The sequence below is a fragment of the Aythya marila genome (assembly GCF_965140915.1).
Source record: "Aythya marila genome assembly, chromosome: 2".
NCBI lineage: Eukaryota > Metazoa > Chordata > Aves > Anseriformes > Anatidae > Aythya > Aythya marila.
The window spans coordinates 118,414,140-118,486,228 of NC_139043.1; the positions used below are offsets into that span (position 1 = coordinate 118,414,140).

The 72,089-nt window shown below is 36.4% G+C and overlaps 1 long non-coding RNA gene across 1 annotated transcript; it reads left to right on the forward strand.

The window, feature by feature from the left end:
- Positions 1-16,001: 16,001 nt before the first annotated feature.
- Positions 16,002-39,559, forward strand: LOC309874300. Its single transcript, XR_014316815.1, has 3 exons — positions 16,002-16,074; positions 28,251-28,322; positions 39,536-39,559. It is a non-coding gene; the product is annotated as an uncharacterized lncRNA (long non-coding RNA).
- The last annotated feature ends 32,530 nt before the right edge of the window (positions 39,560-72,089 follow it).

Below are 72,089 nucleotides of genomic sequence, written 5' to 3' on the forward strand. Positions count from 1 at the left end.
TTAAAATTCAAGTAATTACTAATATATGTGAATAATTACTTCTTTTTTAAAGTAGAGATTAGGAGTTGGATGGAGGTGTAAGTTAAACATTCAGTTTTGCAAATATGGTTCAGAGTGAAATAATTTCAACAGTACACGATTTTGAATGTTGCTAACTATGCAGATACTGCTGAATCCAATGATTTCTTATGTTAAGAACTAAGTGTCTTCTATTGCATATTCTTCTCTTCTGAAACGTTACAGGTGCAAGTACTGACTCAGTATAATTTCTGCAGACATCACAGTCATTGAAGTGTAATATAGAGGTATATCAGTTCCAGCTTTAGAAGTAATTAACAAGTTTATTCCAATCCAGCTGAAATAAACAGAGTTCAGCACAGGCAGTTCTTCAAAATTTTTTTTGAAAAATTTTGCACATAATGAAATGTTCCATAGGATTGTGGCTAACCCTGCCTTCTCATGCTAAGTTAGAGGTAAGTTGTGAGTTAAGTGTAAGTCAACATATCCAGTTAATCCAAATCAGATAGAATTTTCAGTCCTCATCTATCTCATATACACAGAAGAGCAGCTATAGGTATTTAGAGTTGTTTTCAGCATGCTTTTATTCTCATATGGCTGAACTACTTTTTTATCCAAAATATGATCTTCACAGTATAAAAATACGTGTGTTGGTACTTGCCCAAAGTTTTTTCTGTGTGCCTCAAAATAGGAGAGCAGTTTTCTGTCAATAAGTATATTGATTAAAAATTCTTGTGTGTCTCATTGTTTGGAGTTGAGAACCATGTCCCTAGGTACATATGAGTAAATGGAAAAATGAATGCACAATAATGCAAATTGAACTCCTTTGGGGACAATATTCCTTAGAAAAGGTGCTGACTACTTGGGCTAGCCAGGTGTTCTGGACCTAGCTTTTAATGTGAGATTTAAAAATGAAAGGCAGCACTAGCCCTTGATGAAAACATTTTAAACATCTTTATATCACCCTACTATTTAACACATCTGCATGTGGTAGAAAAGAGTCCTTGTAATGAAGAAGCAGAAATGTGACATCAAAGCTAAAAAGCAGTAGCATATAAATTGTTTGGGAATGATCAACCTTGCATTGTTTGCCAGTCTGCCATCATATTACTTGCACTGTTTCCTTTATTCTTTGAAGATAAAATATTTTTGTTCTAAAAAAAAATAAAAAATTAACCAGCATTCCTCAAGAAATAGCTTTTGTTCAGAGTGCTCACAGTTTTTTATTGACAACAGTTCTGTCAAAAGCATACAGATGGGGAAAAATAGCACTGACTTTATTTTGTAAAACTAACAATTATTTTTCTTTTTGCGCTTGGGTTCAGATTTTTAACATGATCAGTCTTCCCATTAGTCTAGCACAGAGGTAGCTATTCTTTTCTGTTGCTGCTCTGTCACCTAGAATAGGGCAGGACAGAAGCTGTGACCTTATCACTGAACCTACTTTTGCTGTCTATCCAAACTTGGTAAAGCTTTCATTCTTTGGTAATTTTTATCTTTATTTTATTTGGTGCAGCAAGGACAGCTATGAGTGGTAAAAAGTAATTACTCTACAGAGGACTCCACTACATTAACTTATAGAATTGTAAATCTACTTATTAGAACCATACACATGTGAAGGAACATATTCCACTGGGGGGGAGGAGAGGGGGATAAGCTGGATGGAATTAAAAAAAAATATATTAGCACTACTATGAATGAATTAAAAGCATCAAAAGGACAAAACAGCTACATGGTTTACAGTAGCTGTCCTGTGTACATGAACATTACATAGTACTTGTGTGTAAGCATCAGGTAACTTGTATGCATGAACATGTGGACTTATAAAATGGATTTTCATGGACTAATAACAAGAAGAAAACACAGTCAGAACAAATTAAGATCATGAAGTAGAAACAGAACAGGAAATCTTTGGTGGTTAGTAGTGGTTAGTGCCAACACCATCAAAACTAAACAGATACAGTCACTTGTAATTGTTTAAGTACCCTTACCTGTTCTCAGAGGTTTCACTGACAACTCTCATTCACCCAGAAAGAATACTGGAAACCACGCAGATGCTATACAAACCCTTAGACCTTTGTAAACTGACTTACACAATCTTTTTGCCTATTTATCTGGATACAGGTAATTTGCCTAATGCTATTTTAAAAAGTTTAAGCTTATGAGAATAGCAACTGCAGAAGAAGTAAAGGAAGTGTCTTGTGTCCATTGCAGGGCTTATAAAGGCAGAAGCTGGGATAAATATAACAGCACCTCTGTTACAATTTGACTTGCTGAGAATTCCTTAGCAACTTTTTCAATATATGTTTGTTGTTGTTTTGTTTGTTTGTTTTTTATCATCAGCATATCATATTCCACATTAAATTTGTTGATTACAAATGAGCACTAGCACATCATTATATTTCTTTTTTTCTCTTGTATGTATCACATATTTCATGCTTATGTTTATGTTTCACTACCTCAGCTGACGTCAAAATCTACATGAATGAGCTATGCCTATGTAAACATACAATAGAGTTAGAAAATTTCAAGTGACCTATGTTGGGTTCAATAGCAAAGCATTAGATTTCTCTATTAAAATGTTTGGAAAAGAATTGCTTTAACTTGGGCAGAAGATTTTCTTGAGGTGAATAGATAATCACTGAGTTATTGACAGGAAAATAGATGGCTTTAGATGGATCATATGTAGTAATTTTATCACAGAACAACATCAAGTAGAGTTGGTATAATGGTATGCAATTTCCCATAATACTCTGATAACAAGTGATGTTGACAAAGTACTTCATCAGTATACCAAATGTAGACCTCAGCCAGAACCTAACCTTTAAAATTGGCACTAAGGGTTCAGTTGTTCTTCCCAGTGGAATCTGGTAACTAGTAAATATTTTATTTTGAATGAATTTCTTTTTACAGAAAGTTTAAAAATAACATGATACAACAACGGTAAGTATTAACTGTGATTTTGGTAATACAATAAACTAAGACTGCTTCGTGTTGAAGTCACTAAGGAAGGATATGTTAAACTGACATCATGAAGAAAGGAAGCATTCATTATAAATTCTCTTTTTAAAATCAGAATCATATGACAGAGATGAGAAATGAAAAAATACTTGCAGTGACTACTGAAAACAATTTGGTGTTTCTATAATATGTCATTGCATATAATAAAGTTATATATTATAAATGGTGTGGGAGAAGTTATCATAAAATTGCTATTTTCCACTTGACACAACAATGTGGTTAAAAATAGAGTGTGTAATACAAGTGTGGTTTTCCAGAACAAACACACTTTCCTTGGGCAACCAAAACTTTTGTTTATCTGCAGGGATTACCAGGTGGTTGGAATGATTAAGAAAATAATAATAATAAAAAGATGCTCATAATAGTCATTTGTGGATTTATGGAACCATTTAATATCTTTATGTCTTAACTTTTTATGCATGTGTGATGTAGTAATATAGTCACATCTGCCCTTTTCCAAGCATATTTAAACCATTTCTTACAGGTGTTTTTTTTTAGCACTGTTGCCTAACCTTTCAGACTAAAGTTATCTGGGACTTTTCTTTCAAAAAGCAAATTCAAAATAATATCTGTTTCCTGAAGGACTAGGTAGTATGGTAATTTTGCATTTTGCAGACATTAGTACTACACTAAGAGAACAACTGAGTTTCTGAAAAAAGTGCCATTAAGCTCTATGCCATTAAGCTCTATGTCTATGCAAGTCTACGCTGTTGGTATAAAAAAAAAAAAAAAAAAAAAGCTAACACGGAACGACTCAACACAGTTAGAAACCATGTCACATCCATGATGTGAACATAGCATAGACTATGTCAAACTGTCTACATGACAACTTTTAACAATAAATTGTAACCTGTCTGAACTCTTAATGCATTTCGAGAACATATGTTAATAGCACTGGTTTAGAAGATAATATTTTTCAGTCTTCTACCAAATCTGAACTAACACTCTTATCTATGTCCAATGAGAAATTTTTGCATGTAAAATGACATTATATTGAAAACCAAAAAATGGACAACATTAAGCTTTTTTACTTTTCTTTCTTCTCCTCTCCCTCCTCCACCTCCTCCTCCTCCTTCTTTCTGTTCTTTTTCTTCCTTAATTTTTATTTTTTAAATTAGTTTTTTTTTTCCAGGTTTTTGGTCACTAAAAGCTTTTGAAAAAGAATTCTCTATACACTGCAATATAAATTTTAATTAACAACAAGATTGACAGATAGCATGGTCCTGTGAGAAGGAAGAACCTTGAACATCTGAAGGAAATTTTCTCTATTTTTTTTACTGCACTTTCCTTTAAATTTGTTGGATTATAGGTGGGGCTTCCTGACTTTTCTTACTTCTATTACAGCATCTGTCATTCAGTCCTTCTGTAGGACTGCAAGAAAGATCTGCCTGGAATTTTCTAGATGGCTCAATTACAGTCACATGTAAATGAGAGGGGAGATATGAAATTGCTCTCTCAGGTTATGAGAAGTCTCATTTGAACAAGATTATATCCAACCAAAATTCTAACACTTAGAGAAACACTAGTACTCTTCTGAGCTGAATACAACAATGTCACCAGATATATAGTACATGTAATTGTATGTAACATATAGGCACACTTGTAAACTGCCACAAGAACAGAGATGTTAGCATAGTTTTAGCAGTCAAAGTCAAAATAAACACAGGACTATGGTGTCAAGCTTTTTGTCTACTTATATAGCTGTTTCAAGTGTATTGACAACATTTAAAATGAAAATGCACTGACAAATAATTTGCAGGGCTGTCAGCTTTAAAAAATAATAGTTTAGGAATGAGGAAATATTCACATTTTCACCTAATTTAGTACTAATGCAACTGCCAATATACTGCCTGGAAGCTGCCATGTATGTCAAGTGCTGCGTTCAACTCTGTGAGTTGGTCTACACCTCCAATAAGACACTGTCAGTCAAAAATGAGGAAAGACAGCAATAACCCTCAAAAAGTAGAGTCTTCCCTGAAGAGATGGGGGGATGAGATACAAGTCGCAGCTTCCTTGTAAGAAAACAATTCTACTTTATTTTACTTTTGGCAAAATAGATCTTTCTCATGGTAAAATTTTATGTTGTGCAAAGTATAGAATATTTTGATGGAGAGTTCCCAACCAGTTTCAGTGGCATGAAAGTTTTTATCTGGGATGAAATTTTTCATCTTCACATTTTACCCAACATGGGTAAGGATGAAGGCATGTATAAGCAGGAACCACGGTAATAACCTGGCTTAGGGACAGCAAAGCTATAAATGGTGTTTCAGAAGAGCAATGCTTGTGTGTCAGCCAGTTACTTACCGCAGAGTGCTGTGCTTCTGTACAGTCACAGTACTTTCCATTTTAAAAGCCAAACATGAGACAACCTTAATTTCCAAGGTAAGATAAGACGATGGGAAAGGAAGAGCCAGCTGTCCCGAGGAGATGTGTAGGACTGGAAAAACAACAAATACAGTAGTAGCAGCAGAAGATGACAGTAGGATCTCCACCATAGATACCACAAGGTCATTATAGCTTTTCAGACAGATGGTGCTAAGGGAGTGGCAGCCCTCTTCCCTCCCACACATTAGTGAGGCTGAAGAAGCAGCTTTTTTTCCTCCCTTCTGCTCCTTGACAAGCTGATGTTACAGCTGATGAAAAATGAAACAGGTCCTGGGAATGTGATGAGAATTGACTGTGCTGCAGACTTGTTAGTGTTTGTGCTTTGCTGCTTGGATACTCTTATTGATGAAGTGAAGTACTGCATACTATTAAATTATCATTTCATGCTACTTATGATAATAGGCAGAAGAGCATGGCGGATTGTTATTACTTTCATTTATAACTGATTAATGTGCATTGTTGATAACTTGTGTTCCTTTCTTAAAAAAGGTGGAAAGGTATTAGATTTCAATTTGAAAGATTTTGTTATGTTCCTTTACAGATTTAGAGCCCGTACAGAGAAGAGAAGGGAGGATAACAGAGAAAGGAAGGCTGAGTGAAAGGATAGGGATAGTTGGATTAGACAAGCTGAGATAATGTCGTAATAACAACTGTTTCATGTCTCTATGCATCTGGTGCTGAGCAGAATGAATTGAATACTCTCAACAGTTATGCCTTTATGTGTGCTGTCCCCCTACAGTTAATAATCTATTGTACCTGCACTTCAAGATACCTGGCTATTGAGTGCATTGCTAAATAGCACAATGTGTAGCCATTTAATGAGGCTGAGTAATTGTATTATCTCTTCATAGTATTTATTCACCACCTGCATATTTTCCACTTCCACTACAGATAAGGTTAACAAAATTAATTCTGCCATCAGAGGTTGATAATCCTGTCATCTGTGCATGTCTGACAAACATGTGATGGAGGTTCACAGGTTCCCATCCTGTTGTTTAAGTACGTCCTACTATACTTGAAATAGTCAGGAGACAGTAAAGATATGACAATAGAAATGCTATACAGAATACAGAGTACTATACAGAATATGGAAAAAAATACAAAATTATTTCTTACCTGCCATAATACTGAATTGCACTAAAATGTAAGGTTTGCACATCAACTTTTTGCCATGTACAAAACTAAAACTTATGGTTTGTTTTGTAGAAGGTGAAGACTGTTGTGCTCTGGTAGAAAAGACAGTGAAAAGCATTGAAGAAAGACCAAATGATTTACATAGGCACTGCAGCAGTACCACAGATCCACACTGAATTAACTTAGTATGCTTTGAGACTAGTAAATTAGATCAAATAAAGCATATAAACATTTTTTAACTCCCTTTCACACTTTTTGAACCCTCCCACTGCCATTCTCACCCAGGAGCCCACGAAACTCAAAGGTCACAACTGAGCTAGTTTTTGTGCATTGCGTTGAAATGCACAAAACTATGGCAGACACAGATGTCATATGAAGAGCATAATGATACACACATCACTTGCAAAAACTGACACAAAGAGAGCACAGAATGCAGAGGTAAAAATCTGAATGGCAACCTGAATGAGCTTTGGTATGGATATCTCTGCTATCTACTGAAGTGCTGCTTGAGGTGACTGACTGGTAGACCAGGACAAGACAAAAAACAAACAAACAAACAAACAAACAAAAAACAAACAAACAAACAAAAAAAAACACATAAAAAAAACCAAGACTTTACATTTTTGTTGCTGCTATTTTTATAGTGTTTCACTGAACAGGCTTTTTTGCTATTAGATTTCCAAAACATTAATGATTCCTTTAACTGTATATTGTGAATGAATAGAAAAATAGTAAATGGCAGGTAATTTACTAAAGTGGCAAAGAAAAAAATTGTGTAAAAATCTCTTGCTGGGACTCTTGAAATTCAGAAGTCTACTGATGGTTTATCTCACTAGCCATAGTTTAAATACAGTTTAAGTAAGTCATTCATCACACAGATATGGTACTTTTTCTCCTTCCCCACATGGACCAATTTTGGGTGCCAACAATATGTTGTCTTAATTTACTTGGGCTTTTGCTGAGTAGGTGGCAACACTGGTATCTTCTGAGTTCTGCTGTATATTTATGAACACAGAATATCTACTGGAAGTCTGTTATAAGGTGGAGGACCCAGCTGCCTCATGCCTATGGCTCAGAGCCCAAACAAAAACAATCACATGAGCCTAAAAATATCACTCATAACTTATTGTCAATCCCATTTCTCAAGGAGAGCTAAAAGTCAGGAACACAGACGCTTTAAAAGTGTCACCAAAAAGTATCCTTCATTATTAGCTAACTGAAGAATTACATTGAACCAGAAAAAAGAAACCTGCAAAACTAACCAACATTAATCTTTCTTTCTCCTCTGAATCTCTGTGTGACTTTCTTGATTCTACAGTTTCCTTTTTGCTTGGTTGGTCTTGAAATTTCAGATTCACCGGTCTCAAAAAGCTTTTTTTTTTTTTTTTGTGTGTTTTTCTCTCCTCTCATTGCCTGTCTCTGAGCACAGTATTCTCTTTCTTAATATGAGAGAAGCTGAGTATTGGATCCCCTCATTACTGACTAGCGGGGGAGTCAGTGCTACCAATGGAGGAGGCTGCCATACTTCACTGAAGCAGCAGGGAAGGACTGGGTGGCAGGAATCCTTTGAAATGTGATTTTCTACCAGGGATCACAATCCCAAAGCAAAATAACGACACCAACACACTAAGTCCAGCTGTTTGGCAAACCCTATGACAAACATGTGGTGTTATAGAGCAAGAGGGTGTATGAATGATTACACTACAGGGGAAAATGTGAGGACTCACTCTTTACATAAAAGACACATATAGGTATTTACAAATTGTGTCTTATAAATCTAGTTAGTAGACACCAGTGCACTCCTCCTCATAGGTGCTCACTTTCCACAGGTCAGTTCTCTGAAAAAAGACTTAGAGAATTTGGTCTCACCTACCACACAACCATCCCACATTCACATTCAAACAGAAATCTTCAAGACTTAATGACCTTCTGTTGTCACTGAACTAGCAGAACAGAGGCACAAGAGTGGAAATAGGTGAACTCCATGTAACCATTATAGAAAATTTAACAGGATTTATGTATATAGCAGGATTTATGCAAGTCAAGAAGTATATGTTGTTATTTCCCTTTCTGCATCCAGATTAATTGTTTCATCAAGAAGTCTACTTCATTATGACCAACTTCTGGCTGTCCATAAACCATTGCTGTTAAATACTAATTCAGTCTATTCATGTTTCTGTTACACCACTTCCATTAACCTTTTAAAGAAGTAATGTTGTGAAGACTAGAAATGAAACATAACAAGCCAAATTTTGCCTGACACTTTTTGTTTATACAACTTGTTAACCCCAGTTCCTGTTAGAGGTTATAGTATTCTGGTTCTATTACTCACCCCCACATCACTAGAGAAAAATTTCAGACCATATGAAAAAATAGAGCAAATATTTTGGTACCACAATGCATGGAAAAGTCCACCAAGAAAAAAAAAAAATCAAATTATGGACATATGGAAATTTCCAAGAAAATGCACCCCAGTATAGTGAGTTACCTAAACACTGCACATAGTTTTAGGCATATGATTAATCTTTGTGACCTTGCTGAGTTATGAATTAATTTAAATTTAGGAGCAAATTTATGTTCATTTCTGAATCTTAGTGTTTTTCTTGTCTCAGATGCTATTCACCAACAATACCTCTCCTTAGGAAAAAAGTAGCCATTGTGAAGTACTGAAGAAGAGTCTTGTCTAGTCCTTGACGAGAAAGAGGATGGTTCAAAGAAGGCAAAAATGAGGAACTTCTAGTCTGAGTCAGAGATCAGGAGGACACTGTGAAAAAGCAGTTCTCACCATGGTAACTTTCAGAAAATTGCTCTAAAAGAAATGCATGCAGGTTTCCTTCAAACTAAAGAGACACTTACCATGTCTCTCTTGTTTAAATTAAGTGAGAATCTGAGATATACACAGCATAAATGAGGGAAGCATATGGCCCTTGCTTGGTAATTTAAAGGGTAATTTGGTTAAGAAATTGAGAGTAGTTCAGAGCAGAATACTATTATGTAATATCAATGCAAAGCAGAATCTTCCCCAGATAATCAGCTCTTTTTTTTTTTTTTTTTTTTTTTCCTGGTGCATTTTTATACTTCATTCATTTTCTTTATTCCTCACACTTCTTAATCACAGTTTTAGAGTGTTTTTTTTTTTTTGTTTGTTTGTTTTTTTTTTTCTTCAACATTTCAACAGAGGAAATAATTTCTATTAAAAAAGAAAGATGTGGTGTTTTTTTGTTTGTTTGTTTGTTTTTCTGTTCAGTTTCAATCCAGAGATAATTCAAGCAAGGAAGAAATTGTCTTATTCTAAGAAAAAATAAATAAAAAATCTTCATTTACTAATTTGTATACACCCAAAAAGGAATAGATTCAAAAATTTTCACAATATAGGATTTTTGCCCAACTAAGAGTACACTGGAAGATCTTTAAAAAAGTTCTCCAAAACAGGTATAGCAAGGCCTTTTCTGCAGTGAAGGAAAAATTGTGCATAATACTTCTATTTTGGGCTTGTTTTCTCTAACGTTTTAACCAAACATGTATATTCTTGACCTCACAATGAAAATTTAGTCAAAACTGGTATGTATGCATGTATTCTGTGATGACCAATGATTTGACTTAATAACACTTGACTTATTCCAGAGGTAATCGCAGGGCTTCCAGAAAGATAATTGACTTCTTATATGTGTCACTGTAATTTTTATTTTATTTTTATTTTATATTTACTATCAGAGTAAACAAAGGGAAATTTATCACTACTGGAGTTATATACTAGTGATATAGATCTAGTTTATCAAAATCTCTAAGTATTTGCATAACGTATTTGCATAACTACAGAAACATAATTTATTCCAAGTGAATCATCTATTTAAATATAGAATTCATCCAGAAACCTTTTATAATCTAACTGGTTTTTGTTCTTTGTTGGATAATCCATGGTTTAGTAAATTTTACATACTTGAATACCTCTCTTTCAGTCAGATAATACAAATTTTAAGCATGCTTAAATTTAGTATCACTGAATTTGAATCAAAAATATACAGATTGTATAAAGATTTTTGACTTAAGACAGGTCTATTTTGCTCTCTGCAGAGAAAGCTGAATTCTTTGCTGAAGAAAGTTTTTTTCTCTGGAAGTTTTACTGATGTGACTGAATACTTTTAGGAAATCAGTGAGTTTAATTCAGTGTTATTTTGCCATCAAGTCAGAATTAATCCTAAAAGATTTTTGTGATACATGTATACATATACATGTATACATGCATATGAACATGCAGTGAAGCAAAGGTATAAAATAGAACCCCTACATGATGCTCATAAGGGATTTTCCTCTAAGGAAATAGGAAGGATATTGGTGAGAGCACAGTAATTTGCTATATACAGATAAAAGGCAAGCTTTCTTTCACTTTTTAAAGTCAAAAAAAATCAGAAAATTATATCATTTGAGAATTGAAACTATCTATGGTTTTCTTCATTGGAAAAATGTAAACTAGTTAAGAGTTAAAAGGTATGGATTGTAACCTTTGAAACTTTCTCCAGAGCTGCACAACTACTGATGGGTTGACATGAAAAGCCATTTCTCTTATAATGAGATACCAAGCAGATCTGTCTTCTTTTAAAACCTGGCATTTAAAAATACATTTACTTCTATTATGTACTGGCCTAACCTGCACAGGCTATTGCTTGTGACATATTACCAGAGCAGATGTTTTAGACAACCTGCTGGCATAACTGCAAAGAATGAACAATGGTGTTTTTTTTTTTGTTGTTGTTTGTTTGTTTGTTTGTTTTTTTTAATTTTGACAAAGTATTGTAGAAGTTCCTTTTCCAGTGTTTTAAAACAGATTTATCCAGGAATTTACTCTATGTAAATTGGTTATTATTTTTCCCCTACCGTGCAACTGAGTATGATAATACGAAATATAGGGAAAAATGGACACCCTGATGCCTTTTTTTCACAGGACATCTGCTCACCTTACCCAGATCTTTTTCAGCCAATTTGTCTAAGACCATATGGATGAGATCAAATTGAAGAGAACTGGGGGAGGGAGGGAGGGTAGAATGTGGAGGAAAAAGCAGGGTCTAGAAAGAGAGAATGAAGGTTAAGAAAGAGACAAGTTTTGAGAATATACATATTATTTTTAGTTACCAAATGACAAGTTACTTTGTTCAGAGTAGCTATTGCAGTCTTTCTACTGTCATGACCTTTTCTATAGCTTAATAACAGGATCTCAAACTGAATATGTTTAATATTTAACTAATATGTTTAAAATATAAATACAGAGCATTATGTTACAGAATATATTTGTACATTTTTTACCAAGAGATGGTATAGTTTTGTATTCATGAAGAAATGACCTTCAAGACTTGGAAGAAAGTCTTCTCTTTTTTACACCATCTTATTCCATTTTATTAGTTTTTTCAGGGTGTATGGAAATACAAAATTCATCTCATCATCTCTAACAAATGTATGATCAATCAAGGAGATGCAAAATCATCTAATGTTTATATTAGGTAGCTGGCACAAGCAATCACCCCTAATGACTTAGTAATGCCACTGTAAGCTGTGCATATGCTCAAGTATTTTCATTTGTGTTTCAGATATTTATATTTTTCATGGCTGTGGACCCAATTCTTTGGGTGGTTATGTGTATCTTTGAACTGAAATGCTTTTGACTTCCAAGGCATAGTTACAAACTTAAAATTAAGCATGTCCATTGCTGTTTGTAAAACCAGAACATACCTTTGCTTAAGCTACATAATAAATGTAACTGTATAAAGAGTGAAAAAAATCAAGCAATACTTTCACAGAAAAGTAAGGAATTACCAGGTAGGAGTAATGAGTAGATCAATACAGAGGTCTTAGACTCACACTGAAGTCAGGATTAATTGCTGTTAAGGCATTAAATATGTTGGAGGATTTGACGCTATTTTTCAGGTAATTACATAGTACAAAGATATGTTACATCATGTTGCATTTGCTTTTTGTTAAAACTGAACCAACAGTTACCAGCACTCAGCTGCTGCATAGCCCTGTGTTAAGTTACTTTCATGTCTTTGTCTATGTGATGCTCAAAATAAAGATCTTCATTATGATTTTGGAATAAAGAAAATCTAAAGTTTTCCAAGCAGAAATTACCTACCTTTGTTCCAATAACACATTCTTGCTGCTATCGATGTCAACTATTATATGGACTGGAAAACTGGACAGAATAATATGGAAAGACTGGCCAATATAACTGCCAAATGCTCTATAATTAAATGACTTCTACTGAAAGATTTCCCATTAGCAAGTATGATGGTGCTCTGGTCTACCAAACAAGATGAGTAGAGTGGACTGTTAGTAATTACATCATTTGCTAAGCTGATTTTCTGTTTTGTGCTACTTTATGAACAAAAGCATCAAAATGCACAAAGCAATGTTTCAGACTTCTCACCTTTGTACATAATTTTAACTCTCTTTCAGCCATTTTTCACCAATTTGGCATTGCACTTATTAAAATCAACTAAAATTGATAGCAGAAATTCCTCTGATGCATGTCTGCTCCCTTAAAAGAACGATCAAAGGCTGGAGTCTTTTGCCAAAGAAGAAACTCTGTATCATTTTTTGTATTCAGGATCCAAGTCTCCTTTGGCCAATATTGTACTTTTATTGTGAAGTCAGGGTTATGACAACATCTTTATTCAGGCTGACTCAGGCAAAGCTTCTAGAGGCTTCAGCAGCAGCACTAACTCAGTCTCTTGCTGCCTGCTCTTGTCCTGCTGCTTCTCATCTTCCATCCCTGCACTGCCTCCTCTGTTAGGGGACTACAGGCCATGTGGTCAGCCGATCAAGATACTGAAACAGGTGAAAAATATGCTGTTATTTTTAACACATATAATTTCTCTGATCTATTTCTTTGCATAGCCCCACAAATAGTGTTGTGATACAACTGAAAAGGCATGTGTGTTTGGGGGGGGGGGGGGGGGGGGCAGAAATGAGCAGCTGAAAGTGGGGACGGGGCTGGGATCCACCAATCTGGTGCTCATGTTGGCTGAAATGACCCTGGAAATAGGTTTTCTCCTCTGTCTCTCTTTGTCTCTGCAGCCTTGTTGTCATACTCAAACCAGTGATCAGAAAAAGTCCCCCTTGACAGAGCACATGAATTCCCAAATAACATTGAATTTGCCTTTGTTCTTCAATTAAGAAAGAAAGAAAGAAAAAAAAAAAACAACAACAAACAAAACAAACAAAAAATAAACAAACAAAACATAATTGTTTAATTATCCTGCAGATCTATCTGAAAATGACTGTAAAGAGATATTCTAAATTCAACTTATATGAAAGTTGTTTAAGAGAATCAAACATTTAAAATTATCTCAGGTCTGTCTTTCATATATTGTTAGGCTTAATATCATTTTGTAAAGATGCAATAGTGGAAAAAAGGCAGTTTTCTTATCTATGCTCCATAAGTGTTAATGATCAACTATTGCAAACATAGTTTTAGATGACTATATACTGAATACATCCATCAGAGTGTGATATAAAAGCTGTGCTTTTTCTTTTACCTAGAAGCTTACTTAAAGAAACACAGGATGTTATACACAGTGTACATGATCAAACAAACAGATATGGCATACAGTTCCCACACTGGGATGCATGCTAGTAAAACAAACAGGCAGGAAGGTATCACAACGGTCTAGCAGTAGAGGCAACTTTATGCTAAACAGTGTTTGGGGCAGCTATACAAATAGAGTCGTTTATAACAGCTGTGCTCAGACTGGAAAAGTTTTGTTTATCATGTGATAAATTCACAGTGTATATAAGTGAAATGTACTACACTTTATGGCAGCTTTGACTCCCCTTTCATTTCTTCACATTAACTATTAAAGAAGAACTGAGGCAATAATATAGCATGTTAGCTAATTACTTGGGGTTGTTTCTCCTTTCTTCCACAAAGAGTAATTTCTGAGATTTGCAAATATACTAATGAAGTGTTGTAGTAACGTTCTTAGGAAGAGTATGGTAGGAGATGCAATACACTTCTACAGTACAAATAGATTAAGTGAGAGAAAAACAAAACACCTCCAGGCATTCTATGCAAAGTAAATACAGGATTGGTGTGTGTTCAACAGGTCTTTTGAACAGAGAAATTATTTCACTGCATAACTAGCTCCAATGGTAAGAAACAGAAACTCCCTTTTTCACACCAAACACCCATTTTATAGCCCAAAAATACCCTAATGAAACCTGTTGAGTTACATTTTAATTTCCTTAAATCTTCAGCCCTAAATAATTGTAGATTTTAAAAATACAAGGAAGATAGGGAGAAAAACTTACTGAGGGCTCATTGGGAGCTCTCTGATTTGACATTAAAATTTTAAAAGTGTGAACTTCAGCTCCCACACACCTCTAATCCTTCATGGACAACACATTTTTAGAGAATATAACCTTCCACTTTCTTCTTTTATCCTAGATATGTCCATTTTGCCTCTTAAAAACATCTCCCTACTGTAGTCCTCTTTTATTTAGTTATTTTTCATTTAAAATTCCAGTTGTTTAATGTATTATATATATATAATATATATATATTTATAATGGGTTTAAACTTGATAAACCAAAATGTCCCATCCCAGTTGCAACCAATGGCTCATTAGTTATGTTTTTTCCGCTGTTAAGGTGAACTTTCTGACATGATTCCTGGAATAGGTAAGAATGGTTCTAACATAGTAATTGAGAAGGTAGTTCTGTTAAGCATTCACCTCATCAACCAATACGTGGACAGAATTTAACTGATCTGAATAAAGTTGTTTTGGAAAGTATCTGCCCATTTTGTGCAGGAAGGAACTGCAGCTCAATGAGGTGTTAGGAAATAACCTTTGACTCTGCCAAAAAAAAAGCTGCTGTTGGATACCAAGAAAGTACAAGCAAGACGACAAGAACTGATGGTGAAATAGAATGGACTGAAATATTCTGAAATTCATTATAAATTGTACCTGAATACAAAAAGGTAATCCGGGGGATGGGGAAGAGAGGTGGTGAAACATTCATTTCTTAATATTATGTGGAGTTTTAGAATAGCTTTTTGCCATAAACGTAACATTTTTCGTCTTCATACTATTTTATCAAATGGTTCAAATCATAAATGGACTTCTGAAAACAGTAACCAAATTTTCTGGCTCTGAGACTGGCAGCTAGCATTCAACAAATCCATCTCAGATTCTTTCACTTTTGGTTACTAGTGTTGGAATATTTTTTCATTAACTGTTTTTCATAACAGCAGAAACTATAGCTGTGGTTAGAAGAAGCTAGAAGTTAGCTACCTAGCTAGCTAGCTAGCTAGATACTTAGATAAGTACATAGAAAGACAGACAGACAGACAGATAGAGTCATTTATTAAGCATGTAAGCACTCTGTCTTCTCTTGGTTCCTTCCTACCTACAGCCAGAGACTGGTTATTAATAGAGCATGGAGAAAAGCTGCTGGATGTTTGAAACACCTCCATCAAATATGAAGAAGTAAACTGACTTTAAAGCTGGACTTCTGCTGTCCCAGGTGAGTAGCCAGAGGTGGTGTCTGTCTTGAATAGTATGGAGGACTTAAATGACCCTGTGGGGGGCGAAATTCAGGCTACTGGAGAAGCCTTCTCTTTAAGACTTCAACTCTCTTCTCTACACTTGTACACTTCTCTACACTCCCCAAGTACAGTGACTACTAGGATTCCTGAGCTGCTTTGGGTCTTCCATTGTTTTATTTATTTATTTATTCTTTGCTTTGTTTTGTTTTTGTTTTGTTTCATAAAAAATATTATTTATTTTGGGTAGACTATGTCAAAACTGAAATAACAAAACAAAGTTTTCTCTTGTTTTCTGCAGTTAGGTTGCTGCCAAAAATGAGATGACACCGCACTGTCTCCTCCCTACCTAGGTTTTCCATCATGAAACACAGAAGCATTTAAGCTTCAGAATGGTGCTTGAAGATCATACTTCACAGGGCCACAAGTCCACAGGGCACATGCATGCATATCTTTCCTCCCTTGTGAGTTTTTCATTAAAAGGAAAGATTAGGTTCTTATTATTTATACATTTTATTATACATTATATTTATTTTATTGGTCTATTTTCCCACGTGACTGGCAACAGCATGAGGGGGAATGGGCTAAAGTTGCACCAGGGGAGGTTTAGGTTGGATATTAGGAAAAACTTCTTTACCGAAAGTGTTGTTAGGCATTGGAATGGGCTGCCCAAGGAAGTGGTTGAGTCACCATCCCTGAAGGCCTTTAAAAGACATTTAGATGTAGAGCTCAGTGATATGGTTTAGTGGAGGACTAGTTAGTGTTAGGTCAAAGGCTGGACTAGGTGATCTTGGAGGTCTCTTCCAACCTAGATGATTCTGTGATACATTGTTTTCCATTGCTTAGAGAGATTCTGCTGTAGTCTGCCTCACATCCTAAAGGATTTTAAAATAACTTTCTATCCATTAAATAACTGGCTTACTGCAAGAAATCAAGAATGAAAGAAATCAGGAGACCTTCTGCTGATTTTTCTGCTTTATACATGTGGACAACAATCTTTCATGGCTTTGTCATTTAAAAGCTTTTGAAGATTTTTGGCTAGAAAACAAAACAAAAGCAAGAACAGAAACAAAACAACAACAAAAAATAAGTGTTATACAATATGTTTTAAGGTAATGGAGCATTCTGAGGAAGATTTTCTAAATAGACTCCCCACAGAGGCAACAGAAAGGATGGAGAGAATCTCTGTCCATCTTCCCAAGTACAGTTGGTTTTACATGATAGATGGTTTGATGATAAGTTCAAGAAGGATGTTTAGACCAATTACTTGGTACTAGTTCTACATATGACTAAAAAGACTCAGTTTTATTGCAAAGGAAAATAACAGAGCCCAGAGCAAAGCATGAATTTATTTATTTAATTTCAAAAACCACATCAGACACAAGGTTACCACTCTGTTCACATCCAGTACTACTTTACTCCTGCAAACCAATGGGATTATGTGTATAGTGAGATAACATCCAAAAGATTGCAAAATAGAAAACTACCTCTTTCTAAAAGAGGTATTTCTGCCACCATCCTATATTACTCTACCTCCCTCATAGTACAAAGTAGAACTGAATGTTGAGAATGTCCTGTATAGGGGAGATGTTGTACCAGAGATAGCTTATGCCTTTGTGTAACTGTCTAGATTCCACATTAACACAGCTTCTGCCTGGACACGTTAAGAGTTTGGGTCCTCAACAATCGCTTGCATGAACACACATTCAATTTTCTCAACCAACTCACTACACGTTAACTATATTAAGACCATCACTGAATTAAAACTACTTGCAGAATATGACTACAGAGTCTTCTATCTACATAATATAGTTACATATATAAGGTTATTCTATATAGTAAAATTTGCATAAATAATTAAATATTAATTAAATATAATTAAATATAATAAATATAATAAATATATTTAAATAATCAAAATCTGCGTGCTACAAATAGAAGGAGAAAGACATGAGTACATGGACTCTTGAATGTTGATGTAGAGTTTATAAAACATAGATCACAATTTTTTGTTATTTTAGTTGTTATAAAAGAAAAGAAGAAAATGAGATGTATTGAGTATAAAACCATTTGGGAATTTTCCAACAGAATATTTCTATCTGAAAATGCAGATTTAATGGGGTTACAGTACATGTAATTTCAATGAGAATTCCATCAAATACTCACATACTCTCATTTAAATTCAGAATAAATATAATGTTGAAAACCAACAAAACCCATAGACATTCAGTTTTAGGAATCCATTCTCCATAAAACATCACTTGTAAGAGTTGCACTTTTACAAAGGGTAAATCAGAGCAACATCTTAGCACGTGTGCTTTGAAGACCTCAGCACCTCTTTCACAAGGACAATAATCAACAAACTAGAGAAAAGGCAAAGCTGGAGTCATAATCCGAAGTCTTCACTTATCCTATGCAATAGGCATGTATTCTAATCCTAGTTATAGAGAGTTCTATTCTGTAGTCAGTTTCTTGTTAGTTATTTTATTTGTTTTTCTGGATAAAATTGTTAGACAAACATTTCCAGAACATTTAATAGTTTGGCATTAAGTCAGTTGCTTGGGATATGAACGACTAAAGGTCAAGCCTTTGGCTTGAACAAAGAAAAGCAATGTGACATCAGTAATTTTGTCTGGTTGTTCAAATCTTTTATCTTCCAAAATGACTTTTGAAAACCTTTTTCTTCTGCTCAGCAGGGAAAACTATTAAAATTTTGAAATAAACTTTTTTTTTCCCATGCTCATCTCTCTTGCTTACTTTTAATTTTTCCTGGGGAAAAAAATGCAAAAAGCTTTATGTAGGGAAACAGCAGACTTCTGCAGGTTTATTTTTTGGCTTGATAACTGTAAGTACAATGCATGATACTGTGTGTGAGTATCTGTAGAACTGAAGGATGTTGGAACTGAAAAGATTATTTTAATGAACAGTTTCTCACATTTTCAGTTCTTTACAAAACAACCAGACAAAGAAACACTGCAGATAAGAGAAACTGGACTGAATAAAGCTTCCATTGTGTTCAGTAACAGAAAATAGAGAGTAGGAATAGTCACAGAAGAAAGTCATGTCAAAAAATATAACAGTCACAATAGGTAAAATAGTGAATTGTATTGATAAGAAGAAGTGAAATATTATATTACTTGTAGTAAGCAGCAAGTAAGACAAAATCTTGTGCATATTAAAACTTTATAGGAACAGAGTTTTACAACATTTGGAGACTAGTTCTACCATTTGTTTGGTGGGCAATGAAGCTGCATGAAGTTTAACAAGAGCAAGGGCCAGATTCTGCACCTGCGATAGGGCATTCCTGGTTATATATACAGAGTGAGGGATGAGAGGCTGGAGGACAGCCACCCAGAAAGGGATCTGGGGTTTCTGGTGAATGGCAAGTTGAATATGAGTCAACAATGTACCCTGAGAGCCAAAAAGGCCAACCATTTCCTGAAGTGCATCAAGCACTGCATTGCTAGCTGGTTGAGAGAAGGGATTGTCCTGCTCTGCTCTGCACTGGTGTGGCTTCATTTCAAGTACCATGTGCAGTTTGGGGCACCACAGCATTAAAAGGACATTAAAAAAAAAAAAAAAGTGTCCAAAAGAGGGCTGCGAAGATGGTGAAAAGTCTAGAAGGCAAGACATGTGAAGAGCAGCTGAAGTCCCTTGGTTTGTTCAGCCCAGAGAAGAACAGACTGAGGGGGGGCCTCATGTTGGCCTACATCTTCCTCACAAGGGGAGCGGAGGGGCAGGTGCTGAGATCTGCTCTCTGGGGACAGTGACAGGACCCAGGGTAACAGCATGGAGTTTCATCATGGGAGGTTCAGGCTGGATGTTAGGAAAAGTTTCTTCACTGAAAGTGTGGTTGGGAACTGGAACAGGCTCCCCAGGGAAATGGTCACAGCACTGTAGTTCAATAAGTGTTTGGACAATGCTCTCAGACATATAGTTTAATTTTTAGGCAGTCCTGTGTGGAATCAGGATTTGTACTTGATGATCCCTGTGAGCCTCTTCCAAATCAGGATATTCTACCATTCTGATTCATTTAAAAAATTAATTAATTTCTGAAATCCAGAAAATCACAGAATCACAGAATGGTTGAGGTTGGAAGGAACTCCAGAGGGTATCCAGTCCAACCCCCTGGCTCAATCAGGGTCACCTAAAACAAGTTACATAGGATTACATCTAGATGGGTTTTGAATATCTACATAGAAGGATACTCCACAACCTCTTTGGGCAGCTTGTTCCAGTTCTGTCACTCAAACTATAAAAAAAGATCTTCCTCGTATGACCTTGGTGAAGCCTCCTGGGGTTCAATTTATATTCATTACCTTTTGTCCTATCACTGGCTGCCAATGAGAAGAGTTTGTCCCCATCCTCTTTACATTGTCCCCTCAGGTATTTGTAAAGGTTGATAAGATCAATCTCCTCTAGGCTAAACAGTCCCAGCTTGCTTAGTCTTTCCTCATAAGACAAATGCTCCAATCTCTTAATCATTTCTGTGGCTCTACACTGGACCCACTCTAGAATTTCCCTACCTTCTTATACTGGGGAGCCCAGAACTGCACAGGTGTGGCCTTCACCAGAGCTGAGTAGAGGGGAAATACAAGAAATACAAGAAACTGCCAATAGGCCATCTAGTCGTTATGTCACACTGCAGAGTTGTGGGCAATTTCTGACTGTGAGCACTGCAAAATTGCCTGTGACATCCACAGAGAAGAATTTTTAAAAGATTTTTCCAGACAGAAATTATTTCAACCTTTTAAATGGAAATTGGTTAATATATCAAAGTATGAAACTTTGTGTCCTGTCCAAAACATTATTTTTTTTTCCATAAATTAAGGGTAGATATTCCCATTACTCAGGCAAAATGTCAATTCTTTTTCTAAATCTCTGAAACTCTTGAGTGCACTGATATTTCATGACAGCCAGTTCCACAGGTTAATTACAAACTGTGTAAAAGTATATTGCTTTTCTATTTCATCAAACATCTTCATTCGTGTATTGTTAGAGGATAAACAGGAGTCCCTTTTTGACTTTCTCTGCAACTTTTGTTGTTTTACCTGAATCAAATGTATTCCTACTGAAGTCTCTCTCTCTCTCTTTTAATTTAAGCAGCTCCAATCTTCTCAGTTTCTTCAGCCATGTAGGCTGTACTTTGTACTATGTAATCTTCAGCTTGTCATCTGTTATCATTTTCATCACCTGTCTTTAAATGTTTCTTATTTTTTTCTGGTAAGAAAATACAATGAAGAAAATACAGTTAGCATTAAACTTGACAAAGATTTTGACACTGTCTTTAAGACCAAAGTTTACAAACTGGAGTAGGTAAGCAGACACAATTTGCTGTTGGCATTATGACATCTTCTAGGACTTTCTTCCAGCCCTATGTTCCATAGGCCTCTATTCCTTTTCATGTTGAAGAAAGTTTCATTAAGCTTCACTGTCCATTTTGAGGATATGGCATTATTTTAGAACCTCAGGTTGGTTTGCCTTAGAAAAGGAAACAATCCCTTCCACTAAGCATAATTGTGCATTTCTCAGCATTAATGTTGAGCTAATGTCTGCTGCCCAAGACTAGCAACGTTTTCCAAAGTTTTCTGTGTTGATTTGCTGACACCCTTTCTTTCTTTTTTTTTTTTTTTTTTTCTTTATATCTTTCTTTTTCCCTGTTCCCTTAGAAATGCATTTTAAATGCCTCAGATGGAATACTTAGAGCATTTCTGGAACTCCTAAATTTTTGTTTAAGCTGAAGCAGAAGTTTTGCCTAATTACCTAAGGAAGGCTTCCTTTATAAACCTGATTAAAGTCCATATGTCTATGCTTTACTATATAAATAAAATTAATTAATTAGGACTATAATTTGATAATAAAATAATTGTTATGGGCAATTCTAACTGAAAGTGCATGATGTTTATTTGCAAATAACACATGCATTTGCACTCAGGATATAATACATGTAGTTGTTTTACAATTCTGTTTAGATAAGCATTTCAGAATATCCCATGGCCACCAAATTTTTAGTTGCTACTTACAGGTAAAAATGTGGGCACCCCACCTATCACTGGTGGATAATTGGGATTACTTTTTATTTAGAAGGGCTTGATCACCTTGAAAGAACTAGAAATCTGCAGAATGACCAAATAAATTATCTATTGTTTTTATTTTATAGATGGAAATGAGGCAGAGATTTTATACCAAAGATTTCCTAGAGTGACAAAAAACATTAATTGTCACTGTATCTGGGTGCTAAATCTCCCTGATGTGGACTTTTTTTTTTTTTAGAGAATGGGGCTTACAACCTGCCCTCAAAGCCTTAGACACCCAATATTCACTACTTACTGGAAATTTTGAGTGATTGTTCTGCAAATCTGTCACAGTATTTCTGATTTTGTTGTTGTGAGCTGCAAGATATTACACACTGTCATAGTGATATTCAGCTATTCTTTCAAAGGACTTTATGGTTCTCAGTGGCCATTCAGGGAGGGAGGTTCCTACTCAATAGGAAAACAGTTGGGGTTACATGACCAGACTGATGTTTTCTTCCTCTTCCCAGCCCTTCCATCTCTTCTTTTTTCCCTCCTCTTTTCTTATCTACTAAAATAGTATAAGTAGATCGTTGAAGCACACATAGCAACAGCCATGTGTTATCTATGTATCTATGTACTTAAAAAGCAGGGTAGTCACATGGGTGCCTTAAATGTCTGCTTTCACTTCATATATATTGAATATATGTGTGCAATAATGCAAGATTATTTTAAATATATGTGTAAGATAAATTTTACTATGAAAGACAATAACCAAAACTTTACTGAGTGGACAGTTCTCAATTTTGTCACAACTGTTTTGTACAGTACTGCTAAGTTGCCAATTGTACCTTAAAGTGGAAACTGTAGAAAACTGTCAGATATTACTCAAAATATCCTCTGGAATCAAAAAATGGTGCCTGAAAATACAAGGCAAGATGTTGCTCTCAAGGTATATTTTCACATGATAACAATGGTCCTATTACGAGGTAACTCCTATATCAATGAGATAAATTCCACATACTCATATCTCCAGAAAATAAGTTGCACACATAACTGAGCTATTGAGTCCCCTCTCTATTCTGTAAACAATATATGTGGTCATTTAAACATTTAAACTAGAATCCACATTTCAACAGACATTGTAGTTAGGAAATTGTTTGGTAAAACTCCATCTGAATTCATTTTATATGCCAGAATGTATTCTGAGAAAAAGAGGTTTCCAGAATCATTGATGATACAAAAAATAGATATACAGGATCATGTGAACACGTAGTCAGATAATGATAGGACAAGGAGGAATGGTTTTAAAGGAGGATAGGTTTATTTAAATTACATTTTAGAAATAAATTATTTACTATGAAGTACCAAAACAGGTTGCCCAGAGCAGTTGTGGATACCCCATCCCTGGAGGTGTTCAAGACAAGGTTGGATGGGGACCTAGGCAACCTGGCCTAGTGGCCTTCCCTACCCATGGAAGGGAGGGTGGAACTAGATGATTTTTAAGGTCCCTTCCAACCCATTTTATGCTTCCAAGCCATTTTATGTTTCTATGATTCTATGATTCTAAGACAATTGCTGGTAGCTGAATTATAATTTCAGAATTTGAAAGTGACTATAACACTACAGTTATACTGGTCTGATCATATGAATTATTTGCACAGTTAACTTCATAACCTAGATTCTGAAATGGTTACAAAAATCTCATATTTTTATATTTTAAAGATTTACTTGGAATTAACAAAAAATGAAAAGTTAGAAACAAATATTGAATGTCTGTACTTAATTTAAAGCAAAATCACAGGTAAACTATGCATTTTAAACTTATATTTGGCTAAATTATGAATAATAGTACCATAAAACTTATGCATCTGCAATGCAAGAAATAGTGTTAGCAAGTTTAGTGTTCAATGCTCTGTAATTCAAGTACTGTTAGATAAACATGCATATCAGAACAACAACAACAAAATAATTTTTCTCAGGAAGCATCTCCTCATTGTCTGAAGTGTCTAAAACTACATAACATCACAGTTTATATATATCGCATGGTTAGAACAAAAGATGGAGGGTAGAATGATGCAGACTTTGTTCTACCATTGACTTACTGAAGGTACCTGTTCGATTTATCCATGTGTAAGCCACGATAATTCTCAATAATGAATTTGTTGTATATATATATTATAATTTTTCTCAATTGTTTTGAGTTTTTTTAGATTAAAGTTGACAGATGATAAATACTAGTGTGCACTTTACTGGGCTATTTGAAAACAGACAAAATATTTTAAGGGCTCTGTTAAAGGCATTGTCCTTTGAAGCTAAGATGAGGGAAAGGAGAAGAAGCTGAACAGAACATAGAAGAATAAATTATAAAATTCATGGTGTTCAGAACTTATCACTGTCTGCAACATCAATCATAAGTAGTGAAACTGGGTTCCAACTCTGAGCTTTTGAAAAGAAACAAAAATTCTTCTTTGGATCTGGGTGGGTTGCTGGTATGCCATTATTATTCTTTCTCAAAATTTTCTAAATGAAAGTAAAGCCAACAGTGAGCCACAGCTTGGGGAAACCCTGATCAGTAGTTTGAGATGTCACCTTTCTCTCCAGCAAAGGACCAATATATTGTCTCTGGTTAACAGCTGTGGACAGAATGATGGTTTGGTGTTCATTCATCAGAAAAATGGGTAGTAGATGTAAATTTCAACCCACCATCCTTCTAAGAAAGATAAAACTCTGAAGTTGGAAGATATCTGACATCAAAGAGCAATTAATAATTCCTGAATATGACTCCTGAATATGATTAAGAGATTGGCTAATGCTTATGTAATGGCCATGTGATAATATATTATAAAATAAATTAATTAGTTAATGTTTAAGAAAGCATTCTCTCAAGACAAAATGATGAACTCAGACTAAAGTATTCACTTATATATATATATATATACATCCTCCAAATCGACAAAGATGGCTACAACCTGTAAGTGACTGATTTTTCAGTGACAAATCTACTAGACAGATATCCAAGTAAAAAATGAAATGAAATGAAATGAAATGAAATGAAATAATAAAATAAAAAATAAAATAAAATAAAATAAAATAAAATAAAATAAAATAAAATAAAATAAAATAAAATAAAATAAAATAAAATAAAATAAAATAAATAAAATAAAATAATATATATATATATCAGAGAATTTTGTATTTTTGTAGGACGTTTTCTTATTAGCCACTTTTTGTAGCTGTTAATGTGTGTACAGATGTACCACACATCTAGATTGATGTACCACACATCAAACAGATACCACACCTAATCCAGAGACTTTCTACATGTGGAGTTCAATAACCTCCTTGTTTCTCTCAACCTTTGAGTGAAGGAACTCATGATGGGGAGAAGTAATCTCACTTCTGTGCTCCATCTTGGTCTGATGTGACCAAGGAAGTCCTACGCTGAGTCCTTCAGAGGTATCCAAGAAGGCCTTAGAAGATCAGGATCCTCTACCCAACCTTTTCTGCACTGTTCTCCTGTTAGTGGCTGTAACCAGTAATATTCTGAAGTGTTTTTTTTTTTTGTTGTTGTTGTTTTGTTGTTGTTTTGTTTTGTTTTGTTTTGTTTTTCTGACAATTTCACCTGTTGGACAGTAATGGTAACTAACTGTGTCATTAAGAAAATTATCATTATTGGAAAAAGAATGTCAAGAAACACCGTTATGGTACTGGTAAAATCTAGAAACTGCAGTATGAAGCCACTTCACAGGACGTTATTTTAAAGCCAAGTTAATGAGGTTATTTACCTGAAGAACCGAGATAACAGATGACATTTTGAGCCACGCATTTCTCAGTCCCCTTTACAGTACTCTTCTGATCTCCCCAGCTTGAAGCACCTGTTCTCTTTCTCTGTCCTTCTGCTGCGGTAGAGCCCAGATGCTGCACACTAAATTTTATTTTATTTTTTCTTTACAAAATATGTGTCAAAAAGAAAATCATCTTTCTTGAGGAATATGACCAACTTATGACTATGGCAATTTTATTTGTGAACTTCTCATTAGTCCTTAGGATGATGAAAGCATCTGAAGGAAAGCATCTTCAGAAATAAAACACACCTGATCCTTGAGAGTCATTGCAACAGAGGTATACCATGTGCAATAGTGGAGGACAATGCAAAAGCAGATATGCAAATGTTCACAGTTTCCTTGAAGGCGGTTAAGATGCATATCTATAAAGCCAAGAAGTGACTGTGAGGCTGAGTCATCAGTGCCAGCTCCTGAACAGGAAGTGTGCCAAGACAGAATTCAGAAGAAATATGTTGTACCATATTCATATGAAAGCAAATCAGGCATAAAGCTTGTTGCTTTTAAGGGTAATGATGACTCTTTTGTACCTAGAAAAGATATGCTGCTCAGGAGCATTTTCTTAGCTATTAAAGTTGGAGTGAAAAGAGTTAAAACAGACTTCATGATTTTGGACTGATCCCTGTCTTAAAGCTGTAAAACAGAAAAACATAATTAATGAATGTGACTAATATAGTTAATATGGTTTGTAAGTTTGAAGAAAACTACAGTGTGTTACAACAAGAAGGTAAACAGTGCCTACTATTCCTGAAAAAATGTCATTCACTGAATCTTTGCGGAGCACATTCAGCAGAAAGCAGTACTAAAGCTGATGCTTGTGCTGGTGTAGCGAAGACTGTTTACAATTTGCTTTGTAGCATTCCAAAAAGCCAAGACACCCAGCAACATCAAGATGGAAATTCCCTTCAAGGGCTCTCTGGTACAGGATGGACAGATTGTGGCAATAGTGGCCAATCCTTCACAGATTGTTATCTAGGCATCAACACAAATTTATAAAAAAAAAAATAGAAAAATCTAAATTTAAAAATGACAAAGATCTCGTTGTTGATATTTGGGGTTTCTTTCTCCAAACCCCAAAGGAACACAATCTTCTTGCTTTTTATATTTTTAAATACATGGTCCATACATTCCTCCATATGAAGGTGACATTGCCATGATAAATATCATCACTTAAGATCTGGGACTTGTGTCCAAAGAGAACAGAGCAACTTGCTTATTTGAACTCTGACCAAAGTCTACTATTGCTAACGTTACTCAGCTGAGGGAGTTGGAATAAGTGCTAAAAACAGGTAAAAAGCTCATACTTGGCTATGAACAGGCAAATTCTGATTCCAGTAGCCATGGTCATCTGATAGTAAATATTCAAAACAGATATGGTTACAGTTTTGTATTAAAAGCTCTTTTAATATACATGAGTTTACTAGGGAGACAGCAGGAAGGGCAGCAATAGGGTATACCTCTTCATGAGCACTGTCAGGCATGGCACACACTTACCAGTTTGTTCAGGGCAAATACTGGTGTAGCTCTCCCCATCCTTTCCTGTCCCAAATGTATTACAACTGGGTCCAATATGGGCCTTTTGTCATTTGTGACACTTTGTCAGGAGCTCATTACTAACATTCAATTACAAATTGAGGCAGAGCTAGGTAACACACAGCTAAGATACTGGACTCCTCCAACGATATTTTAGGAATTCATAAAAACAGCTCTGCAAAAAATAGCGTTCAGTTCACACTCAGTTATTTTCAAAGCTTTTCTTAAAGAGAAGCACCTTTTTCCCACCTCCATGCTGCTCACCTTTGTCAGCCTTTATACAGACTAAAATCTATACCATACATTTGAAACATTTGATTTAACTTCTCTGAAGAACATGTAAACTTCATTTAAAATAATAATAACATTTTAAAACTTTCATATTTTGCTTCCATATGCAGTTTTCTTTCTTGCTTTATGAAGTAAAAATGGAGAAACAAATATATCTCCATTCCACTCTTCTCTGGACCTTCTGCATTTCAAGGATATAAGATTAATTTAATGGAAAAGAGTGTTGCTGGTACTGTTTCTTATTGGTCTTTTACTAGCATTTGGCTCATTGTTTTGTACCTCTGACACATATCTGATGTTGTCTAGATTGCAGAAAGATGACACAGAATAAAATACATTTAAACTTTAATTTTGTAGGTATAAATACCTTTGTTTCTGTCTTTCTAACATGTAGATGTACCTTTTATGTAACAGGTCTTTTTCTATTTATAACTTCATAGTATTTATGACATAGATACTGTTTTTACTTTGTAGAAATGCTTTATCTGAAGAAAAACTATGTTTACTCTCCCGGAAATGGCATTTCTGATTAACCAAGTGACAACGGTAAGGTCCTTCATTTACTGAGAATTTTTCGTTGCAGACATTTCATTGAACATGAATAGCAATACCCTGGCAAAAAGAGAAGATTCCTCTGGTAGGTGGTTTTCCTCTATTAGTGCAAAGGCAACTGCAGTTTCAGTTTGGCTTTCAAAGTTTTCTGCTTAAAGCTCTAGATCCCATTTAAGCATTGTCCTGTACATGCTCTGTGACAAAAGACTCATAGGAAGGTTCAGTCTTTTTCTCCACTAGAAATGAAGCTTGTATTAGACTAAGGAAAGGACAACAGTCCTTTACCAGGGCCTACTACCTTCCCTCAAGAACTTCTCTTAATTATCTCAGCCGTGACCTAGCTTCCTGCTCTAAAGTTAGAAAACCACATCCTCACTGTAGAACCTTCTTGTTCTGAGCCAAAAAATGTATACAGACAATAGTCTGCAGTCAGGACTCATGGTCCTGTTTGTTGTTAAAGTATTGGATCCAGTCATAAGACCTTGTTGCTTATTTCTTTGCCAATTTTTATGCATTCTGGTTAATATTCTCCATGACAGGTATCAGCCCCTTATGTGTTTTTCTTAAACTAGAGCCAAAACAACTGTTCTATTTCTGAAGCTGTGACTGGGGAAAAGACACTGCTTTTCACTGATGTCAAGATTTTATCTGGCAATCAAGAGTCTGGGAGATTGCTGGGGATGGAAAGAGAGCCACACACCAAAATAATATTGACATTGATATTAATATTAATATAAAAATAATAACAATAACAATAATAATTTTTAAAAGGAAAACAGAGCTGAATAGCTCCTTATTCAGACAGGATCAATTATTCTGTGCAAAATCTCATGGGTGATCTTATAATTGATTATTATGTCATATATACTAGGGAGTTAAAGAGAGCTTAGTATTCAGCTAACTTATATCTCTAACTGCTTTACACTGAAAAAGCGTTTTTAACATAACTGTGTGCAGTAATGTGTAGTACATTTTAATGAGAATGACACAACTCATTTATTAAATTCTTATTAATTCTTTAAAATGCATATACTGAGGCTAGTAAATTCATATTTATTTTAGACATAAGAGAAACTTAATGACCTAGTTTTAGAAGACACTAAAGAATTTCAGTTCTCGGGTAATAGGAAGGAAACTATGAACACTCAATGACCATCAGTTTCTCTTGTTCTCTATAAAACAGAGCATGTTTACATACATAAGAAATGCAATAGTTATTGGATAGTTCTACCTGAATGTAGATGTACCCTAGAGCACTAGAGGAAATTACTCTGCTTGGGGATGAGTTAAAGTTTGCTTTGAAGCCAAATCTAAATTTTGCCACAGAAGCCTCTATCAAACTGGTTAAATAAAATCTCAATACAAATACCCATTTATTTAGCTAAGTTTATCTCCATACAGAAAGAAATACAGCTTATGGTCTTTTCTGTTTCTACCTGTTCTGCTGCAGAAGTACCAAAACACACACAAGTCTTAGCAAGTAGTTAATAAATATATGTATATATACACACTCCATAAAATACATCTAAGTTTCCAATATGTTTTTATATTTTACTGTATAAGAATTTCTGTTTATGGTTAAAGATTTCTAAAATACAAGCAATCCATTCAAATCTCAGATAACTGAGACTTGTGCAGGTCACCCAAATAAGTAACTTCAGATTTTTGTAACTTTGGTTGGAGACCAGGTAGGCTTATTATTCACAGCATATGCCTTATCTCTATGAGTCCTCAATAATCAGAAAAGCAATGACGGCAGAAGCCTGGAATCCAACCTATTAATGATGATTGATACTCTTCCGGAGATGAAGGTGCTATTAATCTCAGAGGAGCAAGCATAGGTTACAACCTGCCTATGAGCTATATTTCAGCTACTTTTGTTCTTATGCATAGTGATTTCCAGATTAAGTTATAAAGGTTACAATATCTAACTGTGATCTATTGGATCATGAAATCTTGATTTTTATTTTGTTTTGCTTTCCAGTGGATCGAGATTATTCTGTTTTAGAGAATAGAGCTCAAAAGACTAACATCTTTTTCCTTAAAAACAAACCTAAAATCCTCTCTCGGGGTTTGTTTAGCTATGATGACAGAAGCCAGCACTTAGGCATGCGATTTTCTGCTTGAGGCAGTGCAAGCCCTTGTCAGTGAAATGTTCTAAAGAGACCTTCTTACAGCCCAACTCCACTTGTTCACAGGCATTCACAGACTCAAGGCCAACCACACACCATTTGATTGTGAGTGTACATTGCATGCAATTGGGAAAAAATCAAAGACCTCCCTCCATTAACATTGGGGTTAGAACTTATAATATTTAAATAGGCATCTGCAGCACAGATGGGGGATCTTCTGGGGGATCACTGATCTGGCCGCATACCTGGCAGCTTCTAACATGTGTCTTCCTGTAAGGCACAGTCACTTTTTTAAACATTACACACTCCTTTCTTCCTTATAAGCAAGTCGAGTTCACTAAGCCTTTTTTTTTTCCTGCTGCTGGAATGTCTAATGCAAACTATAAAGGTAAAGATCCCACAAACCCTTTTGGGAAAATGATGGAAGCATTTCAGGTAATATTTAAAACACAGAAATACAATAAAAAATGTTGGGCACTTCTACTCACACTTGACTCATTTCTTGTGCTATGAATGTCATCGTAAAACCAATTGGTGCATTGCTACTTGTGCCTTTGTTATGGTAGTGGCCATCAAGGCCTATTTTAATGCTTCATAATTCATGTGCAATTGACTAGACAGGTCATAATATGATTGTTCTGTGATTGCTACTTAGAAATACTTCAATCTGTGCGTTATTAACTCAATCAACTATTTTGGCTCTTCATTGTCACTAAAGTCAGTTGAGTAAACATGGCTGGTGGGAAAATACGTGACCTTTAGCATCAAAAAGATGCCTTCAGAATGTCTTGGAGTATTTTACCATGAACATAAAATAAGTGTTTTAATAAAATAATTAATTTGGTCCTGAACCATTGACAAATCATCAAAGATAGAAAACTCACAGGCCAAAAGGCCCCTGAATGAATTAGTGTTTCCTGTTTCTCTTAAGTGCTGGGCTCCCTAAAATTCAATGTGAGTGTAAAATCTACCTGAGTCAGTCTGTTCATGCTCAGTCACTCACAGAATGTCAGTCTAAGGGACAGTTTTTGTCTCAGCTACCCCTCTCTGTTCTGTCCTTAGCATGTCTGGGTAAGGGTATAAGCACCCATTCATTTCAGAATCAGCTTTGCAAGAATTTCTTGTAGACGTGACAGCATACCGTACTTTGCAAAGCCAAACTTCTTTTCCATTCCTTGCTTGAGGGCAGGAAGGCTTTGCAGAGAGGACAGGCTATATTAATGGGCTGAGTCCAATCACATAACATTCACCAGCCAAGTCATAGAAGGTAAAGGCAGGGACTAGGAGAATGAAGAACTACCCACTGTAGAGGAAGATCAGGTTTGAGAGCATCTAAGGAACCTGAATGTGCACAAGTCCATAAGGCCTGATGAGATGCATTTGGGGATCCTGAGAGAACTGGCAGATTAAGTTACTAAACCACTATCCATCACATTTGAAAAGTTGTGGCAGTCTGGTGAAGTTCCAAGTAACTGGAAAAGGGGAAACATAACCCCCATTTCTTCAAAAAAGAAAAAAAGAAAGACCCAGGGAACTACAGACCAGCCAGTTTCACCTCCATGCCCAACAAGATCATGGAGCAGATCCTCCTGTAAATTATGCTAAGGCACATGGAGAGCCAGGAGGTGATTGGTAACAGCCAACATGGCTTCACAGTGCATATCTTGACATATTTACATATTTGGTGGCCTTCTACAGTGGGGTTAGAACATTAGTTGTTAAAGGAAGAGCAACTTCCTTTTTTTTTTTTTTTTTTTTTTTTTTCTCCTCCTTTGGGTATCCTCCATTCTGTGAAAGGGAAAGGGAGAAACATGCTTCCAAATACATTCTGTTTCATAGCAAACATCTAAAAATTCTTGAGTTCGATGCTGCCTGATATGGATGCTGTTTGAGATGGGTGCTGCCTGTGCAGGAGCATCTTCACTCCAGATCAATGCCTGGGTCATAGTTTCTAGTTTTCTGAAGGTGATTTCTCCAGCCAAGGCTAGGGACTGAGCCTTGTGGATCATAACTACCAGTGCTTCTTCCACATTACCTGGAGTCTCCTATACATAAACTCCCAAAGCCTCTATTTGATATATTCCCACTTACCCAGTACATATTCCCCATTCAACTACTCTCTATACAGCAGACAGCTTGAGACTAAAGGTGCAGTTCTTTTGAATAAAGGATAAGTCTCTTAGGAAGAAGCTAATAATCAAGAACCTATAAATTAGAAAACAGCTAACCTATCAATTAGAAAACAGCTAACTGTTCACTGCAGATGTCCCTAGAATCTACCATACAACTAAAATTCTCACAAGGAAACCTTTATTGCCATCAGCTAGCACAGTTTCATTATGTTTAAGGAAGAATACAGTTCTCAGTTCAAATACAGCAATAGGAAAGAGAAATGTGGAAGCAACATTACCTATATTTTCTCTGTAAAAACAGTGAATTCAGAAGTAATCACTGTATCATGTAGGCTCAGCTAACCTTTTGCTACTCCAGAACAATCACCAGTATGACCAGAAAAACATCACATGATGAAATACATTAGTGAGATTTATAACTGGCTTCTTCAGCAAAGTGCAGCTTGACCTTCTGCTAACCTTGAAATTTTGTGAACAGGAGAAAACAGTCATTAAATGGGGAACAGCTTGCATAATGTTTAAGTAGCAAATATTACCATGAAATATAATTGAAGTATAAGGATTATGAACACAATCACATATTTTTAGTTCTGTCAAAGATAAATGAGAGCATGTTTTTCTAGCTATTCACATAGGAAACAGCAAAGGAAAAGAATAGCAATCTCCCTAACAGACTTACCATTAACTAAAGATTTTGAAAAGAAAAAGCATCTTTGAACATCAGTTTTCCAGAAATGTATATGTGTATGCAATTACCAAATTTTGTGTGTGGATTTATTTTTGCACATTAATACCTATTTAAATATATGTTGATCTAGACACATTGTGCATGCAGTCTTCACAACTGCATGCAAAGATACAGAAATTTGGACTAGCCAGCAGTCCAAGCTAAAATTCATACAGCCCATGGGCACTAGATAGCAGCATCTCTGAAAATAAGATATGAAGAGCCTGAGGTATTTAAAAGACTAGCTAGTAAATATTAAATCACAGTCTGATTCTTCAGTAATCTCATATAAAGGCAATGACATTACATCAACATAAAACTGCAGTGATGCAGTAGCTAATTAAGCCCTTTGAATGATTAAGCTGTATTTATAGATCTTCTAACTCAAAGAGATCATACCTGGCAGATCAATGCTGATGTTAAATAAGTCATTAGCCTCTGCAAAGATTGCCCACAAGGTCATTGAATTGTGATGGTGGAACATTTTAATGAGCTGAACACTTGACCTATGGGAACAGGACCAACAACAATTCACTCAAATGGGGAAACTCAGCGTGTCTGAAAAAAAAATCACAAATCTCTCTGGGCCTTGATTTCTCAATCAATAAAATGGAAACAATATTTCTGTAACACAAACAAATCCCTAATGTTAAGTGATAACACATACAAAATGTGTTACTATGATTATAATTTGTTGTCACATTATTATACCAAGGATTTATTTTTACAGTTTTTCTCACCTTACAATATACTATGGTTAAACTGTATACTACAAAATCAAAAGAATTATGTTCCTGTTATTGTGAATCTGGCCCGGGCCCAAAAGCTGCTGTGGGTATATTTTCGTTATGTAGCAGAGCTTCTTAAGAATTTCAGAATATTCTATCCCCACCTACCTCTTCTGTCCCTACCTACACAACATGATGGTACTGATTATTTTCTCTTTTGCATCAGTAGTGGGTGATAACTCAGTGATAAAATAATGTTTGTGGCCTTTATAAAAATATTTGGTCTACTTATCAAAAAATAAAAAAAATAAAAATCCAACTCTCTGAAAAAAAATATTGAAATCATTGCCAGTCCAGAATAATATAATCAGTGGGATTATTTCACCAATATTTCAACCTGATTTGAAGGTACCCGCTACAGATCATCAGTTCTAGCATATCCATTATTTATCTGTTGAAGCCTATTAAAAAACAAACAACAAAAAATGTCATGTTATTTGCAACTATTTTATTTGAGACATTTAACTATAGAGTTGGGACCACTGAATCACTTCACACAGGGTTTGTAACACCTACTAGATGATGGTATCAAGCATAACCTGTGTCATGGCTTAGACTTGATCAACTGTTTGATTTTTCTTTTTCCAGTCCCTAGAGCTATCATGTTACCAAAATCTGGCTTTTGTGATTTTCAATAATAGCCTGATTTTCCCTAAATTTTCTATAATGTGGTTTGTTGAGAGAAAAGCTTAGCTAACCATTCATACTTGAATTGAGAATTCAACATGATTGCCCTGTGAGTGTGTGCCTGGAGGGAAGCAAAAATAGGGTTGCTACTTGAAAAGATGAAGTGATTGAATTTAATGCCTGAGGCCACAAACCTCATTTTTGTGACTGCTAATATGTAGAACTAACTGAAAGCCAACTGTGAACTAGTTTATGCTTTTTTTTTTCTTTTCTTTTCTTTTCCTTTTTTTTTTTTCCCTCCCTATAAAAACTTACATTATACATTCTACCTGTGAAATTTATTTCTGCTGTAGCAAAAAAAAAAAAAAAAAAAAAAAAGCCACCAATTTAAGCCTACAGTCTGAAACATGATCTACTGTTCACAAGAGACTAGTGAAGCAATAGTTTGAAATTTTTCCTAATATAGTCCTCAATGCCATGGGTATACATTAAGAACACATTGCTCAAGCCATTGAAATACTTTTTGAGGTTCCAGCTCTAATGATACATGGCTAAAGCAATTCTCAGATCCAAAGAGATATTTTTGTGTGTTGTCACCATGAAGAGTACTCAAAAATGTGAACTACCTTGGTACTGTCAGAGTAACAGACATTAAAGATAGATGTCTGTAAGAATTAGGCTGGAAATAAGCAAGGTCAGGGCATTCAACTACCATTGATGTTTATAGTATTATCATTTAAAGACATTGTTTTTGCAATACTTATAAGTAATGGAGTTTCTAGGATACTGTTAGTGATAACATTATTTGTCACACAAAAAAATTTCATCACAGTTTTTCTGTGATGCACCAGTGTTTTGTTCAGAAAGTGAATCTATCTTTGACTTTAGAAAAGGTTGGCCGTATAACAACAGTGATGCCACTTTTCAGTACAGAAAGTAGCAAAAGTACATATAGAAGAAGAAAACATGAGTGATGAATCACAGAATCACAGAACTGTAGGGGTTGGAAGGGACCTTGAAAGATCATTGGATCCAACCCCCCTGCCAGAGCAGGTTCCTCAGAGCAGGCTGCCCAGGTAGGCATCCAGATAGGCCTTGAATATCTCCAGAGAAGGAGACTCCACAACCTCCCTAGGCAGCCTGTTCCAATGCTCCGTCACCCTCACCGTGAAGAAGTACTTTCGCATGTCAGTGCAGAACTTCCTGTGCTCTAACTTGCAGCCATTGCCCCTTGTCCTATCCCCACAAAACACTGAGAAGAGGTTGGCTACATCCTTCTGTCCCCCACCCCTCAGGTATTTATATATATTGACGAGATCCCCCCTCAGTCCTCTCTTTTCCAGGCTGAACAGACCCCAGTCTCTCAGCCTTTCTTCATAGGGAAGATGCTCCAGGCCCTATATCATCTTTGTGGCCCTCCACTGGACTCTTTCCAGGAGATCCCTGTCTTTCTTGTACGGGGGAGCCCTGAACTAGACACAGTACTGCAGGTGAGGCCTGACCAGGGCAGAGTAGAGGAGGAGGATCACCTCCCTTGACCCGCTGGCCACGCTCCTTTTAATGCACGCCAGGATCCCATTAGCCCTCTTGGCCACAAGGGCACAGTGCTGGCTCATGGTCAACCTGTTGTCCACCAGGACCCCCAGGTCCTTCTCCTCAGAGCTCCTCTCCAGCAGGTACTCAGTACATCAGTACAGGCTCCCCAGCATGTACTGATACTTTGGGTTGTTCCTTCCCAGGTGCAGGACTCTACACTTGCTCTTATTAAATCTCATTCGGTTTCTTCCTTGAGAAGATGAACGAGTGGCAGCTCAGTCATGAAACCTGAGTCAATGTATTCCCTTGATATTTATAAATAGCCATTCATTGTGGAACTAATATATTTACAAGCTAGGGAAGTGGTGGTAATTTTATATCAGCAAGTATTATGAGCCAGATTTGGGGATATATTTTAGGTAGGAAACACCACTGAAGTATAGAGTTGATCTTAAATAATCATTTTTTGTTTATGAACACTTAGATGCAGAGAAGTTATAGGACTTTTTAAAAATAATCTCAACAAAAACATGTCATATCACTGATTCTGTTTGCTTTTACCTGTAAACAGAAATATCAAATACAAAGTTTATCAAAAGTGGGATCTTCATTGCTTTCAGTACAATCCTCTTTTATGATCATGGCAGCTGTTCTACTATCACAATGAAGAAGTTTAATCTAGTTCAGCATCTGATTTTAATCTCTACATGAAGTATGGATTAATAAGTGAATTATGGGATGGAATGATTGACACAGCAAGCAATATGGTATTAGAAAGCAGGATTTGATAGAGTTATTAAATACAGAATGCAATGACTAAATGCGAGCATGATGATTAATCATATAATGTATCAGATGAGAGAAGAATTTTTAGCACAGTAGGAAGGGAAAGCCCTGACCAAATTTCATACTGTCCAAATCCAAAGGAAATTAGAGTAGCTATGACAGTTTATGCCAGCCAGGAATCTGACCCCAGGAGAAATAGATTGAAATTAAGGAAAAAAAAAAAAGTCTAAATATCTGAATAATCATCCTGACAATGTGATCCCTTAAATTGAGAAACAATCTCCCAAAGGAAATGTTGAAAGCTTTAAGTTTGGACATATTTGGAATTAGAAGCAAAGCATTTAAAAAAATACCATGTGGAAAAATTTATACAACAGAGGGAATGAATTGGACAGTGAGATAGGCCTTTTTCAGTCATTCTCTTAATTAATTAAAATTAACTGTATAAAGAAAAGAAAGAGCTTGGAAGGCTTTTTGGCTAGATAGCTGTCCATTGCCCTGAAACAGCATGGAGTAAGTATCATACCCAGACGGAAATGCTTCACTGCTAAAAACATATCCTCTTCTGTTTCATCTAATGTTTATTATGAATAGCCTATTTGCTGGATATAATGAAAATTTGTGAGATTTAAAACCATTAAATGGGAATGTTTCCATGGGGTTTGAATGTTCGCTATTATATATATATTTTTTCCCCATTACATTGGTGTTGTCATATAGGACTCATGTCAGCTAGAGGAGGGACAAGAGGTGTGCTCATCTTAAAGTAACTGGGAATTTCCTTTCTTTAAGTTCAAAATGGAAGCCTAGGCTGCAAATGGGATAAGCACAACATCCAGCCCCAAAAAGTCGCTTTCATTTTCATATAAATATGCAACCATCATTTGTTTAACTCACACCAAGCTATCAAATTTTGTGGTGGGCTATAAACTTGTTGAGTCATTAGCTTGGCTGCTTAATGGAGGAAAACTAAATTCCTGTTCCTGCATAATGACACTTATTCACTGTAGACATTTGCATCACTAGGAAACGATAAAACCTCATCCTTCATAATGAAGTTCTGAGCTGACAAAGAGGAAAATATAGTGTTGTGGGACAACTATGAATATAAAACTAGCTTAATAAAGAAGTAGTGACAAATTATATTATGCAAAATGCAACGCAATAAAAAAAATCTAACTAACTCATTGGAAGTGTCATAAATATTCTAAATAGTTTTTAACTGTCAAACCCTTGAAAAAAAAAATATATATATATAAAAAGTACAGAATAGATGCCAGTTTAATTGCCATCATATTTTGACAAGCATGGAGAACCTTGTATCCAGCTTATTTGCTAAATTTAGCTCACTTGCCTAAGATGAAATGATGGGGGAGCACTATTAGTCTGCTTTTTAAACTCATTGGTGTTCCATAAAAAACTGAATAGCTTAGTCATTTAAAAGTGTTGTTGTTTTCCATTTGAAATCAATATTCACAGTTCACATTATAATCTCAGACCAACTGATTCTTGTAAAGAAAAAAAAAATCTGATATGAACATGTGAACATTTGTTAAAATCATGCACTCTCTTCTCAAAATTAACATTCTCTTTGAACAAATAAATATACTGTCTGCTATATTTCTGTGGGTGAGAAAGAGTAAGAAATCCCAATAGGACAGCTCCTTGTATTAAAAAAGATTTTGTCCAATTTCTTTCTCCAGATGACTCACTCTTCCAAAAATTTCTTTTTATAGAAAGGAAAAAGTCACTAGCATTTCAAGAATTGCTAGTGGTTCATATAATGACTTTGATTCTGTTTCTGCTGAAGTCTCAGTGATTCCAATAGTGACTTGAATAAAAGTAGCTTTGAGTCTTGAATAACCAGAAACATTTCTATTCATGAAAACAGTTGCAAAATTAACTGTGTGATCAAATTTTCACTTCAATGGAGATTTCCCTGCTGACACAGGCTCTTGTTTAATTATATGCTGCACATACTCAAAATGCAAAATGATAAAGATGCTTGAACCAGTTGCTATATCTTCTAGCATATGAGGCTGTTCAGGCCAAATGATACATTTAATATACTGCTAAGAGATCTGCTGAGATCTGATTTAGAAGTGTAAAATTTTACTTGTTTTTGTTAATGATTTTGATTTAGTTATTTTTAATATCAATGACAGACATCTCAGTCAGAAATCCCACTTTGGCTTCTAAACATGAGACTTTCTTTTCTGGAGAAAATCTATTTTAAACTTGTTCCCTATTTTTGCAGAGAAAGCAGTACTTATATCTTTATACAAACATTGAGGAGTTTCACCCTACATCAAATACACATATAGTATGTTAGCTATTTTCAAATTATTTTCAAAGTAACACGGTTTACCCTCTGGTTGTTATTATAGTCAACAAGTTAGTGTTTCATGTCTGAAACACAAAACCCAAAGTAAGCAGGTTGGTTTTAGCATGCTAACTTTTTCTTTTACCCTTTTCACAGTTAGAATTGGCTGTACAAAATTTTCCATTATGAAACAGGATTTGGAGCCACTCTGTCTGCTATGCTGTCTTTGGTCTTGTCCAATAAATGATGTTTCCAATAACTCATTTAAATTGCCAGCTCTTCTGGGCAAAGCACCAGTCATTATGATCATCTTTAAGGTTTGTAGATCATCTCTTTAGTTTTAAAATGCTTTGTTTAGCACATTTAAGGCACAAATAAGAATTTACCAAAAATAAAAATGTTGTTTTTTTTTTTGTTTGTTTGTTTGTTTGTTTTTAGAAAAAAAAAAAGACAAAAAAAAAAAAAAAAGAAAGAAATTATTTTCAGTCCTGAAATGTGGCTGCAGAGATTCCATCAGAGAAGAAGAGAATCCAGATTGGCCACAGTTTGGCTACTGGCGAATGAGGAAAATTTTCCTGCCCTGCTGTTTTAGCCTCTTAATAATATGGAGATGAACCAAGAAGTGGCTAGATTTTTCTAATCCATTTTATAACAATAACTTTCACTTCTATCTGGGGACTGTCCATCCCCTTAATGCCAAAAAATAAGCAAGTAACTCAGATCTGATAAGACTCGTGCTAGAGAACAGAAGGACTAATTTTATTTTCCCAGATCATACTCTTTAGAAATTTTGAGGGGGCTGAATTCAGCATAGTATACAGAAACGTTCCATGGCCAAATGGGATGCATGGTGGCATTTAAAAGGTTGTAAAATCATAGAATCATAGCTGTTTGTTGGTTAAGGATCTATCATAAAACTTAAAATGTGGAAGAAAAGAGAGAAAGAGAGAGAGAGAGAGAGAAAAGAAAGAAAAAGAAAGAAAGAAAGAAAGAAAGAAAGAAAGAAAGAAAGAAAGAAAGAAAGAAAGAAAGAAAGGAAGGAAGGAAGGAAGGAAGGAAGGAAGGAAGGAAGGAAGGAAGGAAGGAAGGAAGGAAGGAAGGAAGGAAGGAAGGAAGGAAGGAAGGAAGGAAGGAAGGAAGGAAGGAAGGAAGGAAGGAAGAAAGAAAGAAGAAAGGAAGGAAGGGAGGGAGGGAGGGAGGGAGGGAGGGAGGGAGGAAGGAAGGAAGGAAGGAAGGAAGGAAGGAAGGAAGGAAGGAAGGAAGGAAGGAAGGAAGGAAGGAAGGAAGGAAGGAAGGAAGGATATTATCCAAAACACTAATTGAGGGGAAAGGAAACTAAGGCACACCAAACGATCCTATAATTTATGAGCCATACAGGACAAGACCTGCCTGATCCAGACCAAAAGCTTGAGACTGATTGCCCATAGACATAAAAAATCCTTTTTTTCACTATTTGCAGTTCTCATTTTTTCCTCTTGCTTTTTGATGTTGTATAATTCACCAGCAAAAAGAGCAATAGACTGAAAGAGTGACAAGCATTTTAGTTAAGAGCACTCAGACATTGCAGGTTAGTGCTGGTTCAACAGACTGTTGAATACTTTTCTGTACTTGATCCTTCTGTTTTCAGCACAGGTTCCACACTAACCCTCAGAAACTTTTTCCTACTAAAGTCTGACTCTTCTCCAACACAGAAATTTTAATCTGTTGAATATATGCTTTCTAGCAGAAAAAAAATAAACATTCATAGATTCCAAAAGTTGCAGTTCCAAAAAGTACAGTTAAGAAGAGGCCTGATTTGACCAGATTTGAGTCATTAGTATTGTATGTGCACCAAACAGCAGGGATGGAGTATACATTGAGATGTAGAGCCCTTTCCAAGGCTCCTGTTGTTATTTAGGTTTGCAAAAGATATCAAGGATATCTGGAGTAGAAACACAGGAGCACTTCCTAGTTTTAAAATCCAGGTTTCTTCTCCCTGGTCTCATCTTGACTTCACAGGAGAAATATCACCATATGTCTGTATTTTCTTTAAAATAAAATTTAGTTATGTAAATGGGGCAGGAATCAAGGTGTTATTGCAATGGTGCCTAGCCTGCATTATTCCAGGACTTCAAGATTGATTAGAAAAGGCTGTAGAAGCCTGTTCAGATCTATCTGTGTTAGAAATTTTTGTATGTTTTCATTATTCTGATTTTCTACTTAGAGGATATTTGTTATGAGATACTTGCATACTGGGGATCTCCTTGTAACTGTAAACATTTTGTGCCCACAGATTCTGTGGGACCTATCTGTCCAGAAGGTTCACTGGATCTCTCTACAACAAAAGAAAGAATATCAGTGCGAATGCTGGAGTTGTCTCTCAAAAGTTGGCAAGAGACTATTTTTGGAAACAAGAATCATCTGAAGAGGTCTCTTTGCTTACAGTAACCACTACATCATGTTAATAGCACATCATTAGGTTATATAATTTGTGTTTCAGTCATCTGCAAGGATTTAGTATGATGCCTCTCTGTCCCAGAATGACAGAAACACAAACTGTACCAATTGTGCCAGCAAGAAGTTGTCAGTTTTGTGTTTCTAGGAACATCCTGGACTCAAGCCTTTACATCTGCTTATCATCCTTATCTCCAACTTTATTTCATAATTTAATGCCTCTTTATAGAGTGTTTAATCTATATAAAGGCACAAATTTTACACCAGAATATGATGTGCCAGTCTTCTCTGTATGCCTCTCCTCTTCCTTCGGTTTAAAATCTACTTGATTTGACTTTTCTCTACATGGTGACTATTTTTTTTCTCAAAAACAAAAACAGAAAACAGAAAATTGGCCCACTAAAAAGAATCTTCTCTGAATAGATCTTGCCAGGAGAAGGAACCTATGTCAATTTGAGCGTTACTTGATAGTAACCCTACAGTTTGGCTACAACAGCACTCAGTGTACAATGTCAATTCGAGGCTGTTCTTCTTTGAATAAACACTGAAGTAGATCTCTGGGTTCTATGCATTGCCTCTACCCTCCAGTTTTGATTAGAAATGCAGTAATAATTTAGGCTGCTATGACTGGTACTCAAGCGCACAGATTATCTTCACTTCTCTCTAGATGAATGTACATAATCACTTTTCTCTTTGACTGTGCTTTCAGACTGTACTTCTGTACTTCTGTACTTCTCACCAGTCATATTAAACCAGTAAACCCACAACAAGATGTGATGTCTGTCATTCCTTTTCTTCCATGCAAAGGAAGCTACTAGAGCAAGCCCGATTCCCTAGAATTAGTTTGTTATTCCCTCTCACCAAAATACATGGAATTCTGAGAATAAAATATATATAGAAAAAACACTTGTGCACATATCACTTGTACTACTACTACACAGTGCTACTACTTGTACACAGTACTACTCCTTGGCTTGATCAGTAGCCTCTGCTTACCTCAAGTCCCCTTCAGTCTGTTGCCAAATGAGAAAAGACTGCACCATTTCCTTCATTTAGGGATTGCCTAGTCAGAATCTGTGTTAATAGATTTGGGCTGTTCCTGTAAGCCTGAGCTAGCTTGAACCTACTCTCTGTTTGCAGAAGACAAATGTAATGAACATTACAACATTTAAAGTATTAGAGATAGACATGAGGTAAAACCCCATGTTAGGGATAGTTTCATGCAAGATTAATATTTGTGGAAAGAAGGAAGGAAGGCAAGAAGGAAAACAAGGAAGGCAGGAAGGCATGCAAGAAAGAAAGAAAGAAAAGAAAAGAAAGAAATAAAGAAAGAACCCCTTTCCTCCCCCCTCCCCCCCACAGGCCTCTCTTTCCTTTTTCCCCAAGCTATCTTCCAGTAGATCCTTTCATCTATGTCACTATGCAGTCTGTCTTACTATGTACTGGCATTTTTACTAATAAGTCTTTATGCACCACACAGACTGTATTTCACATTTTCAGCTCATGTTCTTGACATTATACATAATCTGTGAAATGTTAGCCAAGTTAGCCAGAGTGGTACAACTCAGCTGTTACACTATTTGTAAAGAATATGCAATCAAAGAACACCAACAAGCTAATTGACATTATCCATTTCATCTCATTGAATCAAGAATTATCCTCTCTGATTGATGCAGGATGATCTGCAATCACTTGTAATTGATTGGAATTCATTCAGTATAGAATGACATGTTGGGTAATTGCTACCAAGAAATAATGACTAATTAAAGCTAGTAGGACAAGCTTCAGCCAGTCCATATATTTTGGACATTTTAGTTGCTTCAAACATATATGAACATTATAGATTTTGTGTTACAGCTTATTGTTTATGTATACTGGAATTCAAATTTTGTACACAAGAATAGCCTTATATTTTCATTAAAAAAAAAAATAGATAAGTATTATAAATTGAGGTCAGTTATTGAAAAACTGGATGTGATGTTTTTCTAAATACTTTGAACCTTGAACAAACAGACAGCATAAAACATTAATATATGCCCATAATAAACCCCTTTTCTTTTGGTGTTCACAATGAATAAAAGTAAGATTTTCTAATAGGTATACATAGCATACATTTAACACAAGCATTTTCTGCTTGTTTTTAAGTAGAAAAAGATGAATTCATTGAAGTTGATGAGCTCACTCTTTTCGAAGGTAATACTTTGGAGCACGCAAACTTTCAGGGATTGTTTAGGAAAGATAGATACCGTAGATCAGCAACGCAGGGCTAAACTCTCTTGTCAGATTCTCTGGTGAATTCATGTTCTCTTCATATGACTTGTAGCACTCAGATCTCAAATCTCAACAGGTTTCAAACAGCATATGGCAAAGTACTGAGCCAAAAGTTTGAAACTGAATTTGTTTTAGCTTCATCTTACATAATATATTACGACATATATATTCTTATTTACTTCTTTTGTTTTTGACCATAAATAATTCATAACAAACATTCATTTAAGATACCTTTACTATATGTGTGCATGAGGTTGATTTCCCCACAAAATACCACATAACTACTTTATTGCATTTTCATTAATGTATGTTTAGACCACACAGCATATATCATCCCAATACTGTCTTATGTTGATTCCTAATATATTCAGCACCCTATAATAACATTAGTATGCATGAAAAGTTGCATGATAGAGATTTCATTTATTTTCTATAGAACTAAGCCTTGGAAAATAACATCCAGCCAAATAGCAAAAATCCTGCACTTTTAATATTTATAAAAATTCCAAATCCACTCTGCTTGCAAGTGCCTCACCTTCCATCTTCTGCACATGTGGTTTACAGAGGGACATTCACCTGAAACACACTATTCTGACAAGAAAACTCCCCAGAGTCATGAATTGCTTACCTTTTTGCCATTTTCCCTATTACAAGGCAATGCAGTGGGGAAATTCCCTATTACTATTCTCTTTTTATGTACAGGAAATGAACATATGGATTCTAACAATCTCAAAATTGTAACATAATGTCAGCAGTAAAATTACACACGTCCAAATTAGTAGACAGTACAGGGGCTAAGACCGAGAGATAACATTGAGAAACACAAGACTGTGCCATCATCTCATCCTGAATAGGTTTTGCACATGTGAATCACTTCAAAATTTGCCTGGAAGATAGCTTGTATGGTCAAGAGGAAGAATGTGAAGCTGAGTGCCCAGAGTGTGCTTAGCTTCCTTGGCTGTCTCCTATTCCTCCCCAAGAGATGAGTTTGATATGGGCTGATACAGAAAACAAAGGGCCAAACTGATCAGTTCTGCCTTAAAAATCACAGAAAGGAAGATATGAGGCCAAAACAGGATGAACAGTGGAAAAAAAAATATTTCGTCAAGAAAATTTAGAATGCCTGTAAGAGGCAGGCAGGTGACAGTAAAAGAAAGCACACCTGAACTCATAGAAGAGTATGGCATGTTGAAACACTCCAAATGAACAGGCACAGAAAAACAGCAGCAATAAATGGTATGTTTGCAGGTAAAGATACCAGTATCATGGGCCATCATGAGTTTCAGGCATACCTGTTTTATCTTTCCCTTTTGTGCTCCAAACCCCTTCTAAAAAGGTATCTTCCCCTGCATAAGTTGCTCACTTCTATGCAGTGGAAATGTCCTTCATAGCTGCCAGATCCAAACTCACCTGTCACCATTTTAACTTACATTATGGTGGTATTTTGCATTTGAACTCTAAGCTTTCTAAGGAAGAATTACTTTCCTATATATAAGACACAGTTGGCTGAAGTACCAAGCAACAAGGAGGTCAGGGGACACAGAGAGGACACCTTTGGAGGGTGCTTTTGGGAGGTTCTGCAGTCCTTCAAAGACTGGTGCAAGAAAAGAGCCTGCCAACATTTCCTGCACTTTACTGAATTATGGACTAGTCAGTTGCACTGAAACTAAATTTATAACAGTGTAGTAATTTTTCTACCCTTTCTGTCTCCAAAACAATTCTTCTTTAAAGAGCAGAAGGACATTTAAGCTGATATTTTTACTTTATTTCTTACAGTACATCTCTATTTTATGGGGCCTGTGTTTTGCTATTGCCAGTGAATGATGACTTGCAGGTGCTAAATAGAGTTCAACATTTCTTAATATTACATTCAGATATTTTTGGCGACTAGTGGGATTTCTAGTCAACTCACTTATATAATATTTTTATCTATAGGTGGATTTTTTTGTTTGCTTGTTTGTTTTTAAACAGAAGGGTTAATGATACGTATTTTGAGATCTTGTGGAATGTTTCCAGCATAAAGCAGTGAGGTCTTTACTGTGATTTATAAAATTGTGTGGAAAAGTTTGAGCCAGTGTGATATAACAATATCAGACTTCAGTTGATTTGAAACAAAACAAACAAACAAACAAACAAACCCCACAATACCTATCATTTATACTACCGTATAAATACACAAAATGGTTTTCTAGTTGATAGTATACTTTATACAACAGCAGGAGTAATAATAGACGATTTCTGTCACCTTATGAAGATGATAAGGTACAGTAGATTTTGCTTATGTGAAGAACTCCTTGTGTTCCTGAAGCCTGTGATATGTTTGCAGCAGAATCTGCTATCCCAAAGGAAGATTCATTAATCAAGCCAAAAGACTGTGACAATTGTGAGACATTCAAGTTCAAAAGTTTTATAAAGTGGAGAGAAACAATTGCCTGTACTTAGAGCTGAGATTTTCAGTTCATCTGTGATTAGAAACTCCAAGCATTTCTAAAGAAATGCTGCCTATTATAATACTTTAATACCATATACTAGATATGTATATTTTTCTAGGATACATTTTAAATCTCTGAAAGTGCTGGGAGAAAAGATATTTTGGGTTTTGGTTGCTACTTCTAAATATCACTCAGTGCTAATTGCAGATTATGGGACAGTTTCTTTGGCATTTATGTAATGTAAGCACAAGAGTGAAAAGAATATTGAATAAAACAAAGAAACCTACTGATATAGTTTATTAGTGTTTTATAAACTGAAGATCCTCTGGACTTTATAAAAAAGTTATGACTTATCTTACATATTCATGAAAGTGATTTTCAGCTCATAAGTTTGAATATTGATTTATATTGTTTTATATATTTAATACCTGTAGTTATTTATTTTTCTCATTTGGTTGCTTTCTTCTTGTATGCATGGAAGTCTAAACATAGTTTTTAAAATGTTCTCAATGTTGTTTTGATTTAAAAGTTTACATGGCTTCAAGAAGAGAATGAAGGAATTTAAGGTTAATAAATTATATTGAGTTCTGAAAACCCTAAATTTAAAAATTTTAAAGTGTATTAGTGAATCTATCATTGCCTACATTGAAAACAGGATGTGGGACTAAAAGTAGTTTTGATCTGACCTACTCTGTCCAGTCCCGTGTATATTAAGATCATATTGTCCCTTACCCAAATAGTTTTATAGACTACAGAAACATTGTTTCTTTTCTTACCAGGTCAAAATTGACAAGATGTAAAGTAAGAAAAGACTTTAAGGAAATAGGATATATGAAGAGATAATGGGTGTAGAAGTATTTGTATACATAAAAGTACATAGAAATATTTGTAATACACATAGGTAGTCAGAAAGGAATTTTTCTAAAGATACATGTATGCTATATTGGCAATCCAAAGAGAAGAAAGGAAAAGGAAGGACTGTGGAAGTAAAGAAGCATAACAAATAAGTAGTACTAAAACCAGAGATTGCCCTCAGTGTCTTCCATTCTCTACAAATCTCTTAGAGATCTTCAGACTCTTTAAATTCCAGTTTAGTTATCTGTATTGCATGTAGGTAGGAAAAGAAGAATATCTGTAAAGTGGGAAATGTGTACATTATTGTGGCCATACCCTTCTTCTTTTTTTTAAGATTAAGACAGTACATGCTCTGCTACACTGAAAGTAGCCATTCAAATTGGAAAGTATGTTAAAATTAACAGAATGTTGTTAATTTGATGCAATGTACTAAAGAAAAATAATAAAATAAAGCTTTGTACTGAGTCAATAATTGTTATCACCTCACAAGTCATTTATTTCCTTATATATTATGACTAGCTTGTTGAGGCACTTAGCAAATAAATGGTTAGCATGCAACTTCCATAGATCCGAACCACCTTAAGAAAAGTTTTCCTCTTGTGTAAAAGGCTCTCCCTCCCTGTAGAGCTAATGCCTGTTGCAGCAGAAACTGCTTTGTTAAGAGAGCTCAGGATGACAGTGGAGGACGGAGATGAGGATGGAAGCCTTTTCTCAGTGTGTATATACATATACATGTATAGTGCACAGATATAGAGATATAGGAAGCATAGAATTCCTTAACTGGTTTAGGACCTTACACCAGTGACTACTACACCTGCTTGATGCATCATCCTGTCATGAGATGCAGTGCAGCCTTCACTGAAACTGGTGCCCCCAAAAATGAGTCCTTGACTACTGGTTCCAACTGATGGCATTAATTTAATATGACTTATAAAAATAAAGAAGCAATAGTCAAATTTATATGCAGTTCCTATTGCTGAGTTCACAGTTGTTGTTTTTTTTAATCACATTTAGGGCAGGAAGCCCAATGGGTGAGAGAAAACATAGTGAGAGAAACCTTAGGTACAGAAGAAGTCAAAGGGATTGGTGCAAGGCTACATGACTAACAAGGCCAATAGTGACCTATGACATGATGTCTGAGGTGTCCTTGGCTTGGTATAAGCACTGCTCTGCAACAATTAAAACATCGGGGTGTTATCAGCACTCTTCTCATCCTAAGCCAAAACACAGCATTCCACCAGCTACTAGGAAGAAAATTAATTCTGTGCTAACTGAAACCAGGACATCTATCCACCCCTTATTCCATACCATTTATGTCATGCTCAGGTTACACTCTTTTCCATACATTCTAATTAGTCACCTATAGTAGTCATGGTAGTGGTAACATACAGTATTATATAGCAATTAAGATGGTACAATTCAGTTCATGGGCTATTCTCACCCAGTATTAAATCTCCTTGAGGTACACACCGGACCTCTCCGTTCTTTTGCATCACCCACCAAGTGTATCCAGGTCCCTGAGCGAAAACAATTCCACGAATGGGTTTGCCTTTTCCTGAGGCAGGAGTAGCCCAGACTGTTTTACCCAGCATATTTTTTACATGCACTACAGGAACTTTATCCCCATCTACAGTACGTAACAGGTTTGATTGGGCAGGTCCAGCTCGGTTGGCAGATCCCCTAGTATTGACTAGCCAGGTGGCCTTTGCCAAATGCGTATCCCAGTTTTTGAATGTCCCAGCGCCCATTGCTTTCAATGTAGTCTTTAACAGTCCATTGTATCGTTCAACTTTCCCGGAGGCTGGTGCATGATAGGGGATGTGATACACCCACTCAATACCATGTTCTTTGGCCCAAGTGTCTATAAGGTTGTTTCGGAAATGAGTTCCATTGTCTGACTCTATTCTTTCTGGGGTACCATGTCGCCATAGGACTTGCTTTTCAAGGCCCAGGATAGTGTTCCGGGCGGTGGCATGAGGCACAGGGTATGTTTCCAGCCATCCGGTGGTTGCTTCCACCATTGTAAGTACGTGGCGCTTGCCATTGCGAGTTTGAGGGAGTGTGATGTAATCAATCTGCCAGGCCTCTCCATATTTATATTTCAGCCATCGTCCTCCATACCAAAGAGGCTTTGACCGTTTGGCTTGCTTGATTGCAGCACATGTTTCACAGTCATGAATAACCTGTGCTATAGCGTCCATGGTCAGGTCCACCCCTCGATCACGAGCCCATCTGTATGTTGCATCTCTACCTTGATGGCCTGAGGTGTCATGGGCCCATCGGGCTATAAATAATTCAACTTTATGCTGCCAATCCAGATCCACCTGAGCTACTTCAATCTTAGCAGCCTGATCCACCTGCTGGTTGTTCTGATGTTCTTCAGTAGCCCTATTCTTGGGCACATGAGCATCTACGTGACGTACTTTCACAGCCAGGTTCTCTACCCGAGCAGCAATATCTTGCCACAATGCAGCAGCCCAGATGGGTTTGCCCCTACGCTGCCAGTTGTTTTGCTTCCATTGCTGTAACCATCCCCACAGGGCATTTGCTACCATCCATGAATCGGTGTAGAGATAGAGAACTGGCCATTTTTCTCGTTCAGCAATGTCTAAAGCCAGCTGAATGGCCTTCACTTCTGCAAACTGACTCGATTCACCTTCTCCCTCAGCAGCTTCTGCAACTCGTCGTGTAGGACTCCATACAGCAGCCTTCCATCTTCGATGCTTCCCCACAATACGACAGGACCCATCAGTGAACAGGGCATATTTCTTTTCATTTTCTGGTAACTGGTTGTACAGTGGGGCTTCTTCAGCACGACCCACCTCCTCCTCTGATGATATCCCAAAGTATTTACCTTCTGGCCAGTCCATAATCACTTCCAATATTCCTGGGCGACTGGGGTTTCCTATTCGAGCCTGCTGAGTAATTAGTGCAATCCACTTGCTCCATGTAGCATCAGTTGCATGATGCGTAGAAGAGACCCTTCCCTTGAACATCCAGCCTAGTACCGGCAATCGGGGTGCTAGGAGGAGCTGCGCTTCAGTACCGACCACCTCTGAAGCAGATCAAACTCCTTCATATGCTGCCAGTATCTCCTTTTCAGTTGGAGTATAGCGGGCCTCAGACCCTCTGTATCCCCGGCTCCAAAACCCCAGGGGCCGACCTCGAGTTTCCCCAGGTTCTTTCTGCCAGAGGCTCCAGGTGGGGCCATTCTCCCCGGCTGCAGTGTAGAGCACATTCTTTACATCTGGTCCTGTTCGAACTGGCCCAAGGGCTACTGCATGGACTATTTCCTGCTTAATTTGTTCAAAGGCTTGTCGTTGTTCAGGGCCCCGTTCAAATTCATTCTTCTTACGGGTTACTTGGTAGAGCGGGTTTACAATCAGACTGTAATTTGGGATGTGCATTCTCCAAAACCCCACAACACCTAGGAAAGTCTGTGTTTCTTTTTTGTTAGTTGGTGGAGACATAGCTGTTATTTTGTTGATCACATCCATTGGGATTTGACGACGTCCATCTTGCCATTTTATTCCTAAAAACTGGATCTCTCGTGCAGGTCCTTTGACTTTATTTTGTTTTATGGCAAAACCGGCTTTCAGAAGGATTTGGACTATTTTCTTCCCTTTCTCGAAAACTTCCTCTGCTGTGTCACCCCACACAATAATGTCATCGATGTACTGCAGGTGTTCAGGAGCTTCCCCCTGCTCCAGTGCAGACTGGATCAGCCCATGGCAAATGGTAGGGCTGTGTTTCCACCCCTGGGGCAGTCGATTCCAAGTATATTGGACTCCCCTCCAAGTGAAAGCAAACTGTGGCCTGCACTCTGCTGCTAGAGGGATGGAGAAAAATGCATTAGCGATATCAATTGTGGCGTACCACTTGGCTGCCTTCGATTCAAGTTCGTACTGAAGTTCCAGCATGTCCGGCACTGCAGCACTCAGTGGTGGCGTCACTTCGTTCAGGCCACGATAGTCCACTGTTAGTCTCCACTCGCCATTAGACTTTCGCACTGGCCATATGGGACTATTGAAAGGTGAATGAGTCTTGCTGATCACTCCTTGGCTCTCCAATTGACGAATTAGCTTATGGATGGGAATCAGGGAGTCTCGGTTAGTGCGATATTGCCGCCGGTGCACAGTTGTGGTAGCGATTGGCACTTGCTGTTCTTCGACCCTCAGCAACCCCACAACAGAGGGGTCCTCTGAGAGACCAGGCAAGGTAGATAATTGTTTAATGCCCTCTGTCTCTAAGGCAGCTATACCAAAAGCCCACCGGAACCCTTTTGGGTCCTTGCAATATCCTCTTCTGAGATAGTCTATGCCAAGGATACATGGAGCATCCAGGCCAGTCACAATACGGTGCTTTTCCCACTCATTCCCAGTCAGACTCACTTCAGCCTCCAATACAGTCAACTGCTGAGATCCCCCTGTCACTCCACAAATATAGATGGGCTCTGGTCCTTTATAGCTCGATGGCATTATAGTGCATTGTGCACCGGTGTCTACTAAAGCCTTATACTTCTGTGCGTCTGATGTGCCAGGCCATCAAATCCACACAGTCCAATAAACTCGATTATCCCTTTCCTCCCCCTGGCTGGAGGCAGGGCCTCCCTAATCCTGGTCGGAATCTTCTTCGTTTCTGTGTTTGAAGGACTGTCTGCTGGAAGTTGGAGCAGCAAACTTTTCAGAGAATCCCTTCTTCCTGATTGTTTTCTTTTGCAACTCACGTACCCGTGCCTCTAGGGTCGCGGTAGATTTTCCATCCCATTTTCTCATGTCCTCTCCATGGTCTCGTAAGTAAAACCACAGGGTACCACGGGGTGAGTACCCACCATATCGTCTTCCTTGTGTGGATGAACGACTACCCCTGATAGCTGAGACACTGCTCTGTACAGGTACGGAGGAGAATAATCTCTCTTCAAGTTGGTGAACCTTTTCAGAAAGTTTCTCCACAGTGTTCTCTTTTGGTCGGTGGACACTGGTTGGTTCAGGTGGGGATGAAGATAGATTCTCTTTAAGTTGGTGGAACTCTTCAGAAAGTTTCTCCACAGCTGAGACGCAGGCCTGTAAGGAAGAGGAGAGACTTTCTTCGTACTGCCGGAGTTGTTTAACTTTAAGCAGAACCTGAAGTGCATTCAGGAGGCAGAACAACAGGACTATGCTGGTCTGAGTATCCCAAGGATATTCAATATCTTGGAGAGCTATTGTAATAAACTCGGAGGATAAGAGGGTGGTGAAGGAGGAAGGGAGAGTGATCAAGGAGGGTACAGGGGTGGTGAAGGAGAAAGGGAGAGTGATCAAGTAAGAAAAATTATCTTCCCCTTTCCCCTCCACAGATTGACTCCCTAATGAAAAAAGGCAACAGATACAATTGCTAATAGTTTCCAAAATACAGTTTCCAAAGTATAGAATCGAAGATGTTACTGAGTACAAATACCAGGTTAGAGTCATGGCCAGATATTTCATCATCTCATAAGCCACTGATACAACACACAGTACCATAATGGTCTGAAACCAGGGCCCGGAGAGGATGAACAACATGACAGAGAGCACATACGGAAAATAACGTGCTATAATACTCAATTTGGAAAACAGGCGCAGCACAGTTGAGATTAAAGCAATCAGCATTATGACAAGTGACTATTAAGCAGGTCTAATACTTATACCAATTTTAGTTTAACACACTCTGGTCAGATCTGCCGTTATCTCAACCTTTCGTGCCCCACGTTGGGCGCCAAAAAGACTGTCGTGGTTTAACCCGGCTGGCAGCTAAACACCACGCAGCCGTTCGCTCACCCTCCCCCCTCCCTCTCTGGGACGGGGGAGAGAAATGGAAAGTGAAGCTCGTGAGTTGAGATAAAGACAGTTTAATAAGACAGGAAAATAATAATAATAATTATAATAATAATACAATGATGATAATAGTACTACTACTAATAATATGTACAAACAAGTGATGCACAATGCAATTGCTCACCACCCGCTGACCGATGCCCAGCTTAACCCCGAGCAGTCCGGCCCCCTCCCCCCGGCTAGCCACCCCTATATATTGTTTAGCATGACGTCAGATGGTATGGAATACCCCTTTGGCTAGTTCGGGTCACCTGTCCTGGGTCTGTCCCCTCCCAGCTCTTACTGTACCCCCAGCCTGCCTGTTGGCAGGACAGAGCAAAAGTCTGAGGTGTCCTTGGCTTGGTATAAGCACTGCTCTGCAACAATTAAAACATCGGGGTGTTATCAGCACTCTTCTCATCCTAAGCCAAAACACAGCATTCCACCAGCTACTAGGAAGAAAATTAATTCTGTTCTAACTGAAACCAGGACACATGAATATAATTTAGAAAGATAAAACAGTTAAATGTTTTCTGTTGTTGAGAGAATGTTGTATATAGACATGCAAGACCATGCAGAAGTCAGAGATTGTGAGGCACTGACACATTTAGGACCCAAGCAATAGGCCATGGACCTGGCATGTCACCAGGTGGGGAGAGGGTCCTGCTTCCCTGAGTATCAGCTGTACTAGTCTAAATGGAATGGAGGTGAAGAAGCTCTGGTTCATGTAGACATTTAGCATATGTTGTAGAATAAAAATTGCTATCCACCTGTCATATTTGTCCTGATAAATAAACACCAGATTATTTATCTGTGGGTGTTGTGGGTCTATTCTTAAAGTCTTCCCACCCCACTGAATTTCCTGTGACTCTCCAAAATTAAATAAATTGTTGCCTAGGTGCTCTCTTGTTCAGTGGGGATGTGCAATTTTGCTGGATGTTCCTTCTCAAATATTCTGTCTCTTTCTGTTTCTGATTACCTTTTTTTTTACTAGCTATATATGTATTAATTCTGTTTGCCTCGACATATGGTGGTATACAGTGATGTATGGTTTTTCTAACCAGTATATATAAATTTGTAAAGACGAATACCTTATCCTAGTTTTAGATCAAAACTTTATATCAATCAACAGTGTTATATCAACAAGCTAGTTGCATATGCTGAAATTCTATATATCAAAAAAAAAGAAGATTTTATATCTGCAATTCTCAGAAAAGAAAAGAAAAATATTTACAGTTTATGCTACAGATGGGTGAGCAATGAGGAAGCCCTTTTGTTTCAGAGAGTTGCTGAGATATTTCTTGAAGCAGTTTAAGATAACTACAGTTTATGTACTTTATGCTGGAAAAATAAAAGAAACAGAACCGAGAAAGGAAAGAACCTGCGATCAGCTACAAATATTATTGCTTGTCTTTCAGGAAAAATAATAATAATAAAAAGTCCGGCATTTTTAAACTTGATTTTTATTATTGCTAAGCTGTGAATGATGATATAAAAATTCCTTCTGGGCACATTGAGCAGAAATCATTATGTATTAGGTTAAAGGAAGATATTGCATTAAAAGAAAAGAAAAAAATCATTTTAAATTACCAAACAAGTTTCATCACCCAGAGACAATTTACACATTTAAATATTTTTAAATGTAATGCTCATTTCTAATCTTAAACTCAATTATTAGATTTTCCTCTGGCTCAGATCAAGGCTGAAAACACACTTTCTTCAAAGTGTGTTTGAAGTTCCCTGAAAAGTTGACTCCACTGACTTTTTCTGTTCAGATTTTTATAGTAATTATCATAAGATATCTGAAGTTGTTTCTAGTTGTAACATATCTATTTTCTGACAAAACCAGATGTTTAGCATTCCAATTATTTTCCTTAATGTTGGTTAGCTGTTCATATTTTCTCTTCATTGTTCCCCAACTTTCTAAAGATTTTAAGTTCAAAGTAAAAAGTTTCTTCCCCAGAAATGTGCAAAATATTTAATTTTTCATTTATCAGATTATTTTGGAAAAAAAAAAAGGTCTCAGATAATTACTCTAATTATGAGCTTTTTGGAGTGCAGTAGGGACAGTCTCTGAATGTATGTACAATAAGCTTGTGTGTAGTTAAGAGCTAGTCAAGATTTATAAGCTTGCAGTCTGTTTAAGTGAAGACGTTGTGCCAAAAATGAAGTTGAAAAGAAAACTACCCCTGTTTGCTCAAGGCTATAACATGAATGTTCACCAGGCAGGAAAACATTTTTCAGTTTGCTTTCACTACTGTATATGCAAAACCAATTAGTTTCAGAAAAGTATGTTTCTTAGTTGCCATTTCTGAGATTCCATTGGACAGTGATATATTAATACAGATTTTCTGAAGATGAAAAAATATGGTGTAACTATGAAATATCAGTATTTCTAGAACATTGCCTGTTATATTTATAGTCATTTTCCACATTTGTTGTCCATAATTGTGAGGAAAACAGCGTGCTACAAAAAAAAAAAAAAAGTTTTCTTTAAACTACATCGAAGCAAAGTAGTTTAATTTTTATCACTATATTGACCCAGTTTTGGCCAGATAATACAATGACATCTTCTGACAAAAAGCTACACATAGTTCTTGATACCAAGTGTAAATTAAACCATGCCAAATGGACAAGCAGAGCTGGCCTACACAAAGGTTCAAGGCTTACCTCAACATCATGTTTTCTGGCACAGAACATAATTGACATGACCAGCAGGATATATAGGATCATAATCAACAGGGAAATTCCTCTTTTTTTTTCAGGTGGAGTTACATTTTCTAAGCATATTAGAGAAAGTTAATTTATAATAATGACACATAACAGCAGACCATAACAGCAACATCAGCTTCAGTTTATTGACAGATGTTGTTTCAAATTATTCTTTGAAGAGTGAGCTCATTCCAAAGCAGCAAACATTTGAAAAAATGCATATGAAGAAGCCACAGTACAATTTTGGGAGCTAAACATTTTTCTGTGTTCTCCCTGTCTCAATGAAACATATGTAAGGAAGTGTATGGGCTCTAGAAGAGAGGTTGGGCAACATGAAAGGACTGCAGAGATGCTGTTTGCCATTGTAGGGAGAAAATTCATGTGGCAAAAGCACAATTAGAGTTTAAGCTGGACAGTACTGTGGGGATTTTTTTTTCTTTATTTTTTTTTTCTAAATATGTTAACAGCAAAAGTAGGACCAGAGATAACACCGGTTAGCTAATTGATGAGAATGTTCACCTCACAAATAGGAAATCTGGAGAGGTCCCACTTAACTCAAAGCTGGCAAATGTCATTCCCATTTCCAAGAAGGGCAAGAAGAAGACCCTGGCCTGTCAGTCTCACTTCAGTGCCTGGTAAAATTATGGAGAAGATTATTCTGGAAGTTATTGAAAAACACATGAAAGATAAGGCAGTCATTGGTCACAAACAACACGGGTTCAAAAAGAGAAAGTCATTCTTAATGAACTTAATTCCCTCTTATGACAAAGTCACCCACCTAGTTGACCAAGGGAAGCTAGGTGTTGTAATATTTTTGGATTTCAGCAAAACTTTCAATATTGTTTCTCACAGTATTCTTCTGGACAAAATTTCCAGCACACTGCTAGATAAATAAATAATACATGTATTGTTGGTGAACAATTGGCTGATGAGTCGGGCTTAAAGGGTTCTAGTAAATGGGGTTACAACAGGCTGGCAGCCAGTTGTAACTGGAAGCAGCCAGAACTGGGGTTCTGTAGACCTCCATTTTAGGGCCAGTTCTCTTTAATGTTTTCATACATTACTTGGATGCAAGACTTGAAAGTAACTAAGGAAGTTTGCAGATGACACTTCGGAGGAACTGTTGACTATGTTGAGGGTAGAGAGGTATTACAGAGAGATCTTGATAAATTAGAGGGCTGGGCAATCATCAATAATATGAAGTTTAACAAGAGCAAGTGCCGCATTCTGCACCTTGCAAAGGGCAACCCTGGATATATGTACAGACTGGGGAAAGAGAGGCAGCCCTGCGAAAAGGAATCTGGGGGTTTTGGTCAATGGCAATTTGAATATGAGTCAACAGTATGCCAACCATATCCTGGGATGCATCAAGCATGACATTGCTAGCCGGTCAAGGGAAGAGATTGTCATGCTCTACTCTGCACTGGAGTGGCCCCACCAAGAGTAGTGTGTGCAGTCTTAGGCACCACAGTATAAGAAGGACATAAAAATATCACTGAGTGCCCAAAGGAGGGTAACAAAGATGGTAAAGGGTCTGGAGGGCAAGATGTATGGGGAATGTCTGAGCTCACTTAGTTTGTTCAGCCTAGAGGAGACTGACGGGAGGCCTCATGGTGGCCTACAGCTTCCTCATGAGGAGAGTAGAGGGGCAGGCACTGATTTCTTTGGTGACCAGGGATAGACTGTGAAGGAGAGGCATGAAGCTGCATCAGAGGAGGTTCAGGCTGGATGTTAGGAAAAGATTCTTTACCAAGAGGGTGGTTAAGCACTAGAACAGGTTCCCCAGGCTATTGGTCACATCACTGAGCCTGTCAGAATTCAAGCAACATTTGGACAATGTTCTCAGGCATGTGGTTTGATTGTTGGATGGTCCTGTGTGGACCCAGTTGTTTGACTCAATGATCCTTGTGCATCCCTTCAACTTGGAATGTTCTATGATTTTATGATTCTGTGATTCTAAGATTCAATGCGCTATCCCTCCTGAAGTATGCTTAAGGTACGACTGCATTCTTGCTTAACTCTCAGCATTGCCCACTGCCAATACCTTGTGAGTAGGTACTGAATTTGTTTGTGTGCTCTTCTAGGAAAAGAATTTAAAATCTATTCTGGAGTTTGCACTGTAAAGGAAGCAAAAATAGATGTACAACAGTCTTGTGTTGTGTTTTTCACAGTTTCTTGTTATACATTCACTCTTCAAATACCAAAATATTATTTACTGTTTGCTTCAGTGTTCCTCATCATACAACTTTACACATGTGCTGTGGTGTTGCAACAGCATGGAAAATGCCCACCATCAAATGTGTTGCTGTCTGGAAGGTGAGACACCACCCCCCAGTGTCATAACAGTAACAGATGCTCTGCTTAAACTCAAATGATTTAAAACACACCTGTAATGGCCTGGGGTAAGCAGCAAGACAGATTCAGACTGCAAACATTTTGAAATAACTTCTCATATCTTAATTTTCCAATGCAGGAAATTCAAGAAATCTTCCCTTGCACCTCCACGTATGTCCACTGGCAGATGCATGAATGTCAACCAGCTGTCAAGAAAATTCTGGAACATCTAATAGCCCGTTCTGTTCTCACAGTCAGTGTGATTATATGTAGGAAGCACTGAAATTTACAATGTGCTTATCCATCTTTGTTTCGGGTAGTTTTGTGTAGCATAAATAATTTTACCCACCTGTTCTACATGACCTAATTCTTCTAGGCCAGTACTGTAGTGTGTTTATTTGTACTTCACTGAGCACACTGGAGTCCTCAGTCCTCTCTGGGTTTGTTAGACAATAATAACTATCATTATCATTATCATCTATCACCATAAAGAATATATGAAATTTGTCATTCTAACTAAGAATATAAAAACTTTGGGCAAATCAAACAAACAAGCAAAACACTACTATGCAGCAAGGAGGCTTTTGATGATGTTGGATATAAATATTCTCCAAAGTTCTCTGTCCCTTCATTCCAAAGCCTTTCACTGGAAAGAGTTAACAATGCTGGCTACATTAATAGGGGAGAACAAGCATCACTAAAACCTCAAAGTGAAAACCAACTGCAGAGGTCCTTCCTATGGTGCTTTATTTTCTACTTTATTTTACCTCTAGCAAAATACTTTCTTTCTGGATGAAATAGAAGTCTTAGCAAAAATACTAGGTATAGAGGCAGTTTCTTTCCCATTTTGCATGAAGCTAGCAATGAGACAGAATTACGGGTGGTTTCATAAAAGGCTTATGTTAGAGGTACTTGAAAAGAATTTGATACATGAAGTAGGTACACAGCAAAGAGTTATCAGAGTCACAGACTTTTTGATCTCTGACTCTCCTGTGGGCATTATAATTTGGATTTATTTTGGCACTGTCAAAGATCTATGGAAATTCTGAGCTTCATATTATAAACACCAAAGTAGCCAGAATTCTTGTTTTATTACAACTTAAAAAAATATATTTATAGGGAAAGCATGGGAAGTTTATTAAAAATCTCTTCTTGATGCAATCGCTGGCATGTTGGAAAGTAAATGAATGAATAATTATTAGTAAAAGTACTGTTAAAGGGTAATGGAAACATACTCTATGCAATAATATTTATACTTAACATTATACTGCCTGTCACTTGTATAGAAATGTCTGTGGTAAAGAGTTCCTTCAGAATGAACTTCATTCCCTTCTCAAGACAGAGAAAATATAGGCATGGTCCAAGCTTGAGTCCCTGATGAGTAACTGATTTAAGTAAGCCTTCAAGCCTTTAAATTTTTCATTTAAATGTGCTCCTAAGCACCTGAACATTTAGATGTTCATGGAAGTTACTTAAGTTCCCTGTGAGAAAGGCAAGCTGGGAGCATTTTCTTGTTCCCAAGTGTGTATATACACATGTGATTGCGGGCTTTGACTGTATTTTCATATCATGTTGAAATGAATAGGTGCACAGATTAACTCCCACCTTCCTGTCCTCACACCACAATATTCAACAACTCCTGAAGGTGCTATCTATAACTATTCTTAATTCCCATTTGAGCTTGCTGACACATTCTGCTTTCACAACATAGTGCTGGATAAGTACCTTCCACACCTTCTATGTTAGAATGCTCTTTTAAATAGATCTTCAGCTGGTTTAATCCTGTTCTCTTTTTCTCTTATTGCAGGACTTCAAGAACAACAATTCCACATTATTATCCACTGCTTTTAAGATTTTGTGAACCTCATTCATTTTGTGAACCTATCCCTGCACAACCATTTTGTCTTGAAACTGGAAAGCCCTGGCCTCTGCTCACAACATGAGCTGCTTTGCCCTCTAGGACATTATAATTGCCACATTCCAACCTTCCTAAACTCTGCTTCCTTCCTGAGATGCAAGAACCAGAAGTACACGTTGAACTCAAGATATGAGTTCATCATATTTTCATACAGTAGCAAAAAGATATTCTCTCTTCTCAAGATCCTTCTAGATGATTGTAAACACTTTGTTGACTCCTACCCATTAAATCAATGATTTCAAGAACCTGTCAGTGACGACTATAAGATCTCTTTCTGAAGCTGCAGTTCTGAGTTCAGCACTGCAACATTTTAGATTAGGAACATTTTAGATTATTTTCTTTAAGTGTTTTATCCACGCTGAAGCTCATCTGCCACATTTTTGCTCAGTCACTCAGTTTTATGGTGTCCTTCTGGAATTGCTTGGTATTGTCACAACATCTGAGTTCCCAGAAGAACTTAGTTTTGTCTGGAAATTTAGAGATTTCACATTCACAGGCTCTTTTCTTCAGGTGTCTTGGGAAAAAAGATGTCAGGTAAAAACTGTGCTGGCATTGATCCACGGGGAACCCCACTTGACTCTTCTACATCCTGGAAAGTGGCAGTAAGTCCAACCTTTTGCTTCCTGACCTTAACCAGCCTTACATTTCAACTAGAATTTTTTTCTTGTCTCTTGCAATCTTGATTCTTAAATAACCTTTGAAGTGTTATCTTTTTCATGTGCATACTGACATCCTTGTAGATCTCCAACTGGTTAGGAAGACAGTATTTGCCCTCAGAGAAACCACACAGATTTTTTCCCAGCTGGGCCCAGCCTGCTCTATTCTTTGATACAGTCTCCACCATTTTCTGTGCAATGGCTACCATGCCAGTTTGTAGTTCCCAGGATCCTCTCTTGGGCCCTCCCAAGGACTTATGCTGGCACTCCACCTGCCACCTGACTGTTTGTAACCCTATGTCACGTGGGTAACATATGGGTCACTGTGACAAGGGTGTTACTTTTGCAGTTTCATATGAATTTCATCCTTGGGTGAATCCTACACAGACAAGGTGACTTGCAGACTTCCAGCCTACCCATTCAGTTTAGTACTTTGTGTTATAGTTATTTCAACTGGATCTAGCTCCTCTGACATCTACTGCAAAGAGTACTTCAGATGTGAGATTGTTCCCAGTATCTTCATCAAGGAATTCAACAACTGAGCTTTTCTGATATTTTTTATTATTATTATTTTTTTCACTCATGAGTTGTTTTACACACTTGTCACAGATATTACCACCAATTTTCCAGACACTGAAGTGCTGAAAGAACTTATTTTTATCATCTAGAATATTTTTTGCAAGGTATATTTCAAATAATTTTTAGACCTCTTATTCTCTTCTTATGATCTATTATTTTCTTATAGAGTTCTCTTCATTTAGGAAAAGTTTTCATTTTTTAAATGCTAATATTTTCCCTGTGATAAGCTTGTAAGATTTCCCTTTGATCCCATTATCCCATTGCAGGTTTTTTTGTCTGATTTTCTTTCCTTTTTCATACATCCCACATTTCTTCCACTAGTGTTTTAGGCAGACTCCAGTCTGGAATGTTCCCGTTTGGATTTTGGCTTTTTTTTTTTTTTTTTTTTTTTTTTATTGTTTCCTCCCTTTTTTCCTTTTTTTTTTTTTTTTTTTTTAATCCTTCTTTCTTTAAATTTCATAGCCACATGCTGTATTTATTTCTATTTCTCTATCCTCTGCAATGTTAAAGCTGTCATTTATATTACAAAAAGGCTCTCCCACTAGTACTTCCTGAGTTATGTTGTGTGCAATACTGACAACCAAATTCAGAACAATGCCTTTTCTTGGATTCTGAGACTAATATTTCTTGGAATTAGCCACTTCCTACATTCAAAAATGTTATTTCTGCATCTCATCCTAATGAAGCTTTGATCCAATCAATTTTTGCAATTGAAATTTTCCACAATTAATGCCTAATCTGATACTGGTCATAATATCCCTTAATATATTAAGACCACAGGGCAAACTGTTATTCACATTTACACACACACAAAAATGGTGACTTTCACACTTACAGACAGGTAGAAATGTAAATACTTTCCTGTATTAAGGCCAAAGAGGACACAGTAAGGACACCTGTTGTGGTTTAACCCAGCCAGCAGCTAAGCACCACACAGCAATTCACTCACCCTTATACACAACAGCCTATCACATGCTTAAAGATTTTAACCCAATAAATAATATATATATATATATTTTTGAAGGTATTTCTGTATTTGAACTATGTTTTGGTAGTAGATCATGTTTTCTGCTGTGCTTAATTATTCATCCTCAGTGGAGGACAAAAGCTTGCACATTGTTTGAAATTGCCAAACTACTTTGTTATATTTTTTTCTTCTCTAGCATACTGAAACAATTCATTATAGCTCTGAGATGACATGCTTTCAGAATATTTCTGAAACTGAATTCTCCGTCTCTTTTGTGTTATAGAAAGCCTTTTGTTGTAAGGGCTGTAAACAGGATTTATTATCTTTCACTATTAAAGCTTAAATTCTAGCTTTACCCTCTTGTATTTTCTAATTACATGAAGAGGATGGCTTTTTATCAAAGTATTTTATTTAGGAATAAAGTTCTTTGTGTAGCATCAGTGGGAAAGTTATATTGTTTCTGACATCAGCCAGCAACAAATTAGCTTCCAATTTGCTCTCATTCTTGTCAACATAAGATTTACTTAGTCAACATCTCTAAAATCAGAACAAAAATAAGTCTCTGTGAGCTTGAGTAATTTAATACCTGAAACACAGGACTGGGCTTTTAGTGGCTTTTTACATCCTGCAGCTGTTGTTTACATATTTAGCATGTACAAGAGTCCACTAGAGGAGACAAAGAGAAGACTGCATCTCTAGGCTTTGTGTTGTTGGATGCAATCATTTCTATCACCATCTCTTCAAATCTTCTGGATGCTACAGCTAGGTTTGATTTCACCCTAAGTAAAAACAGAAAAGATAAGGATTTTGATTTATTTCAGCTGAACGACCTGAAACTTAGTCTGACATATTCCATAGACAATATGGGCTTTGTAAGCTGGTAGGGTGTGGAATAAGAAGAAATTTCTATCTTCTATTTGAAGGAGCTTATTTATCTGCATCCCATTTGCTTCTTGAGGAACTCAATGACTCATTGACTTCTCTGTGTCTTTTTAAATGTCCATGTGGTGGCAGTCTCAAAGTATATTTCATCTCTACTTGCCAGGAAGATTTCAATTCTTTTTATAATAAGCATTTGATTCCTTATCAATTTAGGAATGGACAAAACAGCCCTCTGAGATAAGGAATTACTCTTAGAGAAGATGAGAAAACTTGCATGACTTCATAGCTGTTGGTCATTAGGATAGACGAAGAACACCCTATCCCTGTGGCAGAGGACAGACACATGGCATTGAAGAAAACACCTTCCTGGGGAGCAGGAGCTAGCATGTTAACATGCTTAGGAAAACTGTAAGACTAGTTGAAAAGGTGTGCACTTCTTCATTGGGACTGAACAGCCGTCTGCATGTTTGATGTAGATCTTATTGTTTGTTAGCACACTGAAGAGGAAAATCCCAGCAAAGTATGTGAATTCCCATTAAAGTTCCAGGAGACTGGATCTACTTGTTTTGTCCTTCACATCCTGAATGCATGCTTGCTATTTGAGTGATTGTCATGATTATAGTATGATGACTGGGATGATTCAAATTTCCAGGCTTTCTGTGAAGTTGTGACAAGAACATATGTGTAAAGGCATTTTCTCAAACACTGGGCAGATTTTGTAGTTTTGGAATTCAATTTGCTGCTTATTTTTCAGAGTCCTGTAGAGCAGTGAAACTCCTCTGTAGTTATGTTATTGGTTTTTGTTTGTTTGTTTTGTTGTTGTTGTGGTTTGCTTTTTTTTTTTTTTTTTCCTAAAAAAGAAAATGTAGTTTGAACTGGGACATAGGATGGGTGATAAAGAGAATGTTAGCTGTTAAATTTGAGAATTGCTGTGTAATTATTTTCTAGTTATTGATACAAGTTAATTTATTTTTAAGGACAGTTTTGGGGGCCTACAATGTTAGATGTATGCTTTTTATAATGGAAATAACCAAATGATCTAAACAAATTTTAGGAGGTGAAATCTTTTCTGTATTTTTTTCCCTGTATCTGAGACTGTTTTCACCTCATTCAAGCAGATGTAGATAAATCACGTCTGTTCACTCAGCTCTATTTAACCAGTAAGAGCTTTAAGTGATTTTCTGGAGAACTCAGAATGTTCTAGTGGAGATTGGAAGCTGAGAAAAACCAATCCCACTTCCTAAGGTAAGTGGAAAAATAACCATAGAAACAAAACAAACAAATATAAAACCCTATGAATAGTATTACTACACAAGGAAGAATCTTGATGAAGTGTGAAGTATGATACAGGGCAGCTTGCTTGGGGTTTTACTGGTATGATTGGTATGCCTCTTAGTTTATTAGCCAGAAGTAAAAATAAAAAAACCTCTGAGGTGAACTACAGGGAATTTAAGCCACACTTTAAATATAGTCACTGAAATACGGATTTAATTTAAATGTGTTAAAAGTGACTAGGATTTAGGAAAAAAAAAAAAAAGTTTTGAGAATCCCTCTAATGAAATTTATCACCTATTTAATGTATATAAGGCATATAGTAAACATTTATTGAAATTTAGTGGATATATTATTTGACAAATAGCATTTTGTATAACTAAATCTGTCACCATATGTTTAATTACATGGTAAATCCATATTACTATACATGACAAGGGAAGAATTTCCAGCAAATTATTCAGGGAAGTTAGAGAAAATTAAAACCGTTACAATAGCATACTCATACATGCAGATAAATACACGCATGTGCACATGGCCAAAATTTATAATAGTAATGGTTTTGAGTATCTCAGTTTTTGGAAGACTGAAAATTGACCTCATTTCACAGGATAAATATTTAATTTATTAAAAGCCTCTTTTAGACACCTTAAAATGGACATCCTGAAATGTGTATGGCCAACACAGTTTACCATTTGTTCTTTAGTCCTGATAATAATTGACTTATTTTGCTGAAGTTTCTGTTCAAAATCAAGCCAAGAGTTGGAGAAATATTCAGTGGAATATTTTAAGAAAAAATAATAAGGAAAGTAAATTATATATCCTTCCTGAAGAGAATTTGCTACTTGAAAACTCCTGTATATATGCCCCCAAATACCAAATCATCAGTAATAAAGAAGATTAAGGACATGTATTGCTATTTCACATTTTACTCTCTTTTGCAGACTCAGCCTTGACCATTACTGTCTGCAGTTCTGCATATTTAATCATCTTCTGACTTTCTTCTGCAATTCAGCAAAGGCATCACATTTGAAATTGAATCTGACCTACTGGGAATCAAACCAGAAACTTTTCAAAGACAAAGTGAGAAAAAAAAAATAAAAATGAAACCACTACCATCATCTCTGATAAATATTATTAAAATATTTTTAATTTAAGTTGCCAAAGCATAAAATTCTCAATAATTTCAGTTTGAGGTTGTGTTTTTTTTTTTTTTTTTTAATTTGAAGTAAACTAAAATAATAATAATAAAAAAGATATTTTTGTCTCTATCTCAGAATCATTATTAGATACAGAGTCACACTAAGCATGCTTTAATGGAAAAATACTAAAATGACAAACTCTAATTGTGCACTGATAGTAAATTTGACCAGGGTTTTGTTGTTTTCATAGCCCTGCCTCTCCAAAGGAATTCAGGAGACACCCCTTTCCCCCTCTTCCAGCCTGCTCTAAAAACAGCATGTTGTACTTGGCAGCCTGGAGGGAGGATGAGGGATGCTTTCTGCTGAAAGAACTGACTGATTCACCCTGTCTCTGAAAACTGTGTCCAGTTTTCAATGTCCTATCAAGGTCTATGTTCCTATAGAAATCAGTATGCTGCCTTTGTAGTCTTGGTTGTGAATTCCATTGGAGGTAGGTGCCAAAATACTTGTATTTTTATATACTTACCCCCAAGTGGTTTAGATTGCAATCTAGTTTAATATTTAAATTTTTAGTCCTTTCTGGATCTTAACTTTTTGGCAGCATTGAAGAAAGATGAGCAAGAGATTACAGTAGAGCAACAGATGATTAAGAGTAACAACAGTTCAGAATTGTCATGTAATCCACAGAAGTCCAGTGAAGGTTACTCAAGAGAATTCACAGGCATTATGGAAAACACAGCATCTGTCTCAGTGCCCTTTAGGGAAAAAGAAGCTCCTGTAGATATTGCAGCAATATTTAGAGAAATAAAATGGACCTGTACAGTCATTCTTCACAGCATGGGAGAGACTTAAATGAAAGGGAGATGCAATGGACGCTAAATTGGGTAAATTAACCAAACGTGTGCATGCAACAGAGCAAGGAATAAGCAACACTGAAGAAAAGGAAGCTGAAACAAAGAGATCTATGAACGGAGAAAGAGTGTTGATTTTTTATTTTGAACAAAGCAGGGAAATAACAAAACAGAAACCATTGTATTCTTGCTTGAATAAAAGGTATAGAGCTGGACGCTATGATGCTTATTTTTCAAAACTTGTTCAATTAGTTTTTGAATATAACAGAAAAGTCCCAATCTGAGCTCCTCTGAACCTGACAGAAATGTTGCAATTCTGAGATAAAGATTATGTATTAGTGAAATCAAGTAATGCTGGCATGGGGCAAGAATTGTAAAAGTCTGGAAATCAAGATAAGCGAGTGCTGTATCCAAAGCCAAGCACTAAAATCTTACAAAAACAGAAAGAATAGAACTTGGTCAGAGGCTTACTAGTAGGAAAGAGAGTGGAGCTTAAAGTGAGGTAATAAACTATTTGAACACAAGAGGACCTCTCTTGATTCTTCTCAAGATTTATGAAATTCCACTGTAACAAAGATCCTTTCATTTATTGTTAGGGGTATTAGTATGCTTACAGAGCAATGGCTTGTGGTAGTCTGCAGTCTAATTGGACTCCCAGTCTTGGATCAATAAGGACAATCTTTCAGATCCAGCTGCATGCTCAGCACAACCCCTCTGAATATAATGCCCTCAATGCCTATATCAGTCAGTGTCCACTTTGATATACTGCAGCATAACTATGGGTGGCTCTGCGCAATCTAAAGGATCTTCAGGATTGGTGTCTCTGCTTTTCCAGAGTCCATTTTTTTTTTTAAATTCATACTCTTAACATCTTTCCATATTCTTTGTCCATATTATTCCTAATAAATTCTACCAAAAAAAAAAAAAAAAAAAAAAAGACAATCATCTTTTAACTTACGTCTTTGTCCTTATATTACTAACTTTGTTCTAACACAGTAGTTCTAAGTTCATTAGAATACTTTACTAGAATATTACATTCAAAATAAATTAAATTCCCAAATTTCTCTGCAGCTATGGTTGGATTCAAGATGTGATTATCAGATAGAATGAATAGAAATGTGTTTTGTGAGTTTCCCACTTCAAAGGTGAGTTTGACACAAATTCACTGCATAGTTCAATAGTTTTCTGTCCTGCTATTACTCATATCAGGCTGGAAAGGATCACATTGTAGTTCCAGGGTACTATCTTTGCCAAAGTGAACCACTTCTCCCCACTTTCCATTCTTGTTGCAAGTGTGCCAAGAGAGACTTATGGCATCCAATCCCTAAAGCTAATGTTTTATTTAAAGAACAACTACCAAGTTAAAGCAAGGTAACTTGCTGAATAGGGGAGGCCTTAGAAGCACTGGATGAGAGGGATTAAGCAAGATGCTTGGAAACAAGTCAGCTTCCTAATCACTGTGTCTTTTCAGTGTTTATGCCTTTTTTCATACAAAATTGCAAGCCCAAACCTCAATGTCTTATCATTTCAAGGAAAATTCAACTCTCCCTGTAGTCTTTCCATATGGCTTCTCAGGAAATTCTCTTCTCTGACACTTCAAAGAATTAGTTTGTGACTTCCCTTGCTGGACAGGCTACTTTTTCTTTCTGTCACTATCTACTCTACTCAACACACCAGAAAGTTTTCCAGAACCAAGTGTACTGCACTACTGTTGGAATAATCTTTCTATTTCATGCTTTCCAGGATGAAATAATATTTCATGAAGTGTGGTAGCTAAGACAAAGGTAAGGTATAAAGCTTTTCTGATCCCCTACATGACCTTTTTAACAGAATATAACATAAATAAATGGATGGGTAGAAACAGCTCTACCCATCTGTAGTAATATACAATGTGCAAATAATTTAATTATAATATAATTGCCTGACACATTTTTGAAATTTCTGTGTCTCAGGAATCTGGATCACCTAAAGTTAAATGGTAGACTTGGTTTCCTTGTTGGAAAGTTCTGTGCAGACGTACATTTTTTTTTTTTTTTCTTTTTCCATCTTGAGTAATCGTAACGCTGGGACTACAGATCTGTTTCTTACACATCTCATGCTTTTTGTCTGTTTTTCATGACTATGTGAGCTGAGCCATTTGTTGTCAGTTTGCCTTCATTCCATTTTTGGCTTTCGTTAACATTATCCTGTTCGCTTTAGTCCATCATGGCCTTCATGTTGATCATTCTCTTGGGAAGCTGAGACATTCCTGTTGTTCCGCAAGACTTCTGCCTCTGTCTTTTGCTCAGCCACCGTCCTAAAAGAAGTAAGAACTGTCTGCCCCTTGTGTGAACCTCCCTTTCAGACCAGTCTTTTTGAAACCTTTAGAGTTCCACATTGATGCCATAAATCTGAACATTGCAATACAAATATTTGCTTCAAGACCTATGTTGTACTCACAACTGAAAAAGTTGACAAAAGCTATGACCAGCTCTGTATAGTTCTACTGTAGTTACACATTATGAAAATCAGGTCATTTAAAAATTTGTTAAAAATGTAACATAAAACTGTTGACTTTAATTTTGTGTGCCTCAAATTCCCCATCTATAAACTGCTTGTTGCATAACTTCTCTCTTCTGAACAGGGCTTTTGTGCAGATAAATGAATTAATATTTGTGAGTTATTTCAATAGTACAGGAAGGATTGCTATGGTAGTGCTCCCAAGGGAAAAGATAATTATTTCTTCAGTGCTTGGTTTGTTCAAGAGATATTTTGCCTAGGGCTATGTCATGAAAAATGAGAAACAAACAGACAAACAGAAACTGAATGCCTAGTCATTAAAAGAGCACTGTCCAGCCTATGCACTGAAGGGGGCAAGGGTCTTGTTGGAAGTTCAGATAGTGGTTGGTCATGGAATGAAATATGGGATATGTTAATAAAGACAAATAATAACATCAGGAACTGAACTGAGGCTATCCAGGCCACAGTAACTGTGGCATTTCCTAATGGAAAATGTCATGACTTAAAACCTAGGTGAAGTTTTTTTAACATAGATTTTGTGTAAAGTATCAAAAATGGTAAATGTCATGAAGAGGTCTGGTATTACTCAAGCAGAGTTGATCTGTTAATAAGCCATGATGACACTAATAAAAAAACATCCCATGGTAGACCATAAAAAGAATGTTAAACTAACTTCTTTTAATATTGTAATTGAAGCTAATACTTCTTGAACAAATTGATTCAAGTTGTATTGCCATTGTGACAGTGACTTGCTTGCCCCTGTTCTACTATCCAAGTGTTTATGAGTTAATCAATTTTTTATAATCAAATTATGGTATTATGGTATTTCAGTTATCATGTGTAGTAATTGGTGACATATATCTACTTGTAAACAATAGATATTGAATTTTGAAACCAAATATATATATATATATGATCAATGAATTAAATCCTTCTCTAAACTCTATAAAATTTAAGGGAAGAACTAATGATTTTTATTAACTGTTTGCTCAGAAATTACTTTATTATTTCTCACCATTTCCTTTAACTTTCTAAAATGAATTATTTTATAAAACTTAACTACGATTTTTAAGAGCCTAAGTGGAAAAATGAAAGAATTTAAGTCCTCTAGCAACCTTTCTCACTCTCTACAGAGCTCAGTGACTTTTCCTGGACTAATTTTAATCAGTATTAATAGGAATCAGCTCCAAGTCCTTTTGTCAGGTTGGCATGTGCATTCTGAATCAATTTAACATACTGGATCAAAAAAAAATTCTATATCAACATCTAAAGCTACAAGAGATATTACTCTAGATTATAGTTGACTAGAAAACAGTTAAATTTCACGGTTCATTTCCAGCCATTACTGATAAAATGATTTGAATGGGAATACTTATACAACTAAATTAAGCTGGTTTTGGTCCATTATGATAGCAGCTCAAGTGTTGGGAAATTACGTTATTTTCATATTTGCAGGCAACGATGAATATTTTGAATCAAATGGTTTGGACACATGATTACTAAATATGTTAACTGACTACTTAATAGGAACAACTGTGATGAAAAATTAATTGATAGACAACATAGTGGTGTCAGTAAAATGTTAAAAAAACAAACAAACAAACAAAAAACTTCCAAATTGACGCAGTTACTATAGAATTATGGAACCATCCTTCCTCTTTTTAAAATGTATATTGTATTAATATATTAATATATTTTTCAGTAAATCTATGTATTGCAAGTATGACAGTAAATGTCAGAAATGAATGATTCAAGTAAAATTCAGGCAGCATGAAAAGCTCTAAAGACAAATCCATACACAAAACAAAATCTGTAAACATTTTTGCCAACAAGTGAAATGACTTAAAAGACTTTGAAAAATAAAGCAAAAATATAAAGCAAAGTAGACACTGTAATATATAGTAAATAGAATTCAAGCAAAAAGAAATTTATATATATATATAACTAGTGTCCATGTACCACAAAACCGATTCTGTAACATAAACCAGGAAGTCAGATAGTTTTGGTTCAAAACAAAATTTTCTTCATAGGGATGATTTTCTTCCAAATAGAAATATAGCCATATAATTATCTAGAATTTTAGCACCAGATTTCCATGATAAAATATTATAAAGACTTTTGTAATCATACTCTCCTTGATCCCCAGAATATGATAGCAAAGGAAACAACCAGCTCTGAGTGAAAAGGTGAAAATCAGCAAAACATGTTTTATCAAAAGTGTTAAATGTTGTCTCATGAGAAAAGTAGAATTTACAGTATACTTCATCCTTATTGTTCATTTAAGGAACTGCAAGTTTGTAAAGAGTAAAAAAGAAAATAAATCACCCTGCCTTCCCTAATCTTCCCAGGCTTACTCTAATTCTCCTCATCAGAACCCTCATCAGAAATCCTCATCAGAATCCTCATCAGAAATTTCCAGTGCAGGAATTTTCATCAGAAAATTCCTAGAATATGCTTTGGGCATCCTTTCATATATGCACTTATTATGAAGTAAATAACCTAGTGTAAACACCCAGCACACACTCCTTTGTGGTGTTCTGGGTCTAGGCAAAACAAGCCTAACAAAACAGATGAACCAAAACTGAAATATGCACACAAAAAAATGTCTTTCAGTAAGATGTTGAAAACTATGAAGAAGGTAAGACATAAGTGAAATGTAAGGATCAGCTGTGAGGAGAAAGGACTGTGGTGCTCAATGCCTTCTTTGCCTCAGTCTTTAGCGGCAATACCGGATGTTCTCTGGATACCCAGTACCCTGAGCTGGTGGAAGGGGATGGGGAGCAGGATGTGGCCCTCAGTATCCATGAAGAACTGGTTGGTGACCTACTACGGCACTTAGATGTGCACAAGTCGATGGGGCCAGATGGGATCCACCCAAGGGTACTGAGGGAACTGGCAGAGGAGCTGGCCAAGCCACTGTCCATCATTTATCAGCAGTCCTGGCTATCGGGGGAGGTCCCAATCGACTGGCGGCTAGCAAACGTGACGCCCATCTACAAGAAGGGCCGGAGGGCTGACCCAGGAAACTACAGGCCTGTCAGTTTGACCTCAGTGCCAGGAAAGCTCATGGAGCAGA